The following is a 72,089-nucleotide window of genomic DNA, read 5'->3' on the forward strand; positions in this document are numbered from 1 at the left end:
AGATAAAATAGCAGGTGTTGAGGCAAAAGGCTGGCCGGAGATCCAAAGCATAATAGTACACCATTGTAAACGGATCAAAGAAAGAGAGAGGGAAGTAGCACAGAAAAGGTTGGCGGACGAGGCGAAGTTGGTGCAATCAAAATTGGTGAAGGTCGCAGCAGCGGTAGCGGGACTCCCACTCATACGGGAGGGAGAGGAAGGAGAGGAGGGGCAAATAGCAATACAAGGAAGAATAGCAGCGAATTGGGCAGGACAAGGGCAACGACAGTGGACAGAGCAGGAGCAGAACGGAGGTCCAACGTGGCAAGAGTGGGCCCCAAGAGGAGGAAGAGGTGGGTACAGGGGGCGAAGAGGAGGACAAGGGTATGGAGGAATGGGAGGAAATGGGTGGCAGGGTCCCAGAGGTCCACAGGGGAGCTGTTGGAATTGTGGGAGATGGGGGCATTACTCAAGGGAATGTAGGAGCAGACAAAACAACGGTTTCCAAGAGATAGAACAGTACGGACACCCCCATCCAGGAAGCCCCTACGGCCTCCCCATGGGACAATACCAGCAACCAGACAATGTAGTACAAAGGAGTAACGCACAACTACACGGACATCAATACCGAACACAAACCAGCCCACAGAATAATGACAATGTGCACTACACGCCTGGTAATACTTTCGCCACAGGAGCTAATGGGGCACCAGCCCCCGCACCTTACAGTGGAGTGTCAGTAGTTTCGGGGAACATTTTCGATCAAGGGGGGGCAATGAGACACCCCGCATAGGACAGCCCACAGAGAGCACTTGCGTGTCCAGTACTGTCTACGACCCACAATGCATCAGAGGAACCATTGATAGGAGCGCAGATAGGAGACAAGCAATTCATATTCATGGTGGATTGGGGAGCGGAGAAATAATGCATTAGAGAGGGCCGGTTCCCGTTATCTAATAGAACGTTAGAGACGCAGGGGTTCTCTGGGGCTGTAATTGAAGTTCCTTACACAGAGGTATTGGATGTGACAGTGGGGGGTAAAACAGTGAAAGCACCCTTACTGTACTATGAAAACTCTCCCATCAACTTACTGGGGAGAGATCTCTTGAGCAAACTAAACATGACCATATCATTCACAGGGAGCGGCATCGTATGTTCAACGCCAGGCATATGCCCCCTCCGTATATTAGCAGTAATACACGGCCACACAATAATAAAAGAGATCAGAGGGGTACCAAGAAATGAGGAGATGTTTGTTGAAGGCATGAGAACATTGGCTCTCATAGTACCAGAACTAAAAAGGGTGGAGTGGAGAATACCAGCAGAATTCCTTTTTCGTCCCATAGCAAGCCCTGACACTGCTCTTGGGGAAGTACTATCATTGGATTTGCATGCAATACATGTATCAGCAAACAGAATATGTGTGATTGGTATTGACATGGAAGGGTGTGAGTGGCGGACAGTATTGTGTACAAATGCAAATATCCCGCTGAGAGAGCTCTCGGACGAGGAGCTATTTTCTGACACTGAGGGAGATGGTGAAGTAGTGATGGAACTGGCAATGCCCTGCGACATTGTAGTTACAGCCAGACAAACTAAAGTTGAACTAATGGCGGTAGTAGGAGCACCGCATACCTTTTTTGATGAAGACATGAGTTCAGTACCCGCTAACTTATGGACTAATGGCCCCCACGATGTAGGGTTGCTACATGAAGTTCAGCCTGTGGTGATAAAAGTAAAACAAGGAGCAATACTACCCCGGGTGAAACAATATCCACTGTCGCGAGAAGCAGAAGAAGGGATCAGAGAGACAATCGAAGCACTGCTAGCACAGGGTATAATAGTGCCCTCAAACTCCCCATGCAACACATGCATTTACCCAATCAAAAAAGCGAAGGGGGGTTCATGGAGGATGATACAAGATTTACGCCCATTGAACGATGTGGTAATGAAGGAGTTCCCTTTAGTCCCGAACCCGGCGACAATACTGTGCAACATTCCAAAAATAGCATCACACTTCACAGTAATTGACTTAAAAAATGCATTCTTTTCGATTCCCTTGGCAGAAGAGAGCAGGTACTTGACAGCATTTACATTGGGAGGAAGGAGGTTCGAACACTGCAGACTACCACAAGGATATTGCGAGAGCCCAAGCATATTTAACAGGGTACTACATGAAGATCTGGGGAATTTGTCTGTAGAAAGCACAGTGATTCAGTACGTTGATGATTTATTGGTTTGTGCACAGGTTGAGGAAGAATGCAGACAGGACTCGATAACACTCTTGACATTATTGGCAAATAAGGGGTACAAGGTGGACAAGGGGAAGTTACAATACTGTCTGACGGAGGTCCTATACTTGGGTCAGTTGATATCAAAGGATGGCAAGCGAATTATACCAGACAGGGCACAGGCGATTAGAACAATTGGGGAGCCCAAAACAGTAAAAGAGATGCAGAAATTTCTGGGTATGTGTAACTATTGCCGAGCATGGATATTGGACTATGCGGCGTACACAAGGCCCCTGCTACAGGCACTGAAAGAAGCACAACAAGAACACAAACACATAGAATGGACAGAGGTGATGAACACAGCATTTAACTCACTAAAAGAGCTGATATCAAGCGCTCCAGTACTAGCAAACCCAGATTATGGCCGCGAATTCTTCTTATTTTCACACTGCAAAGGAACATTGATGACAGCAGTACTGACACAGAAAACATCCTTAGGGCACAAACCACTAGCTTACTACAGCGGCACCCTAGACGCGGTAATGCAAGGTCATTTCGCCTGCGAGCAATCCCTAGCTGCAGCCGCGTTCGCAATTGAAAAAAGTGCCACGATAGTGATGGGCTGCCCGGTGACACTGTTTGTGGAACACTCACTTTTTGCAATATTAGAGCGAACAAAGAGCACATTGACAACACAACGCGCCACAGCATATGAGATAATACTGTCCAGCGCTAACATCCATATAGTAAGATGTAAAACAGTGAACCCAGCCACATTTATCACAGAGGCATGCACCGTAGAGGACATGCAAAACCACAACTGCGCCACGTACACAGGTGACGAAAGTAAGGATCCAGTGATTTTTGAAAATGCCCTGACCGAGGGTGAGGTGTATTTTGTGGACGGGTCAGCATCAATAGACATGGAGACAGGAGAAAAGCATGTGGGTATGGCAGTGGTACGATTAGAGGAAGATGAATATGAGATACTAGTACAACACCGCCTCCCATCACACTATTCAGCGCAAGCAGCAGAACTAATAGCGCTAATAGAAGCATTGCATGCCGCCAAGGGGTGCGCAGTGACCATATACACAGACTCAGCATACATGACAACAACAGTTCACGGTGGGTTGGCCCGGTGGGGGCGGAGAGGGTTCCGACGAGCAGACGGAACGCCAGTCCAGCATGCAGAATTATTGAAAGAACTGATTGAGGCCCTGCAAGACCCCACGGCAGTGGCCATTGTAAAATGTCAAGCCCATACCACAAATACAGATTTTGTATCTTTGGGGAACGCGGCAGCAGACGCCGCTGCCAAAGCAGCTTCATATCTACAAAAAGGTGAAATAGGAGAGTACATGTTGCACCACACAGCAAGCCAAGAGGTCCCCACAGGATACAACATGATGTCCACACAGGAGATAATAGAGCTGCAAGAGGGAGCTAGTGCAGAGGAAAAATTGCTGTGGACTAAGAGAGGATGCAGCAAATCACCGACTGATTTATTGTGGCGACAAGAGAGTTCAGGAAAAGTGGTAATGCCAATAACGCTGTTAGAAATAGCATTTCAACAACTACACTTTCCTGCACACAACACAAAGAAACACATAATGGCAGAGATACAAGAAGATTGGTTTACACCTTGCCTCCAGGAACACGTCACAAGGTTAGCTCTAGAATGCACGACATGTCAAATTTACAACTCAGGTATGACATTGCGTACACTAAGGGGTACGATACCAAAACCAAGTGGCCCATTCAGAGAGCTCCACATTGATTATGTAGAGATGGGAGAAAGGTGTAACGGGGCTCGATACATGATTGTGGTTGTATGTCCATTTTCGAGGTGGGTGGAGGCAGGCCCTTGTGCCCGCCCTGACGCGAAGGGCGCCGCGAAGTTCCTAGTGCGGGAAGTGTTTCCGCGCTGGGGAATTTGCGACGTTATTGGCTCAGATAACGGGACGCATTTTGTTAATGAACTCTTTAAAGAAGTGACTACATTATTGGGAATAAAGCACAAATTATGTTCGATTTATCATCCTCAAAGTAATGGCGTCGTAGAAAAGATAAACGGCCTGTTAAAAAGCAGATTATCAAAACTTTGTTTTTCCCTTAAAAAGACTTGGATGTACTGCCTGCCTTTGGCCTTGTTTGAGCTACGAAACCAGCCAAGTAAGGATCACCATTTGTCCCCGCACGAGATCGTCACGGGAAGAAGAATGCACACAGCGCATTCGCCTCTCCGTGAGCGTTCTGATGCACACAGAAGCGCAGCTATATTGGGGGAGGAGTTCACAGAATACCTGCGAAAATTGACACGGGCAGCGCGCGTAATTTCAAAGCAACTAGCCCCCCCCTCGACAAGAGAGGAGGGGAACGCGACTGAACCAAACGGTTTGCCTGAAAAACCACTACAGCTAATGCCTGGTGACCTTATATATGTTAGAAGTTTTGTGCGGAGGTGGAACGCACCACGCTTCCATGGCCCCTATGAGGTAGTGTTTTGCACGCCTACAGCAGTAAAGGTTAAGGGCCTGCGATATTGGGTGCATTTGACAGATGTACGTAAAGCTTACAGCGCTGCGGAGAGTGAGGTGCAGGATGAGGCACAGGCAACAGCGGACGATGAAGTTGTGCGGAATGAATGATTGGAATTTTGTGTGCTTCATGAGATGAACAGTGAACACAATTAGCGCGCAACAAATGTCCTGGACTAAAACATGTACACATGTATATGTAAATTTTCTTTTTTACAATTGTTGAAAGTTTTGCGTGGGGTTCTTTTTTCCCTTCCTGTGCTCTTTTAGATGTTTCTTATTATTGTTGTTTTTAAAATGTCATGTTTTTTATTATTTATATATATATATAGTAAGGTACGAATAATATTGACTGAAAGCTACCTTGTCTGTCAACAAACCCCCTTCCTCACCCAACCCTATATTTTATCACCGAAACGTTACAATGTGGAAATGCTTACATGTTTGTATTTAATGAACTTTTGTGTCTCAAACAGGATTTATCATGGCATCGAATGGGCAGCCTGCAACTAATAGATATGTTAGATTTAGAGAAATGTTAGTGGCTAGATTAACATATTCATTTGAATGTGGTTTATCAATGTGTGCTATCGTGTTCTTCATCTCAATGTTTTGTCTGGTGTTACACTGGATTATAGCGTTCATCTCTACCGAGATGAACGAGGGGGGAGGGGGGAACAACACCACCCTTGCTCCTGGAACGAAAACAATTCCGACTGTAGGTATCAAAGAAGGTGATTTCTTGATCTGGGATGGATCACACTTTGTGTGGGGATACTATACTACACCACCCACTGCTGTCCTCTCACAATGGAGAACCAAAAATGTAGATAATGACACAATGTCCCAACCTGGAACATACAACAACCACACGATCCCTCCCGCCCCAATTTCAAACAACGATCTCTTGTTTATTAAGGAGGATGGAAAAGTGATTATGATGACAGAGCACAAGTCCCTATATGAAGAATTAGAAAAGGGGGGTGGGAGGGAGGAAGGGGGGCCTGGTTCTTCACCTCCTATAACGAGAAGGTACAGAAGAAGGGAGAAAAGTAGGCGGAGAAGAGAGACTGGTGGAAAAGGGTATGATGAGTATTATGGGCTAGGGTTAGACAAAATGGAAGACCCACGACACCCTCACCAAGCAAATAAATGGTATGCAGATATGAGCACAACAGCTAAACAAACAACCAATGAGAGCTGTTATGTCTGCTCACTTATCCCCCATGCATCAGGCACACCTAAAGTATTGTTGCCACGAGAATTGCCCATTGTGGATGCCCAATGTCTCCTTCATCTCACGCTGTGTAGAATAAAGAACACTTTCCAAGCACACGATGTCTCTTTCAGAATGGTACAGAACAACAAAACGTGCTATTCGCAAGCGTCTGGAGTGATCTGCCTTAAAGAACCTTTCTTTGCAATACAAGGGACACTGTTTTCCGAAAACAAATGGAAAGACGAAGAAGTGCTGTGCAAGGCAGAAGCACTGAAGGGTGTCCAACCGGAAAAGTTGCGGTGGATGGAAAGAACGTGCTTGCCAATATGGAAAGAACACATCCCTAAATTAACATGGGTAACAGCGATGGAAAAACCCTTTAAGCTACAAAGTGAAATACAAAACGAACTATGTTTCAAGGGAGAAGGAAAAATGGCAATAGGAACGAACAAGAACTGTAACAAAACTCTCACCATCCCAGATATGAAAAAAGGAACAGCAGCACTAATGGACACCTACTGGGTATGCGGAAACAAGGCGTACCTGCACCTTCCCCAATCATGGAGTGGTAGCTGCTCAATGGCCACTTTGCATTCAACACTAATGGTGATTCCCGAAAGCCATATTGACAGAAGTAACACGATGAACGGAGGCTTGAACCAGAATGCAGCGTCTCCAACTACACAAGCGCACCTTTATGTCCTGTCCTCCGGAGGGAAAGGAGAAGAGCTCTCAAGGAACAAGCGAGCCTCGAACTACATATCACAAGCATCATCTGATTTATTGGCGCAGATCCCAGACAAGTATCGCCTGTTCAGCTCCGTGGAAACATTCTTTGCTTCACTAGTATCAAGTGTCCAAGCAAGAGCAAATGCAAAATGGCTCCAGATCACACGGTGGGAACTGATCCAGTTGGCCAATGATACTGAAGAAGGGTTTAACATAATAAAGGTGGAACTACGAGCTCTGCGATTAATGACCATGCAAAACAGGTATGTTCTAGACCTGCTAACAGCAATCGATGGAGGTGTTTGCCGAAAAATAGGAAGTGCATGCTGCACGTTCGTACCTTCCGAAGACGCAGAAAATGGGTCCCTGTCCCACGTTATTGAAGCAGTACATAACCTGGGCGAGAAGATGAAAATGGAAGGTGGAGCTGAGGATAGCTCGTGGTTCGACAATATCTTCTCTTGGGTTCCCTCATGGCTTGGAGTGACAATGAAGTTCCTGATACCAATAGTGGTGATCATCCTTGTGATGTTCTGCCTGTGCCAGGTGGGCCTCCGATGTTGTGCTAATGCAGTCCCTAACGGTGCAATGATGATGGTGACAATGGGCAACTCCGGTGGTACAATTAAAGCAACACAAGAAGTACATGTGCAGACAGGAACAGACAACACCCCCAGGTACCAGTTAGTGCCTATGTGCCGTGACAAGTACATAGTAGATAAGCTATGGCACACCACGATTAAAGAACCACGAGACGTAGAACTGGAATGGTATGAGGAGGTCTGGGTAGATCTGGAAGAGACTGGCGACTGTATATATTTGACATGTACACCAGACGAGTATGCTAGGAGAGGTGAGAGCTTAAGGGGGGTGTGCAGAGCATGGATGCCTATAAAAGGAACCCCTGCATGGGATGGTGCAGTGTTAGAGGAACAAGAATGTAGAAGATTAGAAGAGCTAAAGAAATTCGTTACTTTAAGTAACGAAAGGGGGGAAATGTAGGGGAGGAATGGCCACGAGGCCCTCCTCACCTACAGCTCCCTCCCCAGGTGAGGACCATGGCTCGGTGGGAGCACCCTCATGCCACCCGGGCCCAGGTGGAGGGGGGTTCACCCGCCGACGACATTGCCCACACGCACCCTGTCTTTGCATTTACCGAAACTTAAGTTAGGCCTAGACGCCATCTTGCACAGCAAACATGGTGTGAGTTCAGCACACTGTAACGAGGCCCCCACCTTTGGAGGGCCTTTCATGCATCTCTGCCGCCTCAGCAGCCCTGGCAGATCCGCTGCGAGCGCGTTCCCATGAGAAAGTCGGAGATGAGCTAAACCCGAGATGCCAACACGGCAACATTATATTAGTAACAATGTGATATTGCACCCCGTATGACCCGGACCGCAAGGCCGGGGCAACGGGGAAAAAAGCTGAAGCATCACTATCTGAAGAAGGTAGAAAATAGTTCAAGTATTGGTATTAATGAACTACCTCTGTTTAAAATGTGAATGAACCATAAAAATGTAACGTTATATGATATCCCTCCAGGTCTGGACTAATGCTGCTATAACCACGGAGAAAGATGTTGACCAAACGTGTAACCTCTATTTGTAAAAGTGTTTTTCAATAGTATGTAGAAACTTGAACTCATATATGTTTTGAATCACCCAAAGCGGCGAGCATCAATCCCTGTAGGCCATAACCTAGATATCCCTCGTATAACGTCTAATGTACATACAATACGCACACAATGTAGTGAACATAATGTTAGGTAATGAAAAGGTACTGGAACCGACTGTATTAAAGAAATGTGTAACGAAAATGAAATATATATATATATATGTGTGTCTGAATAACGTTAAAATAAGGCAGAACAGTATAAAACTTCTGCATTCACTGATCAGCAACGCACGAGGAAAATACCTTTGTGAGTATATGCAAGGTCATTCCCTCTCCCACCCCACCAAGCCTGCCAGATAAAAAAGCTAAGACTTGTGCTGCGCTCCCTCACCTCCCCCAACCAAGCTGGCGTTACTTCAGAGAGTCAGAGGCCCCGGCGCCGCAACCAAGGCCACAGCCCGCCACCTGTGTTATTTACAGCACGGTAATAAACCCACGGATGAACCCACTGATCTACCAGCACCCTCTCATAAATCCCCACGAACCCCCCAAGAATCCTGACCCCGTGTAAGGACGACCCCCATCATTGGGACAAGACACAGAGACCCATCTATATAATAACTTCTAACGCAGCAGACAGACATGTATCACTCGGCCCAGGTCCCAGAGCCCCGTCCCGTGACCTAAAATACCGGTCAATAAGACACAGGTAAATCTCACCCCAACCGACAACCACCAGACCTCTCACGAGGTGCATTCCTCATGTGTTGTGTTTATTTTATAAGATAAGCTGGTGAAGCGATTTATTAATGAACGTAAATGTCATTTTCTGAATAACTGTAGTGTGCATGGCCTAGGGCAAATGAGACAGGAAAGGTATTCGTCATTGTCACAGGCTGCCCCAGCACATCAACACCGCACGGATGACCTCAAGCCGGCCTGCCAGGCCCAACCCAACCCACGAGGCTGACCAGTGACGTCGTCCCGCCAAGACCAACCCCGCGGCAGCAACACCTATAGTTAGTCGACACCACCCAATCCCAATTGACTTGTGCCCCCTATAGTGTTTAGGTGTTGATGACGTTTTTTGTATTAGAAATACGCCTGTCTTTGCTATTGTCAGGCAGAGCGCTCTCGTAGGTTGCAGAGTTCTTTGCATGCCTTATCCTTGGATAAACTCCCACTTACGCTCACCCGCACTCTGTCTTGGTCTTATTCCCACTACGGGAGAGTCCCTTATTGTCTCTCATTGCGGGGAGGATCGTGCTGAATTGGGGGCGCTTCCTTTCAGGTTCCCGAATTGAGTAAAAGCACATCGTTCCCAATTAAAAAAATGAACCCCCTCCGCAGTCTCCCACATTTTACTGACCACCATACTAAGGAGGAAAAGTTGAAAGGCGGCGCCTCACAGGCCATCTCCTCAGAGTATTCAGCCGTGTTGGGCCTTGACTATATTTTAATATCTTGGATGGTGTATAGTGTTCTCTCATTTCTCTTGAGAAACAAGATTGTCAAGGGGATTCTGCTGTTTTGCCAGTTCATAGCAAGAGATTGGGATCCAAACACCTCACAGGAAACCAATGAAGGTTGGTGTCGGACAGAAAAATAACGTGGCCACTACCTCAAAGCAAAAGGCATCTATTTTCAGTGATGAAATATAATATAATTATAAACTGTCAGTTATTTTACTTTCCAAGTATTCTACTTTCCAAGTATTCAATAAAATGTACATTTGGCAAAAGTCCTTCGAGCCGGATTTGAACCAGCGACCTACAGATGTCTGTTTCACCACTACAGTCCTCTGCTCTACCAACTGAGCTATCGAAGGCATGGCAAATCATTCTCTAGCAAGCTCAATACGAGCTTCCATTTCAACCGTCGACATGTAAACATCTCTTGCAATTCGTGCAAAATACTACAAATTTGGCTTGTGAGGTTCCCGAATTGAGTAAGAGCACATCGTTCCCAATTTAAAAAATGACCCTCTCCGCAGTCTCCCACATGTTACTGACCACCATACTAAGGAGGAAAAGTTGAAAGGCGGCGCCTCACAGGCCATCTCCTCAGAGTATTCAGCAGTGTTGGGCCTTGACAATATTTTAATATCTTGGATGGTGTATAGTGTTCTCTCATTTCCCTTGAGAAATCAAGATTGTCAAGGGGATTCTGCTGTTTTGCCAGTTCATAGCAAGAGTTTGGGATCCAAACACCTCACAGGAAACCAATGAAGGTTGGTGTCGGACAGAAAAATAACATGGCCACTACCTCAAAGCAAAAGGCATCTATTTTCAGTGATGAAATATAATATAATTATAAACTGTCAGTTATTTTACATTCCAAGTATTTTACTTTCCAGGTATTCAATAAAATGTGCATTTGGCAAAAGTCCTTCAAGCCGGATTTGAACCAGTGACCTACAGATGTCTGTTTCACCACTACAGACCTCTGCTCTACCAATTGAGCTATCGAAGGCTTGGCAAATTACGCTCTAGCAAGCTCCATACGAACTTCCATTTCAATCGTCGACATGTAAACATCTCTTGCAATTTGTGCAAAATACTACATATTTGGCTTGTGAGGTTCCCGAATTGAGTAAAAGCACATCATTTCCCAATTAAAAAAATGACACCCTCCGCAGTCTCCCGCATGTTAATGACCACCATACTAAAGAGGAAAAGTTGAAAGGCGGCGCCTCACAGGCCATCTCCTCAGAGTTTTCAGCAGTGTTGGCCCTTGACAATATTTTAATATCTTGGATAGTGTTCTCTCATTTCCCTTGTGAAATCAAGATTGTCAAGGTGATTCTGCTGTTTTGCCAGTTCATAGAAAGAGATGGGGATCCAAAAGACCTCACAGGAAACCAATGAAGATTGGTGTCAGACAAAAAAACAACGTGGCCACAGCCTCAAAGCAAAAGGCATCTATTTTCAGCGATGAAATATAATATAATTATAAATTGTCTGTTATTTTACTTTCCAAGTATTCAATTAAATTTGCATTTGGCAAAAGTCATTTGCGTCGGATTTGAACCAGCAACTTAAGGAAGCCTGCTTTACCACTACAGTCCTCCTCTCTACCAACTGAGCTATCGAAGGCTTAGCAAATATACTCTAGCAAGCTCAATACGAGCTTTCACTTCAACCATCGACATGTAAACATCTCTTGCAATTCGTGCAAAATACTACAAATTTGGCTTGTGAGGTTCCCGAATTGAGTAAAAGCACATCAGTTCCCAATTAAAAAAAAGACCCCCTCCGCAGTCTCCCGCATGTTACTGACGCCCATACTAAAAAGGAAAAGTTGAAAGGTGGCGCCTCACAGGCCATCTCCTCAGAGTATTCAGCAGTGTTGGGCCTTGACAATATTTTTATATCTTGGATGGTGTATAGTGTTCCCTCATTTCCCTTGAGAAATCAAGATTGTCTAGGGGCTTCTGCTGTTTTGCCAGTTCATAGCAAGAGATGGGGAACCAAAACAACTCACAGGAAACCAATGAATATAGGTGTCAGACAGAAAAATAACATGGCCACAGCCTCAAAGCAAAAGGCATCTATTTTCAGTGATGAAATATAAAATAATTATAAATTGTCTGTTATTTTACTTTCCAAGTATTTTACTTTCCAAGTTTTCAATAAAATGTGCATGTGGCTAAAGTCCTTCACTCCAGATTTGAACCAGCGACCTAAGTAAAACTGTTTTACTACTACAGTCCTCCGCTCTACCAACTGAGCTATCATAGACTTGGAAAATATACTTTAGTTAGCTCCATACGAGCTTCCACTTCAACTGTCGACATGTAAACATCTCTTGCAATTCGTGCAAAATACTAAAAATGTGGCTTGTGAGGTTCCCGAATTGAGTAAAAGCACATCAGTTCCCAATTAAAAAAATAACCCCCTCCGCAGTCTCCCGCATGTTACTGACCACCATAGTAAGGAGGAAAAGTTGAAAGGCGGCGCCTCACAGGCCATCTCCTCAGAGTATTCAGCAGTGTTGGGCCTTGACAATATTTTAATATCTTGGATGGTGTATGGTGTTCTCTCATTTCCCTTGAGAAATCAAGATTGTCAAGGGGATTCTGCTGTTTTGCCAGTTCACAGCAAGAGATGGGGATCCAAAACACCTCACAAGAAACCAATGAAGATTGGTGTCGGACAGAAAAATAACGTGGCCACAGCCTCAAAGCAAAAGGCGTCTATTTTCAGTGATGAAATATAATATAATTATAAATTGTCTGTTATTTTACTTTCCAAGTATTCAATAAAATTTGCATTTGGCAAAAGTCCTTCCAACCGGATTTGAACCAGCCACCAAAGCATGCCTGATTCACCACTACAGTCCACAGCTCTACCAACTGAGCTATCGAAGGCTTGGCAAAGCATTCTCTAGCAAGCTCAATACGAGCTTCCACTTCACCCGTAGACATGTAAACATCTCTTGCAATTCGTGCAAAATACTTCAAATTTGGCTTGTGAGGTTCCCGAATTGAGTAAAAGCACTTTGTTCCCAATTAAAAAAATGACCCCCTCCGCAGTCTCCCGCATGTTACTGACCACCATACTAAGGAGGAAAAGTTGAAAGGCGGCGCCTCACAGGCCTTCTCCTCAGAGTATTCAGCCGTGTTGGGCCTTGACAAAATTTTAATATCTTGGATGGTGTATAGTGTTCTCTCATTTCCCTTGAGAAATCAAGATTGTCAAGGGGATTCTGCTGTTTTGCCAGTTCATAGCAAGAGATGGGGATCCAAAACACCTCACAGAAAACCAACGAAGATTGGTGTCGGACAGAAAAATAACGTGGCCACAGCCTCAAAGCAAAAGGCATCTTTTTTCAGTGATGAAATATAATATAATTATAAATTGTCTGTTATTTTACTTTCCAAGTATTTTACTTTCCAAGTATTCAATAAAATTTGCATTTGGCAAAAGTCCTTCAAGCCGGACTTGAACCAGCAACCTAAGGATGCCTGTTTCATCACTATAGTCCTCCGCTCTACCAACTGAGCTATCGAAGGCTTGGATAGTCACTCTCTAGCAAGCTCAAAACGAGCTTCCATTTCAACCTTCGACATGTAACCATCTCTTGCAATTCGTGCAAAATACTACAAATTTGGCTTGTGAGGTTCCCGAATTGAGTAAAAGCACATCAGTTCCCAATTAAAAAAATGACCCCCTCCGCAGTCTCCCGCATGTTACTGACCACCATAGTAAGGAGGAAAAGTTGAAAGGCGGCGCCTCACAGGCCATCTCCTCAGAGTATTCAGCAGTGTTGGGCCTTGACAATATTTTAATATCTTGGATGGTCTATGGTGTTCTCTCATTTCCCTTGAGAAATCAAGATTGTCAAGGGGATTCTGCTGTTTTGCCAGTTCACAGCAAGAGATGGGGATCCAAACCACCTCACAGGAAACCAATGAAGATTGGTGTCGGACAGAAAATTAACATGGCCACAGCCTCAAAGCAAAAGGCGTCTATTTTCAGTGATGAAATATAATATAATTATAAATTGTCTGTTATTTTACTTTCCAAGTATTCAATATAATTTGCATTTGGCAAAAGTCCTTGAGCCAGATTTGAACCAACTACCTAAGGATGTCTGTTTCACATCTACAGTCCTCCACTCTAACAACTGAGCTATCGAAGGCTTGGCAAATCATTCTCTAGCAAGCTCAATACGAGCTTCCACTTCAACCGTCGACATGTAAATATCTCTTGCAATTCGTGTAAAATACTGCAAATTTGGCTTGTGAGGTTCCCGAATTGAGTAAAAGCACATCAGTTCCCTATTAAAAAAATTACCCTCTCCGCAGTCTCCCGCATGTTACTGACCACCATACTAAGGAGTAAAAGTTGAAAGGCAGCGCCTCACAGGCCATCTCCTCAGAGTATTCAGCAGTGTTGGGCCTTGACAATATTTGAATATCTTGGATGGTGTATAGTGTTCTCTCATTTCCCTTGAAAAATCAAGATTGTCAAGGGGATTCTGCTGTTTTGCCAGTTCATAGCAAGAGATGGCGATCCAAAACACCTCACAGGAAACCAATGAAGATTGGTGTCGGACAGAAAAATAACGTGGCCACAGCCTCAAAGCAAAAGGCATCTATTTTCTGTAATGAAATTTAATATTATTATAAATTGTCTGTTATTTTCCTTTCCAAGTATTTTACTTTCCAAGTATTCAATAAAATGTGCATTTGGCAAAAGTCCTGCGAGCCGGATTTGAACCAGCGACCAAAGGATGCCTGTTTCACCACTACAATCCTCCTTCTACTAACTGAGCTATCGAAGGCTTGGCAAATCATTCTCTAGCAAGCTCAATACGAGCTTCCACTTCACCCGTCGACATGTAAACATCTCTTGCAATTCGTGCAAAATACTTCAAATTTGGCTTGTGAGGTTCCCGAATTGAGTAAAAGCACTTTGTTCCCAATTAAAAAAATGACCCCCTCCGCAGTCTCCCGCATGTTACTGACCACCATACTAAGGAGGAAAAGTTGAAAGGCGGCGCCTCACAGGCCTTCTCCTCAGAGTATTCAGCCGTGTTGGGCCTTGACAAAATTTTAATATCTTGGATGGTGTATAGTGTTCTCTCATTTCCCTTGAGAAATCAAGATTGTCAAGGGGATTCTGCTGTTTTGCGAGTTCATAGCAAGAGATGGGGATCCAAAACACCTCACAGAAAACCAACGAAGATTGGTGTCGGACAGAAAAATAACGTGGCCACAGCCTCAAAGCAAAAGGCATCTTTTTTCAGTGATGAAATATAATATAATTATAAATTGTCTGTTATTTTACTTTCCAAGTATTTTACTTTCCAAGTATTCAATAAAATTTGCATTTGGCAAAAGTCCTTCAAGCCGGACTTGAACCAGCAACCTAAGGATGCCTGTTTCATCACTATAGTCCTCCGCTCTACCAACTGAGCTATCGAAGGCTTGGATAGTCACTCTCTAGCAAGCTCAAAACGAGCTTCCACTTCAACCTTCGACATGTAACCATCTCTTGCAATTCGTGCAAAATACTACAAATTTGGCTTGTGAGGTTCCCGAATTGAGTAAAAGCACATCAGTTCCCAATTAAAAAAATGACCCCCTCCGCAGTCTCCCGCATGTTACTGACCACCATAGTAAGGAGGAAAAGTTGAAAGGCGGCGCCTCACAGGCCATCTCCTCAGAGTATTCAGCAGTGTTGGGCCTTGACAATATTTTAATATCTTGGATGGTCTATGGTGTTCTCTCATTTCCCTTGAGAAATCAAGATTGTCAAGGGGATTCTGCTGTTTTGCCAGTTCACAGCAAGAGATGGGGATCCAAACCACCTCACAGGAAACCAATGAAGATTGGTGTCGGACAGAAAAATAACATGGCCACAGCCTCAAAGCAAAAGGCGTCTATTTTCAGTGATGAAATATAATATAATTATAAATTGTCTGTTATTTTACTTTCCAAGTATTCAATATAATTTGCATTTGGCAAAAGTCCTTGAGCCAGATTTGAACCAACTACCTAAGGATGTCTGTTTCACATCTACAGTCCTCCACTCTAACAACTGAGCTATCGAAGGCTTGGCAAATCATTCTCTAGCAAGCTCAATACGAGCTTCCACTTCAACCGTCGACATGTAAATATCTCTTGCAATTCGTGTAAAATACTGCAAATTTGGCTTGTGAGGTTCCCGAATTGAGTAAAAGCACATCAGTTCCCTATTAAAAAAATTACCCTCTCCGCAGTCTCCCGCATGTTACTGACCACCATACTAAGGAGTAAAAGTTGAAAGGCAGCGCCTCACAGGCCATCTCCTCAGAGTATTCAGCAGTGTTGGGCCTTGACAATATTTGAATATCTTGGATGGTGTATAGTGTTCTCTCATTTCCCTTGAAAAATCAAGATTGTCAAGGGGATTCTGCTGTTTTGCCAGTTCATAGCAAGAGATGGCGATCCAAAACACCTCACAGGAAACCAATGAAGATTGGTGTCGGACAGAAAAATAACGTGGCCACAGCCTCAAAGCAAAAGGCATCTATTTTCTGTAATGAAATTTAATATTATTATAAATTGTCTGTTATTTTCCTTTCCAAGTATTTTACTTTCCAAGTATTCAATAAAATGTGCATTTGGCAAAAGTCCTGCGAGCCGGATTTGAACCAGCGACCAAAGGATGCCTGTTTCACCACTACAATCCTCCTTCTACTAACTGAGCTATCGAAGGCTTGGCAAATCATTCTCTAGCAAGCTCAATACGAGCTTCCACTTCACCCGTCGACATGTAAACATCTCTTGCAATTCGTGCAAAATACTTCAAATTTGGCTTGTGAGGTTCCCGAATTGAGTAAAAGCACTTTGTTCCCAATTAAAAAAATGACCCCCTCCGCAGTCTCCCGCATGTTACTGACCACCATACTAAGGAGGAAAAGTTGAAAGGCGGCGCCTCACAGGCCTTCTCCTCAGAGTATTCAGCCGTGTTGGGCCTTGACAAAATTTTAATATCTTGGATGGTGTATAGTGTTCTCTCATTTCCCTTGAGAAATCAAGATTGTCAAGGGGATTCTGCTGTTTTGCGAGTTCATAGCAAGAGATGGGGATCCAAAACACCTCACAGAAAACCAACGAAGATTGGTGTCGGACAGAAAAATAACGTGGCCACAGCCTCAAAGCAAAAGGCATCTTTTTTCAGTGATGAAATATAATATAATTATAAATTGTCTGTTATTTTACTTTCCAAGTATTTTACTTTCCAAGTATTCAATAAAATTTGCATTTGGCAAAAGTCCTTCAAGCCGGACTTGAACCAGCAACCTAAGGATGCCTGTTTCATCACTATAGTCCTCCGCTCTACCAACTGAGCTATCGAAGGCTTGGATAGTCACTCTCTAGCAAGCTCAAAACGAGCTTCCACTTCAACCTTCGACATGTAACCATCTCTTGCAATTCGTGCAAAATACTACAAATTTGGCTTGTGAGGTTCCCGAATTGAGTAAAAGCACATCAGTTCCCAATTAAAAAAATGACCCCCTCCGCAGTCTCCCGCATGTTACTGACCACCATAGTAAGGAGGAAAAGTTGAAATGCGGCGCCTCACAGGCCATCTCCTCAGAGTATTCAGCAGTGTTGGGCCTTGACAATATTTTAATATCTTGGATGGTCTATGGTGTTCTCTCATTTCCCTTGAGAAATCAAGATTGTCAAGGGGATTCTGCTGTTTTGCCAGTTCACAGCAAGAGATGGGGATCCAAACCACCTCACAGGAAACCAATGAAGATTGGTTTCGGACAGAAAAATAACATGGCCACAGCCTCAAAGCAAAAGGCGTCTATTTTCAGTGATGAAATATAATATAATTATAAATTGTCTGTTATTTTACTTTCCAAGTATTCAATATAATTTGCATTTGGCAAAAGTCCTTGAGCCAGATTTGAACCAGCAACCTAAGGATGCTTGATTCACCACTACTGTCCACCGGCATACCAACTGAGCTATCGAAGGCTTGGCAAATTATTCTCTAGCAAGCTCAATACGAGCTTCCATTTCAACCGTCGACATGTAAACATCTCTTGCAATTCGTGCAAAATACTACAAATTTGGCTTGTGAGGTTCCCGAATTGAGTAAGAGCACATTGTTCCCAATTAAAAAAATGACCCTCTCCGCAGTCTCCCACATGTTACTGACCACCATACTAAGGAGGAAAAGTTGAAAGGCGGCGCCTCACAGGCCATCTCCTCAGAGGATTCAGCAGTGTTGGGCCTTGACAATATTTTAATATCGTGGATGGTGTATAGTGTTCTCTCATTTCCCTTGAGCAATCAAGATTGTCAAGGGGATTCTTCTGTTTTACCAGTTCATAGCAAGAGATTGGGAGCCAAACACCTCACAGGAAACCAATGAAGATTGGTGTCATACAGAAAAATAACGTGGCCACAGCCTCAAAGCAAAAGGCATCTTTTTTTCAGTGATGAAATATAATATAATTATAAATTGTCTGTTATTTTACTTTCCAAGTATTTTACTTTCCAAGTATTCAATAAAATTTGCATTTGGCAAAAGTCCTTTGCGTCGGATTTGAACCAGCGACCTAAATAAGCCTGTTTTACCACTACAGTCCTCCGCACTACCAACTGAGCTATCAAAGGCTTTCCAAAAATATTCTAGCAAGCTAAATACGAGCTTCCACTTCAACCGTTTACATGTAAACATCTCTTGCAATTCGTGCAAAATACTACAAATTTGGCTTGTGAGGTTCCCGAATTGAGTAAAAGCACATCGTTCCCAATTAAAAAAATTGACCCCCTCCGCAGTCTCCCGCATTTTACTGACCACCATACTAAGGAGGAAAAGTTGAAAGGAGGCGCCTCACAGGCCATCTCCTCAGAGTATTCAGCCGTGTTGGGCCTTGACTATATTTTAATATCTTGGATGGTGTATAGTGTTCTCTCATTTCTCTTGAGAAACAAGATTGTCAAGGGGATTCTGCTGTTTTGCCAGTTCATAGCAAGAGATTGGGATCCAAACACCTCACAGGAAACCAATGAAGGTTGGTGTCGGACAGAAAAATAACGTGGCCACAGCCTCAAAGCAAAAGGCATCTAGTTTCAGTGATGAAATATAATATAATTATAAACTGTCAGTTATTTTACTTTCCAAGTATTTTACTTTCCAAGTATTCAATAAAATGTGCATTTGGCAAAAGTCCTTCCACCCGGATTTGAACCAGCGACCTACAGATGTCTGTTTCACCACTACAGTCCTCTGCTCTACCAACTGAGCTATCGAAGGCTTGACAAATTGCTTTCTAGCAAGCGCAATACGAGCTTCTATTTCAACCGTCGACATGTAAACATCTCTTGCAATTCGTGCAAAATACTACAAATTTGGCTTGTGAGGTTCCCGAATTGAGTAAGAGCACATCGTTCCCAATTTAAAAAATGACCCTCTCCGCAGTCTCCCACATGTTACTGACCACCATACTAAGGAGGAAAAGTTGAAAGGCGGCGCCTCACAGGCCATCTCCTCAGAGTATTCAGCAGTGTTGGGCCTTGACAATATTTTAATATCTTGGATGGTGTATAGTGTTCTCTCATTTCCCTTGAGAAATCAAGATTGTCAAGGGGATTCTGCTGTTTTGCCAGTTCATAGCAAGAGATTGGGATCCAAACACCTCACAGGAAACCAATGAAGGTTGGTGTCGGACAGAAAAATAACATGGCCACTACCTCAAAGCAAAAGGCATCTATTTTCAGTGATGAAATATAATATAATTATAAATTGTCTGTTATTTTACTTTCCAAGTATTTTACTTTCCAAGTATTCAATAAAATTTGCATTTGGCAAAAGTCCTTCCAGCCGGATTTGAACCAGCAACCTAAGGATGCCTGTTTCATCACTACAGTCCTCCGCTCTACCAACTGAGCTATCGAAGGCTTGGATACTCACTCTCTTTAGCAAGGTCAATACGAGCTTCCATTTCCATTTCGTGCAAAATACTACAAATTTGGCTTGTGAGGTTCCCGAATTGAGTAAAAGCACATCAGTTCCCAATTAAAAAAAGACCCCCTCCGCAGTCTCCCGCATGTTACTGATCACCATACTAAGGAGGAAAAGTTGAAAGGCGGCGCCTCACAGGCCATCTCCTCAGAGTATTCAGCAGTGTTGGGCCTTGACAATATTTTAATATCTTGGATGGTGTATCGTGTTCTCTCATTTCCCTTGTGAAATCAAGATTGTCAAGGGGATTCTGCTGTTTTGCCAGTTCATAGCAAGAGATGGGGATCCAAAACACCCCTCAGGAAACCAATGAAGATTGGTGTCGGACAGAAAAATAACGTGTCCACAGCCTCAAAGCAAAAGGCATCTATTTTCAGTGATGAAATATAATATAATTATAAATTGTCTGTTATTTTACTTTCCAAGTATTCCATAAAGTTTGCATTTGTCGAAAGTCCTTCAAGCCGGATTTGAACAAGCAACCTAAGGTTGCCTGTTTTTTCACTACAGTCCTCGGCTCTACCAACTGAGCTATCGACGGCTTGGCAAAGTCGTTTCTAGGAAGCACGATACGAGCTTCCACTTCAGCCATCGTCCTGTAAACATCTCTTAAAATTCGTACAAAATATTACAAATTTGGCTCGTGAGGTTCCCGAATTGAGTAAAATCACATCAGTTCCAAATTAAAAAAATAACCCACTCTGCAGTCGCCCGCATGTTACTGACCACCATACTAAGGAGGAAAAGTTGAAAGGCAGCACCTCACAGGCCATCTCCTCAGAGTATTCAGCAGTGTTGGGCCTTGACAATATTTTAACATCTTGGATAGTGTATAGTGTTCTCTCATTTCCCTCGAGAAATCAAGATTGTCAAGGAGATTCTGCTGTTTTGCCAGTTCATAGCAAGAGATGGGAATCCAAAAGACCTCACAGGAAACCAATGAAGAATTGGTGTCAGGCAGAAAAACAACGTGGCCACAGCCTCAAAGCAAAAGGCATCTATTTTCAGTTATGAAATATAATATAATTATAAATTGTCTGTTATTTTACTTTCCAGGTATTCAATTAAATTTGCATTTGGCGAAAGTCCTTCGAGTCACATTTGAACCAACTACCTAAGGATGTCTGTTTCACCACTACAGTCCCCCACTCTAACAACTGAGCTATCGAAGGCTTGGCAAATCATTCTCTAGCAAGCTCAATACGAGCTTCCACTTCAACCGTCGACATGTATATATCTCTTGCAATTCGTGCAAAATACTGCAAATTTGGCTTGTGAGGTTCCCGAACTGAGTAAAAGCACATCAGTTCCCTATTAAAAAAAATGACCCTCTCCGCAGTCTCCCGCATGTTACTGACCACCATACTAAGGAGTAAAAGTTGAAAGGCGGCGCCTCACAGGCCATCTCCTCAGAGTATTCAGCAGTGTTGGGCCTTGACAATATTTTAATATCTTGGATGGTGTATAGTGTTCTCTCATTTCCCTTGAGAAATCAAGATTGTCAAGGGGATTCTGCTGTTTTGCCAGTTCATAGCAAGAGATGGGGATCCAAAACACCTCACAGAAAACCAATGAAGATTGGTGTCGGACAGAAAAATAACGTGGCCACAGCCTCAAAGCAAAAGGCATCTATTTTCAGTAATGAAATATAATGTTATTATAAATTGTCTGTTATTTTCCTTTCCAAGTATTTTACTTTCCAAGTATTCAATAAAATTTGCATTTGGCAAAATTCCTGCGAGCCGGATTTGAACCAGCAATCAAAGGATGCCTGTTTCACCACTACAGTCCTCCTTCTACCAACTGAGCTATCGAAGGGTTGGCAAATCATTCTCTAGCAAGCTCAATACGAGCTTCCACTTCACCCGTCGACATGTAAACATCTCTTGCAATTCGTGCAAAATACTTCAAATTTGGCTTGTGAGGTTCCCGAATTGAGTAAAAGCACTTTGTTCCCAATTAAAAAAATGACCCCCTCCGCAGTCTCCCGCATCTTACTGACCACCATACTAAGGAGGAAAAGTTGAAAGGCGGCGCCTCACAGGCCATCTCCTCAGAGTATTCAGCCGTGTTGGGCCTTGACAATATTTTAATATCTTGGATGGTGTATAGTGTTCTCTCATTTCCCTTGAGAAATCAAGATTGTCAAGGGGATTTTGCTGTTTTGCCAGTGCATAGCAAGAGATGGGGATCCAAACACCTCACAGAAAACCAACGAAGATTGGTGTCGGACAGAAAAATAACGTGGCCACAGCCACAAAGCAAAAGGCATCTTTTTTCAGTGATGAAATATAATATAATTATAAATTGTCTGTTATTTTACTTTCCAAGTATTTTACTTTCCAAGTATTCAATAAAATTTGCATTTGGCAAAAGTCCTTCAAGCCGGACTTGAACCAGCAACCTAAGGATGCCTTTTTCATCACTACAGTCCTCCGCTCTACCAACTGAGCTATCGAAGGCTTGGATAGTCACTCTCTTGCAAGCTCAAAACGAGCTTCCACTTCAACCGTCGACATGTAACCATCTCTTGCAATTCGTGCAAAATACTACAAATTTGGCTTGTGAGGTTCCCGAATTGAGTAAAAGCACATTGTTCCCAATAAAAAAAATGACCCCCTCCGCAGTCGCCCGCATGTTACTGACCACCATACTAATGAGGAAAAGTTGAAAGGTGGCGCCTCACAGGCCATCTCCTCAGAGTATTCAGCAGTGTTGGGCCTTGACAATATTTTAATATCTTGGATGGTGTATAGTGTTCTCTCATTTCCCTTGAGAAATCAAGATTGTCAAGGGGATTCTGCTATTTTGCCAGTTCATAGCAAGAGATTGGGATCCAAACACCTCACAGGAAACCAATGAAGGTTGGTGTCGGACAGAAAAATAACATGGCCACTACCTCAAAGCAAAAGGCATCTATTTTCAGGGATGAAATATAATATAATTATAAACTGTCAGTTATTTTACTTTCCAAGTATTTTACTTTCCAAGTATTCAATAAAATGTGCATTTGGCAAAAGTCCTTCGAGCCGGGTTTGAACCAGCGACCTACAGATGTCTGTTTCACCACTACAGTCCTACGCTCTACCAACTGAGCTATCAAAGACTTTCCAAAAATATTCTAGCAAGCTAAATACGAGCTTCCACTTCAACCGTCGACATGTAAACATCTCTTGCAATTCGTGCAAAATACTACAAATTTGGCTTGTGAGGTTCCCGAATTGAGTAAAAGCACATCAGTTCCCAATTAAAAAAATGACCCCCTCCGCAGTCTCCCGCATGTTACTGACCACCATACTAAGGAGGAAAAGTTGAAAGGCGGCGCCTCACAGGCCATCTCCTCAGAGTATTCAGCCGTGTTGGGCCTTGACTAGATTTTAATATCTTGGATGGTGTATAGTGTTCTCTCATTTCTCTTGAGAAACAAGATTGTCAAGGGGATTCTGCTGTTTTGCCAGTTCATAGCAAGAGATTGGGATCCAAACACCTAACAGGAAACCAATGAATGTTGGTGTCGGACAGAAAAATAACGTGGCCACTACCTCAGAGCAAAAGGCATCTATTTTCTGTGATGAAATATAATATAATTATAAACTGTCAGTTATTTTAATTTCCAAGTATTTTACTTTCCAAGTATTCAATAAAATGTGCATTTGGCAAAAGTCCTTCGAGCCGGGTTTGAACCAGCGACCTACAGATGTCTGTTTCACCACTACAGTCCTCTGCTCTACCAACTGAGCTATCGAAGGCTTGGCAAATCATTCTCTAGCAAGCTCAATACGAGCTTCCATTTCAACCGTCGACATGTAAACATCTCTTGCAATTCGTGCAAAATACTACAAATTTGGCTTGTGAGGTTCCCGAATTGAGTAAGAGCACATCCTTCCCAATTTAAAAAATGACCCTCTCCGCAGTCTCCCACATGTTACTGACACCATACTAAGGAGGAAAAGTTGAAAGGTGGCGCCTCACAGGCCATCTCCTCAGACTATTCAGCAGTGTTGGGCCTTGACAATATTTTAATATCTTGGATGGTGTATAGTGTTCTCTCATTTCCCTTGAGAAATCAAGATTGTCAAGGGGATTCTGCTATTTTGCCAGTTCATAGCAAGAGATTGGGAGCCAAACACCTCACAGGAAACCAATGAAGATTGGTGTCGGACAGAAAAATAACGTGGCCACTACCTCAGAGCAAAAGGCATCTATTTTCAGTGATGAAATATAATATAATTATAAATTGTCTGTTATTTTACTTTCCAAGTATTTTACTTTCCAAGTATTCAATAAAATGTGCATTTGGCAAAAGTCCTTCAAGCCGGACTTGAACCAGCAACCTAAGGATGCCTGTTTCATCACTATAGTCCTCCGCTCTACCAACTGAGCTATCGAAGGCTTGGATAGTCACTCTCTAGCAAGCTCAAAACGAGCTTCCACTTCAACCTTCGACATGTAACCATCTCTTGCAATTCGTGCAAAATACTACAAATTTGGCTTGTGAGGTTCCCGAATCGAGTAAAAGCACATCGTTCCCAATAAAAAAATGACACCCTCCGCAGTCTCCCGCATGTTACTGACCACCATACTAATGAGGAAAAGTTGAAAGGCAGCACCTCACAGGCCATCTCCTCAGAGTATTCAGCAGTGTTGGGCCTTGACAATATTTTAATATCTTGGATGGTGTATAGTGTTCCCTCATTTCCCTTGAGAAATAAAGATTGTCTAGGGGCGTCTGCTGTTTTGTCAGTTCATAGTAAGAGATGGGGAACCAAAACACCTCACAGGAAACCAATGAATATAGGTGTCAGACAGAAAAATAACGTGGCCACAGCCTCAAAGCAAAAGGCATCTATTTTCAGTGATGAAATATAAAATAATTACAAATTGTCTGTTATTTTACTTTCCAAGTATTTTACTTTCCAAGTTTTCAATAAAATTTGCATGTGGTTAAAGTCCTTCACTCCAGATTTGAACCAGCAACCTAAGGAAGCCTGTTTTTCTACTACAGTCCTCCGCTCTACCAACTAAGCTATCGTAGACTTGTCACATATACTTTAGCAAGCTCAATACGAGCTTCAACTTCAACCGTCGACATGTACACATCTCTTGCAATTCGTGCAAAATACTAAAAATGTGGCTTGTGAGGTTCCCGAATTGAGTAAAAGCACATCAGTTCCCAATTAAAAAAATGACCCCCTCCGCAGTCTCCCGCATGTTACTGACCACCATAGTAAGGGGGAAAAGTTGAAAGGCGGCGCCTCACAGGCCATCTCCTCAGAGTATTCAGCAGTGTTGGGCCTTGACAATATTTTAATATCTTGGATGGTCTATGGTGTTCTCTCATTTCCCTTGAGAAATCAAGATTGTCAAGGGGATTCTGCTGTTTTGCCAGTTCACAGCAAGAGATGGGGATCCAAACCACCTCACAGGAAACCAATGAAGATTGGTGTCGGACAGAAAAATAACATGGCCACAGCCTCAAAGCAAAAGGCGTCTATTTTCAGTGATGAAATATAATATAATTATAAATTGGCTGTTATTTTACTTTCCAAGTATTCAATATAATTTGCATTTGGCAAAAGTCCTTGAGCCAGATTTGAACCAGCAACCTAACGATGCTTGATTCACCACTACTGTCCACCGGCATACCAACTGAGCTATCGAAGGCTTGGCAAATTATTCTCTAGCAAGCTCAATACGAGCTTCCATTTCAACCGTCGACATGTAAACATCTCTTGCAATTCGTGCAAAATACTACAAATTTGGCTTGTGAGGTTCCCGAATTGAGTAAGAGCACATTGTTCCCAATTAAAAAAATGACCCTCTCCGCAGTCTCCCACATGTTGCTGACCACCATACTAAGGAGGAAAAGTTGAAAGGCGGCGCCTCACAGGCCATCTCCTCAGAGTATTCAGCAGTGTTGGGCCTTGACAATATTTTAATATCGTGGATGGTGTATAGTGTTCTCTCATTTCCCTTGAGCAATCAAGATTGTCAAGGGGATTCTTCTGTTTTACCAGTTCATAGCAAGAGATTGGGAGCCAAACACCTCACAGGAAACCAATGAAGATTGGTGTCATACAGAAAAATAACGTGGCCACAGCCTCAAAGCAAAAGGCATCTTTTTTTCAGTGATGAAATATAATATAATTATAAATTGTCTGTTATTTTACTTTCCAAGTATTTTACTTTCCAAGTATTCAATAAAATTTGCATTTGGCAAAAGTCCTTTGCGTCGGATTTGAACCAGCGACCTAAATAAGCCTGTTTTACCACTACAGTCCTCCGCTCTACCAACTGAGCTATCAAAGACTTTCCAAAAATATTCTAGCAAGCTAAATACGAGCTTCCACTTCAACCGTCGACATGTAAACATCTCTTGCAATTCGTGCAAAATACTACAAATTTGGCTTGTGAGGTTCCCGAATTGAGTAAAAGCACATCGTTCCCAATTAAAAAAATTGACCCCCTCCGCAGTCTCCCGCATTTTACTGACCACCATACTAAGGAGGAAAAGTTGAAAGGAGGCGCCTCACAGGCCATCTCCTCAGAGTATTCAGCCGTGTTGGGCCTTGACTATATTTTAATATCTTGGATGGTGTATAGTGTTCTCTCATTTCTCTTGAGAAACAAGATTGTCAAGGGGATTCTGCTGTTTTGCCAGTTCATAGCAAGAGATTGGGATCCAAACACCTCACAGGAAACCAATGAAGGTTGGTGTCGGACAGAAAAATAACGTGGCCACAGCCTCAAAGCAAAAGGCATCTAGTTTCAGTGATGAAATATAATATAATTATAAACTGTCAGTTATTTTACTTTCCAAGTATTTTACTTTCCAAGTATTCAATAAAATGTGCATTTGGCAAAAGTCCTTCCACGCGGATTTGAACCAGCGACCTACAGATGTCTGTTTCACCACTACAGTCCTCTGCTCTACCAACTGAGCTATCGAAGGCTTGACAAATTGCTCTCTAGCAAGCGCAATACGAGCTTCTATTTCAACCGTCGACATGTAAACATCTCTTGCAATTCGTGCAAAATACTACAAATTTGGCTTGTGAGGTTCCCGAATTGAGTAAGAGCACATCGTTCCCAATTTAAAAAATGACCCTCTCCGCAGTCTCCCACATGTTACTGACCACCATACTAAGGAGGAAAAGTTGAAAGGCGGCGCCTCACAGGCCATCTCCTCAGAGTATTCAGCAGTGTTGGGCCTTGACAATATTTTAATATCTTGGATGGTGTATAGTGTTCTCTCATTTCCCTTGAGAAATCAAGATTGTCAAGGGGATTCTGCTGTTTTGCCAGTTCATAGCAAGAGATTGGGATCCAAACACCTCACAGGAAACCAATGAAGGTTGGTGTCGGACAGAAAAATAACATGGCCACTAACTCAAAGCAAAAGGCATCTATTTTCAGTGATGAAATATAATATAATTATAAATTGTCTGTTATTTTACTTTCCAAGTATTTTACTTTCCAAGTATTCAATAAAATTTGCATTTGGCAAAAGTCCCTCCAGCCGGATTTGAACCAGCAACCTAAGGATGCCTGTTTCATCACTACAGTCCTCCGCTCTACCAACTGAGCTATCGAAGGATTGGATACTCACTCTCTTTAGCAAGGTCAATACGAGCTTCCATTTCCATTTCGTGCAAAATACTACAAATTTGGCTTGTGAGGTTCCCGAATTGAGTAAAAGCACATCAGTTCCCAATTAAAAAAAGACCCCCTCCGCAGTCTCCCGCATGTTACTGATCACCATACTAAGGAGGAAAAGTTGAAAGGCGGCGCCTCACAGGCCATCTCCTCAGAGTATTCAGCAGTGTTGGGCCTTGACAATATTTTAATATCTTGGATGGTGTATCGTGTTCTCTCATTTCCCTTGTGAAATCAAGATTGTCAAGGGGATTCTGCTGTTTTGCCAGTTCATAGCAAGAGATGGGGATCCAAAACACCCCTCAGGAAACCAATGAAGATTGGTGTCGGACAGAAAAATAACGTGTCCACAGCCTCAAAGCAAAAGGCATCTATTTTCAGTGATGAAATATAATATAATTATAAATTGTCTGTTATTTTACTTTCCAAGTATTCCATAAAGTTTGCATTTGTCGAAAGTCCTTCAAGCCGGATTTGAACAAGCAACCTAAGGTTGCCTGTTTTTTCACTACAGTCCTCGGCTCTACCAACTGAGCTATCGACGGCTTGGCAAAGTCGTTTCTAGGAAGCACGATACGAGCTTCCACTTCAGCCATCGTCCTGTAAACATCTCTTAAAATTCGTACAAAATATTACAAATTTGGCTCGTGAGGTTCCCGAATTGAGTAAAATCACATCAGTTCCAAATTAAAAAAATAACCCACTCTGCAGTCGCCCGCATGTTACTGACCACCATACTAAGGAGGAAAAGTTGAAAGGCAGCACCTCACAGGCCATCTCCTCAGAGTATTCAGCAGTGTTGGGCCTTGACAATATTTTAACATCTTGGATAGTGTATAGTGTTCTCTCATTTCCCTCGAGAAATCAAGATTGTCAAGGGGATTCTGCTGTTTTGCCAGTTCATAGCAAGAGATGGGAATCCAAAAGACCTCACAGGAAACCAATGAAGAATTGGTGTCAGGCAGAAAAACAACGTGGCCACTACCTCAAAGCAAAAGGCATCTATTTTCAGTGATGAAATATAATATAATTATAAATTGTCTGTTATTTTACTTTCCAAGTATTTTACTTTCCAAGTATTCAATAAAATTTGCATTTGGCAAAAGTCCTTTGCGTCGGATTTGAACCAGCGACCTAAATAAGCCTGTTTTACCACTACAGTCCTCCGCTCTACCAACTGAGCTATCAAAGGCTTTCCAAAAATATTCTAGCAAGCTAAATACGAGCTTCCACTTCAACCGTCGACATGTAAACATCTCTTGCAATTCGTGCAAAATACTACAAATTTGGCTTGTGAGGTTCCCGAATTGAGTAAAAGCACATCGTTCCCAATTAAAAAAATGGACCCCCTCCGCAGTCTCCCGTATTTTACTGACCACCGTACTAAGGAGGAAAAGTTGAAAGGAGGCGCCTCACAGGCCATCTCCTCAGAGTATTCAGCCGTGTTGGGCCTTGACTATATTTTAATATCTTGGATGGTGTATAGTGTTCTCTCATTTCTCTTGAGAAACAAGATTGTCAAGGGGATTCTGCTGTTTTGCCAGTTCATAGCAAGAGATTGGGATCCAAACACCTCACAGGAAACCAATGAAGGTTGGTGTCGGACAGAAAAATAACGTGGCCACAGCCTCAAAGCAAAAGGCATCTATTTTCAGTGATGAAATATAATATAATTATAATTTTACAAAGGTAGCGGGCGCCCCTCTCTCGCAAGAACAGACATGATAACCTGTTCAGTGGTTATTAACCACTTGAGAGTTCGCAGCCACTGCTTTTACTCACTGTGCCTTTCACAGATGGGAAATATCCATTTGCATATCAGTCTTTGTCCTGCCCAGGGGCAGTCCAGCACCGAAATACAATGGCAATTCCAATCTGAACGAGAGTACCACCAGCAACCCCATACACGTGTTTCACCCTTGTTGGGGATCATCAGTGAGGTGAAGCTGATGCCTCTCTAAGCACAGTGAGAGGGAGACCACGTCTGGTTGCCCCCAGGAGACCTAGGGTTACCAATCCCAGGTTCCTTAACAAATAGTTTTACAAAGGTAGCGGGCGCCCCTCTCTCGCAAGAACAGACATGATAACCTGTTCAGTGGTTATTAACCACTTGAGAGTTCGCAGCCACTGCTTTTACTCACTGTGCCTTTCACAGATGGGAAATATCCATTTGCATATCAGTCTTTGTCCTGCCCAGGGGCAGTCCAGCACCGAAATACAATGGCAATTCCAATCTGAACGAGAGTACCACCAGCAACCCCATACACGTGTTTCACCCTTGTTGGGGATCATCAGTGAGGTGAAGCTGATGCCTCTCTAAGCACAGTGAGAGGGAGACCACGTCTGGTTGCCCCCAGGAGACCTAGGGTTACCAATCCCAGGTTCCTTAACAAATAGTTTTACAAAGGTAGCGGGCGCCCCTCTCTCGCAAGAACAGACATGATAACCTGTTCAGTGGTTATTAACCACTTGAGAGTTCGCAGCCACTGCTTTTACTCACTGTGCCTTTCACAGATGGGAAATATCCATTTGCATATCAGTCTTTGTCCTGCCCAGGGGCAGTCCAGCACCGAAATACAATGGCAATTCCAATCTGAACGAGAGTACCACCAGCAACCCCATACACGTGTTTCACCCTTGTTGGGGATCATCAGTGAGGTGAAGCTGATGCCTCTCTAAGCACAGTGAGAGGGAGACCACGTCTGGTTGCCCCCAGGAGACCTAGGGTTACCAATCCCAGGTTCCTTAACAAATAGTTTTACAAAGGTAGCGGGCGCCCCTCTCTCGCAAGAACAGACATGATAACCTGTTCAGTGGTTATTAACCACTTGAGAGTTTGCAGCTGTTAAGACGGATTTCTGAACTCTGTCCTGGTGGCGCAGAAGTTCAGAAGGCCAACCTAATTACTTAGAACAGGGTAACCTCTGGACAAGCCAGACCAATCAAGGTAGCGATCGCGGCGGTCAAGACTAGGTCTCAAGAGGGGTGAGGGTGACTGAAAGCCCGCAGTGAGCACACAAAGCAAGAGCGCTTACAAACTACTCCAAACAGGTGTTATATCAAAAATATAAACACATTTATTTTAAGGCCTTTAAAACAACGACCGTAGCGAGAAAATCACAATATCACAATATTAAACCAACACATACCATATCAACACAATATATATACAAATACACAGTCGCAAGCGTTTAAAGCACGAAATATGTAGTCCACCTGAAAGGAAAGGAAAACAGGCAGTGCGATAACGTTTTAGACTCAGTTCGCCTTCAGAGGCACCTAACTAGATGGAAGTCCGAGCCCTGCGAAGAGTGGAGCCTTGTGCTCAAAGTACCTGCCACGCCGGTGCCAACGGGCAAAAGGGGAAGCTCTTCGGAGGAAGTCAGGCAGTTCGGGTTAGTGCACAGCAGAAGGAGAACAGGTTCCGCAACTCAAGCGCAGCCTCCACAGCGGGCAGAAGCAGAGCGCGAGTACGGCCAAAAGGGTGCTGTTTTTACACAGCAGGGAAAAGCAATGGGATACTGCAGGAGGGCGACCAGATCCTAGCTAAACTACTCACCGGTCCCCGAAGCAAGCAGACCCAGGCTTCTCCACGTTAGTTTCAGCAGCTGGCAGGTTCAGAAGAGCAGGGAACGCCTCGTAGTCGTGTAGAGCAAAAAGACGTCCCAATCGACGAAACCAGCACAGTTTTGTTGCCGCAGCAGGACAACGGAGCGGCCGTGTGTATTCAAGTCAAATGTACACTCCTCCCTTCAGACTTGGGAACGCCAAGCGTACGAAGCGTGGGAGAGTGACCAGGACTCGAAATACAACACAACCTGGCGGCAGTTACAGAGCAGGACTCCCTTGTAAGCTGGTCAGTCAACTGGATGGCCCAGAGACACTTCCGAAGGCTTACTTGGCAGGAGTTGATGAAGTCGCCGGGAATAGCTGTTCCTGCTATTCCAAAGGTCGAAGCACCAGTACAGGCCTTCTGGTTCGATCAGAGGAGAAAAGGGTTTCACAGGACGACAGCAGTGCAAAGGAGGATTCCTTCAGCGGGTCACCAGCGATTCCTCGGTCCAGCCTCTTGGTTGCAGGATACTTGGCTCCTGTATTCCTTCGTTCGTGAGAACTCAGGAGATCGACATGGTAGTGGTGTTTCCAGCTCCCTCTTATCCACGGTTCCCTTCGCGCCAAAACGGAGGGGAGCCAATGGGAGATCCGCTCATCAACACACATACCATACGTGGACCAATCACGGACCACGGTGGTCCCAGGCATTCACACCACCCTAGACTCTCTGGCACCCAGGATGTGTATTGGGACCAGACATCCCAGCCCACACCCTGGAGGCACACAAACGACATGTAGAAGCCCGCGAAAGCAACCACGTTTCGCGGGAAAGTACATGCCCAAATAAGGAAGGCCCCGGGTCGCCCGACCTGGGGCAGGTGAAGGGAGCAAGACGGTCAGTGGACAGGACAAAGGAGCCTCATGGACTGGCCATTTTGGGAGCCAGGCCACCATTTTGGGTTCAGTGCGAAAAACGTGCTCAGAACGCCAAAAGGAGCTCAAAATAAACAAAACGATCGCTGCCACCATTCCAGTCCCTGAATGACTTGCACCGATCAAAATACATTCCTAAAAGAGTATCTAGGGCCTGTAGAAGGCTAGAGACCCAAGAGAGCTGTAACTTAGCTTACAGTGCCCTCTTGTGTCATGTTGCACTAAAGCCGCAACATGATAAAAGAAACTACGGGAAACAGCGTTCCCCGGTACTGACTGTCTTAAGGGCATGTCAGTTTCCCCGTAAGAAAGGAGCGAAAGCCCAGAGAAGTGCGGCAGAAGGCTGTACTTCTCTGGCAAAGTCAAGAACAAGGTTAAAAACAATAGCAAAAAGTTTAGGGGTTACAACATGGAAGGAAAATTACCTGCAATCATGAAATCTTTCCTAACACTCGCCCCTCCCAGACTATGGACAGGGGGAACTAATCCACCCCTGGATGAGTCTCTTGTTCAGGTCGGTTAAACATTCTGGACAACCCATCAGCATTGCTATGTTGGACACCTGGCCTATGCTCAATAGTGAAGTCGAAGCCTTGTAGACTTATGGACCACCTAAGCAACTTTGGATTCTCCCCCTTCATGTTCATTAGCCACTTTAACGGCTTATGGTCAGTCTGCACAGTGAAGTGGGTCCCATAGAGGTAGGGCCTCAGCTTCCTTAGGGCCCACACAACAGAGAAACATTCTTTCTCTACCGTGGACCATCTGAGCTCTCTGTCCTTAAGCTGGCGACTAATAAAACCGATAGGGTGTTCCTTACCCTTCTCATCTACTTGTGATAGTACAGCTCCTATCCCAGTGTCAGAGGCATCCGTCTGCACGATAAAAGGTCTTTGATAATCAGGGGCCCTGAGCACAGGGGCCTGGCACAAGGAGTCTTTTAAGCCATTGAAGGCCTTCTCACACTCGTCGGTCCAAGTTACCTTCTTGGGTTTCTTCGGAGTTGTGAGGGCAGTCAGAGGAGCAGCTATGGTGCCATAGTCTGCCACAAAATTGCGATAATACCCCGTGAGTCCTAAGAAGGCTCTCACTTGGGTTTGCGTAGTGGGGGTAGGCCAGTCTTGTACTGCTTGTACTTTACTGGGTAGAGGCTGTATCCTCCCTCCACCTACTTCATGTCCAAGGTAAACCACTGAGCCTTGTCCAATCTGGCATTTACTAGCCTTTATGGTCAAGTGGGCTTTCTGAAGAGCCTGGAGCACAATCCTGAGGTGTTTCACATGGTCTTCCCAGGTGGCACTGAAAACTGCTATATCGTCCAGATATGCAAGACAGAATTCGTCCAACCCATTCAACACATGATTCACAAGCCTCTGGAAAGTGGCAGGTGCATTCTTCAACCCGAACGGCATTACCCGGAATTGGTAAAGGCCATCTGGAGTAGAAAATGCTGTCTTCTCCTTGGCATGTTCTGCTAAAGCTATTTGCCAATAGCCAGCAGTGAGGTCAAACGTGCTGAGGTACTTGGAGGCACCCAAAGTATCCACCAGCTCATCTGTTCGAGGCAAGGGGTGTGCATCTGTCTTGGTGACAGAATTCAGAGCCCTGTAATCCACGCAGAACCTCAATTCAGAAGTGCCTGCCTTTGGAACCAATACCACAGGACTGGACCAAGGACTACTAGAGGGTTCAATCACCCCAAGGTCTAACATCTTGTTGACCTCGGTCTTAATATAAGACCGTACTTTATCTGACATCCTGTATCCCCTACTTTTGGTAGGTACACTGTCTCCTGTGTCAATGTTATGTTTGCACCAAGGTGTCAAACCAGGGGACTGTGAAAACAGGGGGGAAAACTGCCTAAGCAAACTTTTCACCTCAGCCTGCTGATCAGAAGTCAGGTGAGGGGCCACTCGGACACCCACAACGGAGCTATCTGAAGGACCGCTTTGGAACAGGTCGGGGAGAGGTTCTGACTCCTCTTCCTCAACGTCTGATGCCAGTAGCAGTGCTGCGATTTCGACTCTTGGGACGAAAGCCTTCAGCCTATTCACGTGGAACACTTTTGGAGCCTGTCCAGGCCTTCCAAGGTCCACTAAATAGTTCACCTCACCCAGGGGCTCCACCACTGTGTAAGGGCCTGACCATTTGTCCTGTAAAGCTCGAGGCCTTATTGGATTCATGATCAGGACTTGCTGACCAGGTGTAAAGTTGATGAGGGAAGCTTTCTGGTCGTACCAATGTTTCACCAGCGCTTGCCTGCCTTCAATTTATCACTAGCCAAGCCCATCAGAAGTACCATCCGTTTTCTGAGCCCTAGCACATAATCAACTACATTGGTAGTAACAGGGGGAGTGGGCATCTCCCATCCCTCTTTGACGATGGCTAAGGGTCCCCGTACGGGATGACCGAACAGAAGTTCGAAGGGGCTGAAGCCAACACCCTCCTGTGGTACCTCTCGGTAGGCAAACAGTAGGCATGGTAAAAGAAGATCCCATTTTCTTCTCTGGGGCTCCTCCAGAGCCCCAATCATGCTCTTTAACGTTCTGTTGAAACGTTCCACCAGACCATTGGTCTGGGGGTGATATGCAGAAGAGAACTTGTAGGTGACCCCACATTCTTTCCACATAGCCTGCCTATACTTCGACATAAAGTTGCTGCCATCATCCGGCACAACTTCTTTAGGGAAGCCAACCCTAGTAAACATGCCGAGTAAAGCTTCTGCAACTGGCTTGGCAGTTACAGTTGTAAATGGGACGGCCTCAGGATACCGGGTTGCATGGTCGACCAGCACCAGGATAAACCTATTGTCCGAGGATGTTTGCGGGTCAAGGGGACCAACCATGTCGATCCCTACCCTTTTAAATGGTACCCCCACAACTGGGAGCGGTACCAACGGAGCTTGGATTGTCGCGCCAACCTTACCAGACAACTGGCAGGCGGCACAACTCCTGCAGTGACTTTCTACTTGCTCCCCCATCTTGGGCCAGTAGAAGTGCATGGATAACCTTTGCTTGGTCCCCTTCATACCAAGGTGACCAGCAAGGGGAACTTCATGTGCCAACTGCAGGAGGAAGGGCCTAACAGCAAGGGGAACCACCAACCTCCTATGGTCTCCTTCTGTAGACTCTGTGGGCTCACTATACAGGAGTCCACCTTCCCAGTAAATCCTATGCTTCCCAGGAGGTTCACCCTCAAGCTGGGAGCAGGCCTGTCTCCTTAGGCCTTCCAGAGATGGGCACTCACGTTGGCCTTTACTGAATTCGTCCCTATCAGGACCTCCTTCAACTAACAAGTCTTTTAGTTCAGGATGATCGTTGGGGTCGAATACTTCAGGCATCGCCACCTCCTCGTCAGGCCCGGGCGATTGACCAACTTCCTCCACCGCAGTGGTAGGCGAGCTCGGGGGAATATTCTCTTTCCCTCGTCTTGACTTGTAGACTCCTTTCGCCTTGGGTTTCCCCTTTGGCTGGGGCGGCGTATTGGACTTGGCCAATGCTGCCCGTGCTTGAGACCGTGTGTAGGGTCTTTCGGCAGTGTCTCCTACGAGCCCTAAAGCTCTGAGATCATTACCCAACAAGACCTTTCCCGGGACGTTTCTCTGAATGCTCACTGGAATCCTGACTGCTGTACCATTTAAAGTAAGATTTACAGGGATCACGGGAAACATACGGAGGGGGCCGTCAGCCAACTTAGTGGGCATCAGAGTAGCTCTGGCAACTTCCTCTGAGTCTACCAAGGTAGAATCCACTACAGTGCGACTGCACCCACTATCCCTAAGAGCTGGAGTATCCACTCCATTGATCAGCACACTGTCTTTAAAGTAGTGCTTGGTATTATCCGGAATCCTAGCATAAGCCTCTGCGACTTTAGGCTCCCAGGAACCCAGGGACACTAAAACTACCTCAGCCTCTATCCCGCTGGGAAACGAGTCTGAGGAGAAGGATGCTCCTGTAATCTCTTCTTCCTCGTAGGAGGAGAAGGCCAGATTAGCGGAGTGGACCCCCAAAGGTCTAACCTTACAACGGGGATCCCCCTTCACATGGTCAGTTGCTCCACAAGAAAAACACGCCCCATTGGGTCTGTTTACGTAGGGAGGCTTATTATAACCAGAGTTCGGTTTTGGAGGCGGACCTCCACTACCCTGTGAGTTCTCTTGTGTCTTACCCTTGTTTTTCTTTTTGTGGCCCTTATGGGAAGAAGATTTAGCAGATTCCCCACCCTCCATATCTTTGGACTTTTTCCCTTCCTCCTGCTTACCAGGATGAGTTTTGTCCTTATGGGACACTCGATGTGACACCCATAAGTCTGCTGCAATGGCCAGCTTCTTAGGATCTATCTCCTTCGAATCGGCCAAATGCTGCTTAAGCTCCGGGGAAGAAGAAGCAAAAATATGTTCCAGAATGACAAGATTTATCATGCCTTCGAAGGTAGAAACCTTATAACCTTCGACCCAGCCAGTTAAGTTTTTCAAAGATTCAGCGACATAAGATACCCAAGTACCACCTTCCTTTTTCCTATACTCTCGAAAACGCTTTAAATATTGGGCCGGAGTCTTCCCAAACTTTAAAATGAGAGTTTGCTTTAACATTGCGAAATCAGCCCGCTCAGCCTTCGACATTTCCATAATGGCACTACAGCCAGAATGGGGCAGTCTACTGAGCAACCACGCAATCTTATCAGCATTGTCAACTTCTTGAACCTCGCATGCATACTCAAACGCATTCAGCCAGTCCATAATGTCATTCCTTTCTTCATACACACTGAGCAGATCTTTCGGAAACCGTGGATGAGAGGAAGCCCCAGACCCATGTCCAGGACCCTTGGACCCATTTGCAACCTGAAGCTTGGCCAGTTCCAACTGGTGATCCCTGTCTTTCTGTTTTTCTGCCTGTTCGATTTTTAGTTTGGCTATGCTGAATTCAAGCTTCTGCTGCCTAAACCGCAGCTCTTGCTTCTTGAATTCAAGCATAGCCTCCCCATCAACACTGGCAGAGGAAACATTAGACATTACATCCTCCCTGTCCTCGTGGTCGCGACGGATCAGTGCAGCGGCAGAACCGTCGGTTCTGCCAGTGAGAGCAGCCCCACCACCTTCCGCACTGTCCTCAGAAGTTATAGCGTCAAGCTGCGCTTCTTGCCACGCCACGATTCTTTGGATCATTTCCAATTTAGTGCCTTGAGAGGAAACACCTCTCTCCGCACACATCTTTTTCAGCGTTTCTGATTTGGAAGCATTTAAAGTTAACAACGTATTTGTTTCCATACTGTTTGATAGGACTATGGCCTTTTTAAAGTTATACTACAACAATTCACTACGTGTACTGGTTGGAATAACCTGAAATGCCTTAGTTTGTGCGCAACACTGGATACCTTCAGTCGTATCCCACCGCTGTACACCAATTTGTTAAGACGGATTTCTGAACTCTGTCCTGGTGGCGCAGAAGTTCAGAAGGCCAACCTAATTACTTGGAACAGGGTAACCTCTGGACAAGCCAGACCAATCAAGGTAGCGATCGCGGCGGTCAAGACTAGGTCTCAAGAGGGGTGAGGGTGACTGAAAGCCCGCAGTGAGCACACAAAGCAAGAGCGCTTACAAACTACTCCAAACAGGTGTTATATCAAAAATATAAACACATTTATTTTAAGGCCTTTAAAACAACGACCGTAGCGAGAAAATCACAATATCACAATATTAAACCAACACATACCATATCAACACAATATATATACAAATACACAGTCGCAAGCGTTTAAAGCACGAAATATGTAGTCCACCTGAAAGGAAAGGAAAACAGGCAGTGCGATAACGTTTTAGACTCAGTTCGCCTTCAGAGGCACCTAACTAGATGGAAGTCCGAGCCCTGCGAAGAGTGGAGCCTTGTGCTCAAAGTACCTGCCACGCCGGTGCCAACGGGCAAAAGGGGAAGCTCTTCGGAGGAAGTCAGGCAGTTCGGGTTAGTGCACAGCAGAAGGAGAACAGGTTCCGCAACTCAAGCGCAGCCTCCACAGCGGGCAGAAGCAGAGCGCGAGTACGGCCAAAAGGGTGCTGTTTTTACACAGCAGGGAAAAGCAATGGGATACTGCAGGAGGGCGACCAGATCCTAGCTAAACTACTCACCGGTCCCCGAAGCAAGCAGACCCAGGCTTCTCCACGTTAGTTTCAGCAGCTGGCAGGTTCAGAAGAGCAGGGAACGCCTCGTAGTCGTGTAGAGCAAAAAGACGTCCCAATCGACGAAACCAGCACAGTTTTGTTGCCGCAGCAGGACAACGGAGCGGCCGTGTGTATTCAAGTCAAATGTACACTCCTCCCTTCAGACTTGGGAACGCCAAGCGTACGAAGCGTGGGAGAGTGACCAGGACTCGAAATACAACACAACCTGGCGGCAGTTACAGAGCAGGACTCCCTTGTAAGCTGGTCAGTCAACTGGATGGCCCAGAGACACTTCCGAAGGCTTACTTGGCAGGAGTTGATGAAGTCGCCGGGAATAGCTGTTCCTGCTATTCCAAAGGTCGAAGCACCAGTACAGGCCTTCTGGTTCGATCAGAGGAGAAAAGGGTTTCACAGGACGACAGCAGTGCAAAGGAGGATTCCTTCAGCGGGTCACCAGCGATTCCTCGGTCCAGCCTCTTGGTTGCAGGATACTTGGCTCCTGTATTCCTTCGTTCGTGAGAACTCAGGAGATCGACATGGTAGTGGTGTTTCCAGCTCCCTCTTATCCACGGTTCCCTTCGCGCCAAAACGGAGGGGAGCCAATGGGAGATCCGCTCATCAACACACATACCATACGTGGACCAATCACGGACCACGGTGGTCCCAGGCATTCACACCACCCTAGACTCTCTGGCACCCAGGATGTGTATTGGGACCAGACATCCCAGCCCACACCCTGGAGGCACACAAACGACATGTAGAAGCCCGCGAAAGCAACCACGTTTCGCGGGAAAGTACATGCCCAAATAAGGAAGGCCCCGGGTCGCCCGACCTGGGGCAGGTGAAGGGAGCAAGACGGTCAGTGGACAGGACAAAGGAGCCTCATGGACTGGCCATTTTGGGAGCCAGGCCACCATTTTGGGTTCAGTGCGAAAAACGTGCTCAGAACGCCAAAAGGAGCTCAAAATAAACAAAACGATCGCTGCCACCATTCCAGTCCCTGAATGACTTGCACCGATCAAAATACATTCCTAAAAGAGTATCTAGGGCCTGTAGAAGGCTAGAGACCCAAGAGAGCTGTGACTTAGCTTACAGTGCCCTCTTGTGTCATGTTGCACTAAAGCCGCAACATGATAAAAGAAACTACGGGAAACAGCGTTCCCCGGTACTGACTGTCTTAAGGGCATGTCAGTTTCCCCGTAAGAAAGGAGCGAAAGCCCAGAGAAGTGCGGCAGAAGGCTGTACTTCTCTGGCAAAGTCAAGAACAAGGTTAAAAACAATAGCAAAAAGTTTAGGGGTTGCCACATGGAAGGAAAATTACCTGCAATCATGAAATCTTTCCTAACAGCAGCCACTGCTTTTACTCACTGTGCCTTTCACAGATGGGAAATATCCATTTGCATATCAGTCTTTGTCCTGCCCAGGGGCAGTCCAGCACCGAAATACAATGGCAATTCCAATCTGAACGAGAGTACCACCAGCAACCCCATACACGTGTTTCACCCTTGTTGGGGATCATCAGTGAGGTGAAGCTGATGCCTCTCTAAGCACAGTGAGAGGGAGACCACGTCTGGTTGCCCCCAGGAGACCTAGGGTTACCAATCCCAGGTTCCTTAACAAATAGTTTTACAAAGGTAGCGGGCGCCCCTCTCTCGCAAGAACAGACATGATAACCTGTTCAGTGGTTATTAACCACTTGAGAGTTCGCAGCCACTGCTTTTACTCACTGTGCCTTTCACAGATGGGAAATATCCATTTGCATATCAGTCTTTGTCCTGCCCAGGGGCAGTCCAGCACCGAAATACAATGGCAATTCCAATCTGAACGAGAGTACCACCAGCAACCCCATACACGTGTTTCACCCTTGTTGGGGATCATCAGTGAGGTGAAGCTGATGCCTCTCTAAGCACAGTGAGAGGGAGACCACGTCTGGTTGCCCCCAGGAGACCTAGGGTTACCAATCCCAGGTTCCTTAACAAATAGTTTTACAAAGGTAGCGGGCGCCCCTCTCTCGCAAGAACAGACATGATAACCTGTTCAGTGGTTATTAACCACTTGAGAGTTCGCAGCCACTGCTTTTACTCACTGTGCCTTTCACAGATGGGAAATATCCATTTGCATATCAGTCTTTGTCCTGCCCAGGGGCAGTCCAGCACCGAAATACAATGGCAATTCCAATCTGAACGAGAGTACCACCAGCAACCCCATACACGTGTTTCACCCTTGTTGGGGATCATCAGTGAGGTGAAGCTGATGCCTCTCTAAGCACAGTGAGAGGGAGACCACGTCTGGTTGCCCCCAGGAGACCTAGGGTTACCAATCCCAGGTTCCTTAACAAATAGTTTTACAAAGGTAGCGGGCGCCCCTCTCTCGCAAGAACAGACATGATAACATGTTCAGTGGTTATTAACCACTTGAGAGTTCGCAGCCACTGCTTTTACTCACTGTGCCTTTCACAGATGGGAAATATCCATTTGCATATCAGTCTTTGTCCTGCCCAGGGGCAGTCCAGCACCGAAATACAATGGCAATTCCAATCTGAACGAGAGTACCACCAGCAACCCCATACACGTGTTTCACCCTTGTTGGGGATCATCAGTGAGGTGAAGCTGATGCCTCTCTAAGCACAGTGAGAGGGAGACCACGTCTGGTTGCCCCCAGGAGACCTAGGGTTACCAATCCCAGGTTCCTTAACAAATAGTTTTACAAAGGTAGCGGGCGCCCCTCTCTCGCAAGAACAGACATGATAACCTGTTCAGTGGTTATTAACCACTTGAGAGTTCGCAGCCACTGCTTTTACTCACTGTGCCTTTCACAGATGGGAAATATCCATTTGCATATCAGTCTTTGTCCTGCCCAGGGGCAGTCCAGCACCGAAATACAATGGCAATTCCAATCTGAACGAGAGTACCACCAGCAACCCCATACACGTGTTTCACCCTTGTTGGGGATCATCAGTGAGGTGAAGCTGATGCCTCTCTAAGCGCAGTGAGAGGGAGACCACGTCTGGTTGCCCCCAGGAGACCTAGGGTTACCAATCCCAGGTTCCTTAACAAATAGTTTTACAAAGGTAGCGGGCGCCCCTCTCTCGCAAGAACAGACATGATAACCTGTTCAGTGGTTATTAACCACTTGAGAGTTCGCAGCCACTGCTTTTACTCACTGTGCCTTTCACAGATGGGAAATATCCATTTGCATATCAGTCTTTGTCCTGCCCAGGGGCAGTCCAGCACCGAAATACAATGGCAATTCCAATCTGAACGAGAGTACCACCAGCAACCCCATACACGTGTTTCACCCTTGTTGGGGATCATCAGTGAGGTGAAGCTGATGCCTCTCTAAGCACAGTGAGAGGGAGACCACGTCTGGTTGCCCCCAGGAGACCTAGGGTTACCAATCCCAGGTTCCTTAACAAATAGTTTTACAAAGGTAGCGGGCGCCCCTCTCTCGCAAGAACAGACATGATAACCTGTTCAGTGGTTATTAACCACTTGAGAGTTCGCAGCCACTGCTTTTACTCACTGTGCCTTTCACAGATGGGAAATATCCATTTGCATATCAGTCTTTGTCCTGCCCAGGGGCAGTCCAGCACCGAAATACAATGGCAATTCCAATCTGAACGAGAGTACCACCAGCAACCCCATACACGTGTTTCACCCTTGTTGGGGATCATCAGTGAGGTGAAGCTGATGCCTCTCTAAGCACAGTGAGAGGGAGACCACGTCTGGTTGCCCCCAGGAGACCTAGGGTTACCAATCCCAGGTTCCTTAACAAATAGTTTTACAAAGGTAGCGGGCGCCCCTCTCTCGCAAGAACAGACATGATAACCTGTTCAGTGGTTATTAACCACTTGAGAGTTCGCAGCCACTGCTTTTACTCACTGTGCCTTTAACAGATGGGAAATATCCATTTGCATATCAGTCTTTGTCCTGCCCAGGGGCAGTCCAGCACCGAAATACAATGGCAATTCCAATCTGAACGAGAGTACCACCAGCAACCCCATACACGTGTTTCACCCTTGTTGGGGATCATCAGTGAGGTGAAGCTGATGCCTCTCTAAGCACAGTGAGAGGGAGACCACGTCTGGTTGCCCCCAGGAGACCTAGGGTTACCAATCCCAGGTTCCTTAACAAATAGTTTTACAAAGGTAGCGGGCGCCCCTCTCTCGCAAGAACAGACATGATAACCTGTTCAGTGGTTATTAACCACTTGAGAGTTCGCAGCCACTGCTTTTACTCACTGTGCCTTTCACAGATGGGAAATATCCATTTGCATATCAGTCTTTGTCCTGCCCAGGGGCAGTCCAGCACTTTGTGGGCGGGACAAAGACTGATATGCAAATGGATATTTCCCATCTGTGAAGGTACAGTGAGCAAAAAGCAATGGCTGCGAACTCTCAATGTGGTTAATAACCACTGAACAGGTTATCATGCCTTGTTCTTTCGAGAGAGGGGCGCCTGCTACCTTTTTTGTATTTTTGAAAGGAACTTGGGGTTGGTCACCCTATGTTACCTGGGGGCAACCAGACGTGGACTCCCTGCTCACTGTGCTTAGAGAGGCTCAGCTTCACCTCACTGATGATGCCCAACAAGGCTGAAACACGTGTATGGGGTTGCTGATGGTACTCTTGTTCAGAGAGGAATTTCCATAGCATTTCGGTGCTGGACTGCCCTTGTGGGCGGGACAAAGACTGATATGCAAATGGATATTTCCCATCTGTGAAAGTACAGTGAGCAAAAAGCAATGGCTGCGAACTCTCAATGTGGTTAATAACCACTGAACAGGTTATCATGCCTTGTTCTTTTGAGAGAGGGGCGCCTGCTATCTTTTTTGTAATATAATTATAAACTGTCAGTTATTTTACTTTCCAAGTATTCAATAAAATGTGCATTTGGCAAAAGTCCTTCGAGCCGTATTTGAAACAGCGACCTACAGATGTCTGTTTCACCACTACAGTCCTCTGCTCTACTAACTGAGCTATCGAAGGCTTGGCAAATCATTCTCTAGCAAGCTCAATACGAGCTTCTATTTCAACCGTCGACATGTAAACATCTCTTGCAATTCGTGCAAAATACTACAAATTTGGCTTGTGAGGTTCCCGAATTGAGTAAGAGCACATCGTTCCCAATTTAAAAAATGACCCTCTCCGCAGTCTTCCACATGTTACTGACCAGCATACTAAGGAGGAAAAGTTGAAAGGCGGCGCCTCACAGGCCATCTCCTCAGAGTATTCAGCACTGTTGGGCCTTGACAATATTTTAATATCTTGGATGGTGTATGGTGTTCTCTCATTTCCCTTGAGAAATCAAGATTGTCAAGGGGATTCTGCTGTTTTGCCAGTTCATAGCAAGAGATTGGGATCCAAACACCTCACAGGAAACCAATGAAGGTTGGTGTCGGACAGAAAAATAACATGGCCACTACCTCAAAGCAAAAGGCATCTATTTTCAGTGATGAAATATAATATAATTATAAATTGTATGTTATTTTACTTTCCAAGTATTCAATAAAATTTGCATTTGGCAAAAGTCCTTCGAGCCGGATTTGAACCAGCGACCTAAGGATGCCTGTTGTACCACTACAGTCCTCCGCTCTACCAACTGAGCTATCGAAGGCTTGGCAAATCATTCTCTAGCAAACTCAATACGAGCTTCCACTTCAACCGTCGACTTGTAAACATCTCTTGCAATTCGTGCAAAATACTACAAATTTGGCTTGTGAGGTTCCCGAATTGAGTATTAGCACATCAGTTCCCAATTAAAAAAATGACCCCCTCCGCAGTCTCCCGCATGTTACTGACCACCATACTAAGGGGGAAAAGTTGAAAGGCGGCACCTCACAGGCCATCTCCTCAGAGTATTCAGCCGCGTTGGGCCTTGACAATATTTTAATATCTTGGATGGTGTATAGTGTTCCCTCATTTCCCTTGAGAAATCAAGATTGTCTAGGGGCTTCTGCTGTTTTGCCAGTTCATAGCAAGAGATGGGGATCCAAAACACCTCACAGGAAACCAATGAAGATTGGTGTCGGACAGAAAATTAACGTGGCCACAGCCTCAAAGAAAAAGGCATCTATTTTCAGTGATGAAATATAATATAATTATAAATTGTCTGTTATTTTACTTTCCAAATGTTCAATAAAATTTGCATTTTTCAAAAGTCCTTCAAGCCGGATTTGGACCAGCGACCTAAGGTTGCCTGTTTCATCACTACAGTCCTCCGCACTCTACCAACTAAGCTAACGAAGGCTTAGCAAAGCAATTTCTAGGAAGCACAATACGAGCTTCCACTTCAACCGTCGACATGTAAACATCCCTTGAAATTCGTGCAAAATACTACAAATATGCCTTGTGAGGTTCCCAAATTGAGTAAAAGCACTTTGTTCCCAATTAAAAAAATGTCATCCTCCGCAGTCTCCCGCATGTTACTTACCACCATACTAAGGAGGAAAAGTTGAAAGGCAGCGCCTCACAGGCCATCTCCTCAGAGTATTCAGCAGTGTTGGGCCTTGACAATATTTTAACATCTTGGATGGTGTATAGTGTTCTCTCATTTCCCTTGTGAAATCAAGATTGTCAAGGTGATTCTGCTGTTTTGCCAGTTCATAGCAAGAGATGGGGATCCAAAAGACCTCACAGGAAACCAATGAAGATTGGTGTCAGACAAAAAAACAACGTGGCCACAGCCTCAAAGCAAAAGGCATCTATTTTCAGTGATGAAATATAATATAATTATAAATTGTCTGTTATTTTACTTTCCAAGTATTCAATTAAATTTGCATTTGGCAAAAGTCCTTTGCGTCGGATTTGAACCAGCGACTTAAGGAAGCCTGCTTTACCACTACAGTCCTCCGCTCTACCAACTGAGCTATCGAAGGCCTAGCAAATATACTCTAGCAAGCTCAATACGAGCTTTCACTTCAACCATCGACATGTAAACATCTCTTGCAATTCGTGCAAAATACTACAAATTTGGCTTGTGAGGTTCCCGAATTGAGTAAAAGCACATCAGTTCCCAATAAAAAAAAGACCCCCTCCGCAGTCTCCCGCATGTTACTGACGCCCATACTAAAAAGGAAAAGTTGAAAGGTGGCGCCTCACAGGCCATCTCCTCAGAGTATTCAGCAGTGTTGGGCCTTGACAATATTTTTATATCTTGGATGGTGTATAGTGTTCCCTCATTTCCCTTGAGAAATCAAGATTGTCTAGGGGCTTCTGCTGTTTTGCCAGTTCATAGCAAGAGATGGGGAACCAAAACACCTCACAGGAAACCAATGAATATAGGTGTCAGACAGAAAAATAACGTGGCCACAGCCTCAAAGTAAAAGGCATCTATTTTCAGTGATGAAATATAAAATAATTATAAATTGTCTGTTATTTTACTTTCCAAGTATTTTACTTTCCAAGTTTTCAATAAAATTTGCATGTGGCTAAAGTCCTTCACTCCAGATTTGAACCAGCGACCTAAGGAAGCCTGTTTTACTACTACAGTCCTCCACTCTACCAACTGAGCTATCGTAGACTTGGAAAATATACTTTACTTAGCTCCATACGAGCTTCCACTTCAACCGTCGACATGTAAACATCTCTTGCAATTCGTGCAAAATACTAAAAATGTGGCTTGTGAGGTTCCCGAATTGAGTAAAAGCACATCAGTTCCCAATTAAAAAAATAACCCCCTCCGCAGTCTCCCGCATGTTACTGACCACCATAGTAAGGAGGAAAAGTTGAAAGGCGGCGCCTCACAGGCCATCTTGTCAGAGTATTCAGCAGTGTTGGGCCTTGACAATATTTTAATATCTTGGATGGTGTATGGTGTTCTCTCATTTCCCTTGAGAAATCAAGATTGTCAAGGGGATTCTGCTGTTTTGCCAGTTCACAGCAAGAGATGGGGATCCAAAACACCTCACAAGAAACCAATGAAGATTGGTGTCGGACAGAAAAATAACGTGGCCACAGCCTCAAAGCAAAAGGCGTCTATTTTCAGTGATGAAATATAATATAATTATAAATTGTCTGTTATTTTACTTTCCAAGTATTCAATAAAATTTGCATTTGGCAAAAGTCCTTCCAACCGGATTTGAACCAGCGACCAAAGGATGCCTGATTCACCACTACAGTCCTCAGCTCTACCAACTGGGCTATTGAAGGCTTGGCAAATCATTCTCTAGCAAGCTCAATACGAGCTTCCACTTCAACCGTCGACATGTAAACATCTCTTGCAATTTGTGCAAAATACTACAAATTTGGCTTGTGAGGTTCCCGAATTGAGTAAAAGCACATCAGTTCCCAATAAAAAAAAAGACCCCCTCCGCAGTCTCCCGCATGTTACTGATCAACATACTAAGGAGGAAAAGTTGAAAGACGGCGCCTCAACAGGCCATCTCCTCAGAGTATTCAGCAGTGTTGGGTCTTGACAATATTTTAATATCTTAGATGGTGTATAGTGTTCTCTCATTTCCCTTGAGAAATCAAGATTGTCAAGGGGATTCTGCTGTTTTGCCAGTTCATAGCAAGAGATGGGGATCCAAATAACTCACAGGAAACCAATGAAGATTGGTGTCGGACAGAAAAATAACGTGGCCACTGCCTCAAAGCAAAAGGCATCTATTTTCAGTGATGAAATATAATATAATTATAAACTGTCAGTTATTTTACTTTCCAAGTATTTTACTTTCCAAGTTTTCAATAAAATTTGCATTTGGCAAAAGTCCTTCGAGCCGGATTTGAAACAGCGACCTACAGATGTCTGTTTCACGACTACAGTCCTCTGCTCTACCAACTGAGCTATCGAAGGCTTGGCAAATCACTTTCTAGCAAGCTCAATACGAGATTCCATTTCAAATCGTCAACATGTAAACATCTCTTGCAATTCGTGCAAAATACTACATATTTGGCTTGTGAGGTTCCCGAATTGAGTAAAAGCACATCATTTCCCAATTAAAAAAATGACACCCTGCGCAGTCACCCGCATGTTAATGACCACCATACTAAGGAGGAAAAGTTGAAAGGCGGCGCCTCACAGGCCATCTCCTCAGAGTATTCAGCAGTGTTGGGCCTTGACAATATTTTAATATCTTGGATGGTGTATAGTGTTCTCTCATTTCCCTTGAGCAATCAAGATTGTCAAGGGGATTCTGCTGTTTTGCCAGTTCAAAGCAAGAGATTGGGATCCAAACACCTCACAGGAAACCAACGAAGATTGGTGTCGGACAGAAAAATAACGTGGCAACAGCCTCAAAGCAAAAGGGATCTATTTTCAGTGATGAAATATAATATAATTATAAATTGTCTGTTATTTTACTTTCCAGGTATTCAATTAAATTTGCATTTGGCAAAAATCCTTCGAGTCGTATTTGAACCAACTACCTAAGGATGTCTGTTTCACCACTACAGTCCTCCACTCTAACAACTGAGCTATCGAAGGCTTGGCAAATCATTCTCTAGCAAGCTCAATACGAGCTTCCACTTCAACCGTCGACATGTAAATATCTCTTGCAATTCGTGCAAAATACTGCAAATTTGGCTTGTGAGGTTCCCGAATTGAGTAAAAGCACATCAGTTCCCTATTAAAAAAATGACCCTCTCCGCAGTCTCCCGCATGTTACTGACCACCATACTAAGGAGTAAAAGTTGAAAGGCGGCGCCTCACAGGCCATCTCCTCAGAGTATTCAGCAGTGTTGGGCCTTGACAATATTTTAATATCTTGGATGGTGTATAGTGTTCTCTCATTTCCCTTGAGAAATCAAGATTGTCAAGGGGATTCTGCTGTTTTGCCAGTTCATAGCAAAAGATGGGGATCCAAAACACCTCACAGGAAACCAATGAAGATTGGTGTCGGACAGAAAAATAACGTGGCCACAGCCTCAAAGCAAAAGGCATCTATTTTCAGTAATGAAATATAATATTATTATAAATTGTCTGTTATTTTCCTTTCCAAGTATTTTACTTTCCAAGTATTCAATAAAATTTGCATTTGGCAAAAGTCCTGCGAGCCGGATTTGAACCAGCGACCAAAGGATGCCTGTTTCACCACTACAGTCCTCCTTCTACCAACTGAGCTATCGAAGGCTTGGCAAATCATTCTCTAGCAAGCTCAATACGAGCTTCCACTTCACCCGTCAACATGTAAACATCTCTTTCAATTCGTGCAAAATACTTCAAATTTGTCTTGTGAGGTTCCCGAATTGAGTAAAAGCACTTTGTTCCCAATTAAAAAAATGACCCCCTCCGCAGTCTCCCGCATGTTACTGACCACCATACTAAGGAGGAAAAGTTGAAAGGCGGCGCCTCACAGGCTATCTCCTCAGAGTATTCAGCCGTGTTGGGCCTTGACAATATTTTAATATCTTGGATGGTGTATAGTGTTCTCTCATTTCCCTTGAGAAATCAAGATTGTCAAGGGGATTCTGCTGTTTTGCCAGTTCATAGCAAGAGATGGGGATCCAAAACACCTCACAGAAAACCAACGAAGATTGGTGTCGGACAGAAAAATAACGTGGCCACAGCCTCAAAGCAAAAGGCATCTTTTTTCAGTGATGAAATATAATATAATTATAAATTGTCTGTTATTTTACTTTCCAAGTATTTTACTTTCCAAGTATTCAATAAAATTTGCATTTGGCAAAAGTCCTTCAAGCCGGATTTGAACCAGCAAACTAAGGATGCCTGTTTCATCACTACAGTCCTCCGCTCTACCAACTGAGCTATCAAAGGCTTGGATAGTCACTTTCTAGCAAGCTCAATATGAGCTTCCACTTCAACCGTCGACATGTAACCATCTCTTGCAATTCGTGCAAAATACTACAAATTTGGCTTGTGAGGTTCCCGAATTGAGTAAAAGCACATCGTTCCCAATTTAAAAAAATGGACCCCCTCCGCAGTCTCCTGCATTTTACTGACCACCATACTAAGGAGGAAAAGTTGAAAGGCGGCGCCTCACAGGCCATCTCCTCAGAGTATTCAGCCGTGTTGGGCCTTGACTATATTTTAATATCTTGGATGGTGTATAGTGTTCTCTCATTTCTCTTGAGAAACAAGATTGTCAAGGGGATTCTGCTGTTTTGCCAGTTCATAGCAAGAGATTGGGATCCAAACACCTCACAGGAAACCAATGAAGGTTGGTGTCGGACAGAAAAATAACGTGGCCACTACCTCAAAGCAAAAGGCATCTATTTTCAGTGATGAAATATAATATAATTATAAATTGTCTGTTATTTTACTTTCCAAGTATTTTACTTTCCAAGTATTCAATAAAATTTGCATTTGGCAAAAGTCCTTCGAGCCGGATTTGAACCAGCGACCTAAGGATGCCTGTTGTATCACTACAGTCCTTCGCTCTACCAACTAAGCTAACGAAGGCTTAGCAAAGCAATTTCTAGGAAGCACAATACGAGCTTCCACTTCAACCGTCGACATGTAAACATCTCTTGAAATTCGTGCAAAATACTACAAATATGCCTTGTGAGGTTCCCAAATTGAGTAAAAGCACTACGTTCCCAATTAAAAAAATGTCATCCTCCGCAGTCTCCCGCATGTTACTGACCACCATACTAAGGAGGAAAAGTTGAAAGGCAGCGCCTCACAGGCCATCTCCTCAGAGTATTCAGCAGTGTTGGGCCTTGACAATATTTTAACATCTTGGATGGTGTATAGTGTTCTCTCATTTCCCTTGTGAAATCAAGATTGTCTAGGGGCTTCTGCTGTTTTGCCAGTTCATAGCAAGAGATGGGGATCCAAAAGACCTCACAGGAAACCAATGAAGATTGGTGTCAGACAAAAAAACAACGTGGCCACAGCCTCAAAGCAAAAGGCATCTATTTTCAGTGATGAAATATAATATAATTATAAATTGTCTGTTATTTTACTTTCCAAGTATTCAATTAAATTTGCATTTGGCAAAAGTCCTTTGCGTCGGATTTGAACCAGCGACTTAAGGAAGCCTGCTTTACCACTACAGTCCTCCACTCTACCAACTGAGCTATTGAAGGCTTGGCAAATATACTCTAGCAAGCTCAATACGAGCTTTCACTTCAACCATCGACATGTAAACATCTCTTGCAATTTGTGCAAAATACTACAAATTTGGCTTGCGAGGTTCCCGAATTGAGTAAAAGCACATCAGTTCCCTATTAAAAAAATGACCCTCTCCGCAGTCTCCCGCATGTTACTGACCACCATACTAAGGAGTAAAAGTTGAAAGGCGGCGCCTCACAGGCCATCTCCTCAGAGTATTCAGCAGTGTTGGGCCTTGACAATATTTTAATATCTTGGATGGTGTATAGTGTTCTCTCATTTCCCTTGAGAAATCAAGATTGTCAAGGGGATTCTGCTGTTTTGCCAGTTCATAGCAAGAGATGGGGCTCCAAAACACCTCACAGGAAACCAATGAAGATTGGTGTCGGACAGAAAAATAACGTGGCCACAGCCTCAAAGCAAAAGGCATCTATTTTCAGTAATGAAATATAATATTATTATAAATTGCATGTTATTTTACTTTCCAATTATTTAATAAAATTTGCTTTTGGCAAAAGTCCAACAAGCTTGATTTGAACCAGCCACCTAAGGATGCCTGTTTCACCACTACAGTCTTCCGCACGACCAACTGGTCTATCGAAGGCATACATACCAACATTCAGATGCACCTGGGAGGGAGATTTTCACAGGGAAATCGGGAGAGGCATATTTCCCCATAGGAATACATTGGGGCTGCAGTTATTTTAGACAGGAGACCGTGAAAAATAGCAATATTTTTCACCAGAAAATCGTGAGTCTCCCGCCCAAATCGGGAGGGCTGGCATGTATGCGAAGGCTTGGCAAATCATTCTCTAGCAAGCTCAATACGAGCTTCCATTTCAACCGTCAACATGTATCTTGCAATTCATGCAAAATACTACAAATTTGGCTTGTGAGGTTCCCGAACTGAGTAAGAGCACATCGTTCTCAATTAAAAAAAGGACCCCCTCCTCAGTCTCCCGCATGTTACTGACCACCATACTAAGGGGGAAAAGTTGAAAGGCGGTGCCTCACAGGCCATCTCCTCAGAGTATTCAGAAGTGTTGGGCCTTGACAATATTTTAATATCTTGGATGGTCTATAGTGACCATGATTAAGCAAGAGAAGCTGCGTCAGATTAGTGCTGGCTACAGTCATATCTAAAACACGAGGCGCTGTCTCCCGCGGAGGGTGCGACATGGCGAAATCCGCCACTCTGGTGCCGCTGCGGGCAGGGCACCCCCCGGAAATGGGAGGTGACGTGAACTCCTGCGGGATGACCTGAGAACCACATGTAACGTTGAAACTTTCACATGTTTGTTGTTATTATTGTTGAAATTGCATAATGTTTGGGGGAGGGGAGAAAGAGATGGGGGCTCACCCTTAAGTTGCGATGGTAAATCTGATCGGGACCGTAAGGCAACGGTCCCTACTGATGGTCCGCTGACGGACTGCATACTCTCATCCAGTCTGTTCCGGACGCCGTCGACAGCTGCCTATGCAGCACCCCCTGTTCGTAAGCTCAAGCGAGCACCATCAACTATGGGGGAACATGGGAAAAGGAGAGAGAGGTAACAGACACTTGGGAAATGTACAGATAACACTACGTTCGCTCCAAAGTATCACAGTCAAGATGGCACAGGGTATCCACTTGTCTCTCTGGCCGCTGGTGGTGAAGGATCCTAGACTGCAAACCGCTGATGGCATCACATGAGAAGTCTAAGGGCAAGGGTCTCCTCAGAATTGGGACTATCAATGTGAAGGGATTGAATTCCTGAACTAAGAGGTCGCTGGTGCACAGAGAATTCCGAAGATCTGACATTGACATTCTCCTCCTTCAAGAGACGAAATTTGCGAGAGGGGAGGAGCGGACGGTTCTGGGGAATCGGGGAGGTATGGAATTCTGGGGCTCTGGTCCACTCAGGAAAGGAGGGGTCGGAATTCTCATCAAGAAGGGAGTTGGCTTTGAACTAGAGAAGACCTGGTCGGATGTGAGTGGACGAGCCCTCCTGATAGTGGGGAAAATCGCAAGAGTTCAGGTCACAATTGCTACAATATACTCACCTAATAGCGGACAAGCTTCATTCCTTCAGAAAACGATTCCCAAAATAGTAATGGAAACTACAGGCCACCTCATCATAGGAGGCGACTTTAACCAGTGGGTGGACCCATCCGTAGACTGGAGGCCAGGCAACCCCGACACGCGGACCCAGCATAAAGGGGACCGTACTGAATTTGCCGTCATGATGGAGCTATACGATCTACGGGATGTGTGGAGAACACAACATCCTGACGAAAGGGGCTTCACCTTTTACTCGAACCCCCATCGCACATTCTCACGCATAGACTATATATTCCTCGTGCCTGACCTTGCAAGGTCCACAAGTCACTCTAGTATTGTCCCGATAACATGGTCAGACCATGACATGGTGCTAGCAGATGTCAACTGGGCCGACCTACCTGTCGCTGGGGGATCTTGGCGCTGCAAGGAGTCCCTCTGGACCGACGCGGCGTTCAGAAATGAAATGGAGACTGAGATCGAAGAATACTTCAAGACGAATGACAACGGGGAGGTCTCCAAACAAGTGATTTGGGAAGCGAGGAAGGCCACTTGGAGAGGTATATTAATACGCGAGGGCTCCTCTAAAAAGAGAGAGTGCAAGATTGTGGAAAACAAGCTCCGTAATGAAATACACCAGCTGGAGGCGGAACTAAGAGACAAAACAACGGTGGACTCCACCAAACTAGATATGGCCCATCGTAAAAGAGAGGAACTACGGCTGTTAGAACACGGCCAGGTGGTGCGGAAATTGCAATTCCTGAAACAGACATATTATGAGAAGGGGGACAAGGCTGATGCACTCTTAGCTGCCAGGCTCAGGGAAAGGAGGGAGGAACGCAAGGTGAAAGAGATAATAGAGCCCACCAATCCTGCGATGCACCCACCCCACTCAATACCCGAGTCTTTTGCCAACTTTTACGAAAACCTATATACCTCCGAGCTGCTTTCGGCTCAGACATATCCTCCTACCTGTCCCCAATTACTATGCCTACAGTAACACACACAGAGACCGAACTCCTTGATAGTCCAATAACCGAACACGAGACACGAGAGGCGATCAAACGGCTTACACTGGGGAAGTCTCCGGGTGAGGAGGGTTACACGGCCGGCTTCTATAAGACCTTCACCGATCAACTGTCACCCTTTCTCACGGAACTCTTTAATGAGATAATGAGCTCTGGGATCGCACCGGATTCCTTTAAGAAAGCCCTCATAACTGTCATCCCTAAGGAGGGTAGAGACCCCAAACTATGTGGGTCATATCGCCCAATTTCCCTCCTCAATCTCGATGCGAAGATTTACGCTCGAGTATTGGCGGCCAGACTGGAAACTTTAATGTCCAAGTTGGTCCACCCTGACCAGGTGGGATTTATTCTTGGAAGGCAGGGTGCCGACACCATGCGTAAAACTCTACATCTTGTCCACGTAGGGCACAGTCTAGCAGATGATCCGGCTCTCCTATCAATTGATGCAGAAAAAGCCTTTGATAGGGTGGAATGGGATTTCCTGGGGGCAGTCCTCCAGAAAGTAGAGATAGGCCCCAAATTCCGTGATGGGATACAAGCAATATACGCCTCTCCCAAAGCATCAATACTTGTGAATGGGGAATATTCCAGGTGGTTTGAACTGCAACGGGGGACCAGACAGGGATGCCCACTATCCGCGATCCTGTTTGCACTTTCCCTCGAGCCCTTGGCTCAAAAAATAAGGAACGATCCCCGAATAGAGGGAATACGGCTGGGAGGGACAGAATATAAGGCAGGGTTGTATGCTGATGATATCCTTCTACATCTAACTAAACCTATGACCTCCATCCCCCATGCCCTAACTCTAATAGAAGAATATGGCCGGTTCTCTGGGTTTAAAGTAAACATGTCAAAATCCATACTCTTTCCACTCCAAGGTACCCCGGATGATAATGACACCAAGTTCCTCCCCTTAGGGCTCAAAGTAGAACACACGACATTACGATACTTGGGCATACAGATCATCAGAACCCTAGACGACCTCTACGAGGCTAACTTCCCCCTGCTCCTCCGTTGCTTCGAGAGAGACCTTGAGAAATGGAGCAAACTGACGATCTCTTGGCTGGGGCGTATCAACGCCGTCAAGATGGTGTGCCTCCCCCGTTTTCTCTACCCCTTTCAGATGCTACCGATCGAGATGCCCAAAAAATTCTTTGTGGATGCCCGAAAGATCATGTTGCGGTTCATCTGACAGGGGAAGAGACAGAGGATCTCTTACGACACACTTATTCTCCCCAAAGACAGGGGAGGAGTAGGTCTTCCTGATCTGGGGAAATATTATAAAGCCGCCCAGTTGCGTGTCCTAATTCCGCACCTCAGGGACCACAAACACCTGCAATGGGTTCAGATGGACAACCACTACATGTCCCCCGCCACAGTGGCAGAGTGGCTGTGGTCACCATACCAACGGGTCCAGAGGAGAATTAAACACCATCCCATACTGACTACCATATGGGCCATATGGCGCACTGGGAAAGAGATGCGAGAAGTTACCACCTGGCCATCCCCGCTCAGTCACTTGTGGTCTCCTGGCATAAATTATCAAATTCCGAATCTAGAGCGGTTCCAGTCATGGTACGAGGCGGGCCTGGAAAGGGTGGGACAACTCCAGAGAAAGGACTCGTTCATCACATTACCTGATCTGACAACGGCACTGGGGATAGGTACTTTATCGACATTTCACTTTATCCAGCTAAAAGGGGTGTTAACGAGGTATTACCCAAATTGTTCGTTTACAATTGTTCGAATGAACAATTGACCGAATTTAAAGGGTCACAATTGACCTTTTCACAATTGACCGTATATATATATATATATATATATATATATATATATATATATATATCTGTATGGTAATATATAATTATATATATATATAGGGGTTTTGGGGGGTTTGGCGTTAGGTGGGGAGTTGTGGGGGGTTTCCCCCCACATATATGTTACAATTGACCTTCACAATTCGGTCAATTGTGAAAAGGTCAATTGTAATTCGAGCAATTGTCAAACGAACAATTTGTATACATCCGTTAACGAGACCTGAATGGAGAGAAAAACTGAGAAGAGACCTTACCGCCTTTGAGAAACTCCTAGACTCCAGAACAGAAATGAAGGGCCTTATATCTGTAATGTATCAAACGCTATTAGCAGCAGGAGGTGGAACTACAGAACCCCTTAGGGCCAGATGGGAAAAAGACCTCGGCGAAGAGATACTCCCCGATCAATGGGACTTAATGTGCAGAGCTGCACCTAAATCCTCCATATCCAACCAATATAAGCTTCATGCAATAAAACACCTACATAGATGGCACTACGATCCGCTTCGACTCTCCAAAATGTCCCAATCCATGAGCACGAAATGCTGGAGAAATTGTGGAGAAAATGCCAACTACTGGCACATGTGGTGGAGTTGCCCGTACATCAAAGTGTTTTGGACTGAGGGTCTGGGATGGATTAAAGAGGTAGACGACATCCACAGAGAACTTGACCCATACCTTGTTTTGTTTGGCCTTGAAAGAGACGAGGAGGTTTGGTTTCGGGTGAAAGGCCTGGCCCCCCAGCTATTACTGGCAGCGAGGGCCCTGATAACGACCAAATGGAAATCTCCTCTGGTTCCAGGTAAGACCGAGTGGATCAAACTGGCCACGAGCATTTATGTGATGGAAACGATCACTGCCTCCCTGCATAATAAATCGGCGAAATGTGAAACCCTATGGATGGACTTCAAGAATACATATATCGCACCTACTTACGACTCCCAACCAGAGGAACCCCCAAAAGCCTGACCGAATGATGCTATGCTCAAAGAACACTACAAAGGATGAGAGTCTCATTTCCAGCGACCATGGTACTGCCAGATGTGACACTGTGTCAACCATACGATACTAATACTTTCGTCAAACAATTGCACTTGTGATGTACACCAACCCAAGTGGGGGGTTAGGGGTGGGAATGGGTTATGGCGAACAGTCAAGGAGACATACCCAGATAATCGGGACTGTCGCACTACTAAGAGATTCCATTAAATTGTTTTAGTCTGCACCGTTTGTTCGACTTGTACCTCTGGAAGATGTATGATTTTGTTTGAATACTGTTTGCCTCTTTTTGTTTCTTGCAAAACCAAAAAAGTTAAATAAAAAAAAAAAAATTAAATTAAAGTTGAGGCACCTCGCCACTTCGTACATTAAAGCACAACCATATTGATGCGTACATAACGACACTAACCTCGCCTTCGCGAGCGTTCAAACTGCACTGTGCTGCTCTGTCATATTAAGCACTACATTTGTGTCAAAAACAAAAACAAAAACATACCTCGCCTTCGCGAGTTACCGACTACAATAGCATGCTATGCCGCTTTGTCAATTTAAACATTCCACATGTAACAAGAACAAAAACAGAACCTCGCCTTCGCGAGTATTCAACTGCAAAAGCACGCTGTGCCGCTTTGTCAAATTAAACATTGCACATGTAACAGGAACAAACCTCGCCTTCGCGAGTATACAATTGCAACGACACACTGTGCCGCTTTGTCAGACTACACACTGACACGCACCCGATCGGTGCGCTCATAACAAGACATTTCTCGCATTCGCGAGTGTTTCAAAATTGAACCAACTCACTGTGCTGCTCTACAGTCACTCGCGTCGGCTGCTCGAATGATGAAGGCAGTTGGCGCCATTTTGAAAAGGCTAAATAGTGTTATCGTTGCCACGGCAACTCTGGCACGCGTCGCCACGGTAACCTCTTAGTTCAATGCCTTTTAGCAACCTAATTAAAGGGGAAGTTACCCTCACATGTTTTAAAAAGGATCAATCCCTTTGAAAAGTTCGTTCAGTGCCTTTCAGCTTGAAAAGATGTGAAGGTCAATGCCTACATATGTGTTATTTTATACCTACACATAAAAACTAGAAAAGGTTTTTTGTCAAGAAATATAAAACGAAAATTTAGGAAAAATTGGATTCACACCTGAATAAAGCGGGGACCATATCGAAATGCATAGCTGTCCCAAAAACTGAGATATTAGTGAGACATTATTTATGAGTACATATCAGTTATTCTGTTATGTAGAGACCTGCGAAATCACAAACTCCCTAAATGAGGCTGATGTCAAGTGCGCCTCCCACATCCCCACATACATAGAACAAAAATCGGTACAGTATACCAATAACTGAATCGCATCAAATTACTGCACATGATTCCAAATAACGGAGAAATTCAACATAAAAAATCCTATAGGAATGAAGCCATCTCATTGTCATTATTCAGACCTGTATTGGTAGAATTAAAGAAACAAATTATGCGTGCTTCAGACTGCCGCAAAGCCTTCAGTCTGTCTCCTCCTCGTTTGCTCAAGGTGACTTGTTTCAAACCAATGAATCTAATGTCAGATTTGCTATGCAACTGGTGACAGGTCTGCCAATCATCTGATAAGGGCAATGAAGTGTCTTGGCTGCCAATCTTCGCCAGATGCTCACGAATGCGAACTCGTAACTCTCTTTTGGTGCTACCAATATAAATCTTTTTGCATACACAAATAATACAATACACCACAAATTTGGTTTTGCAGTTGATCCCTTGTTGTATCAGCCATTGCTTGCCATTAGAATCGATAAACTTGTTCGTAGAGTGGTGCGCATACTTGCATTGTGTGCACACACCACATTTCCTGAAACCATTCAAATTGCTAGACAACCAAGTTGTGCGATTCATTAGTTCCATCTCCGGCAACAAAGATGGATCCTCCCCTTCACCAACCCTTGTTTCTCTGTCGAATGTTAATGTGTGAAATGTTGGGAAATATTCAATTTGCATATGCTATACGTGTAATTGAAAAATACATTTGACTGATTTGATAAAGGCTTGTGGGAGCCGAAACGCGTTATCGAGTAGAGGGCGTTTTTCTGTCGTATGCACACAACTATGTGCAACAGATTGTGTCATTAAACAATCCATTTTTACACTGGCGCTGAGTCCTGGAGTTTTCTGTATTTTTTCTGTTACCTTGTGGACGGTATGGGCTTAGCATCCGTCCAAATCCAGTGACCCGCGACTTTTGATGACAATATAGTGCAATAACTATTTTCCATCATTTGACTTCTATAAGGGATTGTGAGGAGTCGCCTGCTGGAGCAACTTCAAACTAAATAAGCCCCATTTTCTTATAATTATATTATATTTCATCACTGAAAATAGACGCCTTTTGCTTTGAGGGTGTGGCCACGTTATTTTTCTATCCGACATTAATCTTCATTGGTTTCCTGTGAGGTGTTTTGGATCCCCATCTCTTGCTAGGAACTGGCAAAACAGCAGAATCCCCTTGACAATCTTGATTTCTCAAGGGAAATGAGAGAACACTATACACCATCCAAGATATTAAAATATTGTCAGGGCCCAACACTGCTGAATACTCTGAGGAGATGGCCTGTGAGGCGCCGCTTTTCAACTTTTCTTCCTTAGTATGGTGGTCAGTAAAATGCGGGAGACTGCGGAGGGGGTCATTTTTTAAATTGGGAACTGATGTGCTTTTACTCAATCCAGGAACCTCACAAGACAAATTTGTAGTATTTTGCACGAATTGCAAGAGATGTTTACAGGTCGACGATTGAAGTGGAAGCTTGTATTGAGTTTGATAGAGAATGATTTGCCAAGCCTTCGATAGCTCAGTTGGTAGAGCGGCACACTGTAGTGGTAAACCAGACATCATTAGCTTTGCTGGTTCAAATCTGGCTCGAAGGAATTTTGCCAAATGCAAATTTTATTGAATACTTGAAAAGTAAAATAACAGACAATATATAATTATATTATATTTCATCACTGAAAATATATGCCTTTTGATTTGAGGCTGTGGCAACGTTATTTTTCTGTCCAACACTAATCTTTATTGGTTTCCTGTGAGGTGTTTTGGATGTCCATCTCTTGCTAGGAACTAGCAAAACAGCAGACTCTCCTTGACAATCTTGATTTCTCAAGGGAAATTAGAGAACACTTTACACCATCCAAGAGATTAAAATATTGTCAGTGCTCAACACTGCTGATTACTCTGAGGAGATGGCCTCCCAGGCACTGCCTTTCAACTTTTCCACCTTACTATATTGGTCAGTATCGCAGCCTGACATGGGGGAGACAGAGGAGTGGGTTATTTTTTAGTTGGGAACTGATGTGCGTTTACTCAATTAGGGAACCTCACAAGCCAAATTTGTAGTATTTTGCACGAATTGCAAGAGATGTTTGCAGGTTGACGGTTGAAGTGGAAGCTCGTATTGAGCTTGCCAGAGAGTGATTTGCCAAGCCTTCCAAAGCTCAGTTGGTAGAGCATAGGCTTGTAGTGGTAAAACAAGCATCCTTAGGTCGCTGGTTCAAATCCAGCTCCACTGACTTTTAGCAAATGCACATTTAATTGAATACTTGGAAAGTAAAATAACAGACAATTTATAATTATATTATATTTCATCACTGAAAATAGATGCCATTTTCTTTGATGCTGTGGCCACATTATTTTTCTGTCTGACACCAATCTTCATTGGTTTCCTGTGAGGTGTTTTGGTTCCCCATTTTTTGCTTTGAACTGGCAAAATAGCAGAATCCCCTTGAAAATCTTGATTTCTCAAGGGAAACGAGAGAACACTATACACCATCCAAGATATTAAAATATTGTCAAGGCCCAACACAGCTGAATACTCTGAGGAGATGGCTTGTGAGGCGCCGCCTTTCAACTTTTCCCCCTTAGTATGGTGGTCAGTAACATGCGGGAGACTGCGGAGGGGGGTCATTTTTTTAATTGGGAACTGATGTGCTTTTACTCAATTCGGGAACCTCACAAGCCAAATTTGTAGTATTTTGCACGAATTGCAAGAGATGTTTGCAGGTCGACGGTTGAAGTGGAAGCTCATATTGAGCTTGCTAGAAAGTGATTTTCATGCCTTCGATGGCTCAGTTGGTAGAGCGGAGGACTGTAGTAGTGAAACAGGCATCCTTAGGTGGCTGGTTCAAATCAAGCTTGTTGGACTTTTGCCAAAAGCAAATTTTATTAAATAATTGGAAAGTAAAATAACATGCAATTTATAATTATATTATATTTCGTCACTGAAAATAGATGACTTTTGTCTCGAGGCTGTGACCATGTTATTTTTTTGTCTGACACAAATCTTCATTGGTTTCCTGTGACGTGTTTTGGTTGCCAATCTCGTGTTATAAACTGGCAAACAGCTGAATCCCCTTGACAATCTTGATTTCTCAAGGGAAATGAGAGAACACTATGCACCATCCAAGATATTAAAATATTGTCAGTGCCCAACACTGCTGATTACTCTGAGGAGATGGCCTCCCAGGTGCCGCCTTTCAACTTTTCCAACTTAGTATGTTGGTCAGTATCGCTGCCTGACATGCGGGAGACTGAGGAGGGGGTTATTTTTTTACTTGGGAACTGATGTGCTTTTACTCAATTCGGGAACCTCACAAGCCAAATTTGTAGTATTTTGCACGAATTGCAAGAGATGTTTGCAGGTCGAAGGTTGAAGTGGAAGCTCATATTGAGCTTGCTAGAAAGTGATTTGCCAAGCCTTTGATGGCTCAGTTGGTAGAGCGGAGGACTGTAGTGGGGAAACAGGCATCCTTAGGTGGCTGGTTCGAATCAAGCTCGTTGGACTTCTGCCAAAAGCAAATTTTATTAAATAATTGGAAAGTAAAATAACATACAATTTATAATTATATTATATTTCATCACTGAAAATAGATGACTTTTGTCTTGAGGCTGTGACCATGTTATTTTTGTGTCTGACACAACTCTTTATTGGTTTCCTGTGACGTGTTTTGGTTGCCAATCTCGTGTTATAAACTGGCAAAACAGCAGAATCCCCTTGACAATCTTGATTTCTCAAGGGAAATGAGAGAACACTATACACCATCCAAGTTATTAAAATATTGTCAGTGCCCAACACTGCTGATTACTCTGAGGAGATTGCCTGTGAGGCGCCGCCTCTTAACTTTTCCTCCTTAGTATGGTGGTCAGTAACATGTGGGAGATTGCGGAGGGGGTTATTTTTTAAATTGGGAACTGATGTGCTTTTACTCAATTCGGGAACCTCACAAGCCAAATTTGTAGTATTTTGCACGAATTGCAAGAGATGTTTACAGGTCGACGGTTGAAGTGGAAGCTCGTATTGAGCTTGCTAGAAAATGACTTGCCAAGCCTTCGATAGCTCAGCTGGTAGAGTGGAGGACTGAAGTGGTGTAACAGGCATCCTTAGGTTGCTGGTTCAAATCCGTCTCAAAGGACTTTTGCCAAATGCACATTTTATTGAATACTTGGAAAGTAAAATACTTGGAAAGTAAAATAACAGACAATTTATAATTATATTATATTTCATCACTGAAAATAGATGCCTTTTGCTTTGATGCTGTGGCCACGTTATTTTTGTGTCCGACACAAATCTTCATTGGTTTCCTGTGACGTGTTTTGGTTGCCAATCTCGTGTTATAAACTGGCAAAACAGCAGAATACCCTTGACAATCTTGATTTCTCAAGGGAAATGAAAGAACACTATACACCATCCAAGATATTAAAATATTGTCAGGGCCCAACACTGCTGAATACCCTGAGGAGATGGCCTGTGAGGCGCCTCCTTTCAACTTTTCCTCCTTAGTATGGTGGTCAGTAACATGCGGGAGACTGCGGAGGGGGTTATTTTTTTAATTGGGAACTGATGTGCTTTTACTCAATTCGGGAACCTCACAAGCCAAATTTGTAGTATTTTGCACAAATTGCAAGCAATGTTTACAGGTCAATGGTTGAAGTGGAAGCTTGTACTGAGCTTGCTATAGAACGAATTGCCAAGCCTTTGATAACTCAGTTGGTAGACCGGAGGACTGTAGTGGTGAAACAGTTATCCTTAGGGCACTGGTTCAAATCTGACACAAAGGACTTCTGCCAAATGCACATTTTATTGAATACTTGGAAAGTAAAATAACAGACACTGTATAATTATATGATATTTCATCACTGAAAATAGATGCCTTTTGCTTTGAGGCTGTGGCCATGTTATTTTTCTGTCCGACACCATTCTTCATTGGTTTCCTGTGAGGTGTTTTGGTTCCTCATCTCTTGCTATGAACTGGCAAAACTGCAGATTCCCCTTGACAATCTTGATTTCTCAAGGGAAACGAGAGAACACTATACACAATCCAAGATATTAAAATATTGTCAGTGCCCAACACTGCTGATTAATCTGAGGAGATGGCCTGTGAGGTGCGCCTTTCAACTTTTCCACCTTAGTATATTGGTCAGCATCGATGCCTGACATGCGGGAGACCGATGAGGGGGTTATGTTTTAGTTGGGAACTGATGTGTGATTACTCAATTAGGGAACCTGCGTGGGAGCGTGGGGTCTGCAGGCCCCTCTCATCCTTTACTTCTCAGTACAAAACTCGGACCAAGTGCCTCAAGTAGTGGGTTCGCCCCTTTGCCCTTATGAGATGTTAACTTTGGTTGACTTTCGTGTAGATGGGACTACTGAGCAGGACACAGGGCATCCATTTTTGTACCCCCTTTCGACTCCATCTTGGTGACCAGGCCTCACTGCGATAGTACGAAACACTTCTCTCCCTTTTCATCGCAGCAGCCAGGCGCAGGACACATGGCCCCCACCCTCGTTCCCACTCTGACTGGAAAACTCTGCGGCTCCATTCTCACGCTGAAGCCGGAGGTATTTGCAACAACTAATACATTTATCACATCAATCTTCCTCTGAGATCACTCTCCTGCATGTGAACCAGCACAAACTAAGCCTATAGCCCGTTCATCTCCACAAATGTGTCCTTGCCCCCGCACCCTCGCTGATGGAAACTTACTGCCATTTTGACCCTGTGTCCCTGCAAGATATTCCTTTCATGTGCCAGACCACTGACCATGCCATGATGCCCACCCAGCAGACCCCCAAATAACATTAGACCCTGCTGCAGTATATCATGCCTAATACTAACAAATGCCACATACCTGAGATTCTTGTGAGACTAAACCTACAGTTCAATCAGTGTATTATAGTGGTCAAGACCCTTAACCTATGACCTGTATAACCCAAATGTTATAGATGATATAGACACCTGTGTGATTTGTATAGAGACATGATAAACTACTGAGAGTCTTTTGAACAACTATTATTTAGTGCATGCATTATTTAGAATGTATTTATTAGCTTAGATAGTGACCACCCTGCTTCACGGCGACCTGACCTTCACCCACTCGGAGCACAGATATCTGACGTCCATCCTCCCGCCAACCAAGCAACCAACCAGGAGAAAGAGATGCTGCCCACACCTAAAGCACCAACCGGGCTGACCAATCTGGGTCCAACGTAGTATCCTATGTTAGACGTGTCATTTCACCTATAAAATGTACTGTAACACTAATTTTGCCATAGCGCTCTCAGAGATCTAGATAAACTTTTCCTTGAACTCTCGCAGCCTGCTCTCTTTGCCTTATTCCCCGTCCGGGAAGTGTCTGTTTTATTCTCTTGCACGTTGAAGACGGGGAGGGCACAAACATTTGGTGACCCTCTGCGACGTGATTTGGAGAGGTGCCTCGAGGCCGCGCCGTGCGGCGAGATCCGGGACGCCCCCCAGCAAAACCATCGCCTCCGCGGCCGACCAGCCTGTGCGCACTACAAGAAAGGATCAAGGGTTCCCGGTTGATGAATACCCGACTGAAAAGCTGCTCGCCGAGGCGGGGCACGGCTTGGTTGGGGTGCGGCCCTGACTGGGGTCGGACCGCGAACGGTGACCCTCGGATCACCTGACTGAACACGTGAGTGGCGGTTGCGAAGGTTACCAAGGAAAGGTAAGGGGGAATAGAAGGGAGTAGGGGAACAAGTGGTAATGGGTTATAGCGAAGAGTAGGACCTGTGTGAGTGATGATGAGGCTTTTCTGATCTGTCCTTTATATGGCCATTAGGTTTTGTGAAAAGTGAGAAGAAGAAGAGAAGAGGTATCCCAGCCCGAACGGGGTAGAAGGCGGCGCCGCGTAGCATTGACTCGTCCAGTGCAGATAAAATAAGTGAAGATAAAGAGAAAATAGTAGGGGTCTCGTATAATGAGTAGACTCGGAGTAGTTATTTAGAATATTCTTTTTCCGTGTAAGCAAGAATTCTTGGGGAAGAGTAAAAGGGTGTAAGAGGTAGGGGGTGAATGAGAAGAGTAGGTGAAAAGGGGAGAGGTTTGGTAACGGGAACAAAGGGGAAATAAAAGCGCGCAGGTAGTGCATGTGCATGTTATGTGTTATATGTGTTTCCATGTTCTGTCTATTTTTTGTCGAGAATATCAAAGTATTGTAATTGATTTATTGGTAAAGTGGTACACATGCGGAAGTGAACTGTTGAATTTGGAAATGCAATAATTACAAAAGTAACATTGAATACTGATACATAAAAACTACTAGTAATTGAGAAGCAGTTGATATATTGTTGATCTAGACGAAAGGACAAGTGGGTGGAAAGGTGATTGGAGGGAGACTGAGGTCCCAACTCATATACAAGCAATAACGCCATTGGCTCATATTTGTCAACACCTTCCACTATACAGTGACAAGATACAAAAATACCATGATCAATGGTTGACAGAGATAAAAGGGGACAGCGTGACACCAATTTGGCCAGAGGGAGGATCGTTTGACAAAAGAGTGTTAGATTAAGTGTCCACGCACTTATTAGCAAGATATAAGGGAAAACAGTTGCAAAACAGAAGGGAAGTGTTGGACCTGTAGTGAATGTTCGAGGAAGTTGCCCCACAGCAGAGGTAAGTAAAGAAAGAACCATCGAAAAACAGAAAACACAGGAAGAGGTGAGCGGAATGCCAAAGGGCGAGTGCACAACGACCACAGCCGAGGGTGACACAACCAAAATATATCCGTTAATGACAAGACCAGCAGTGGGATACAGCGAGGCTCTGTACATACCGGCATGTCCCACCCCCACTCCCTCAACCGGAGCAGTAGCCATGGCACCGCCGCTATATGACAAAGGAGGGCTGTATGGCCCAACAAGTGCACCCCCTGTGACTTTAGCGCACTTAACTGGAGAGTTAGATCGCCAGCTCGCGCATGCACAGATGGAAATCACACGGTTGAGAGCACTGTGCGATAGGGCCCAAATGCTGCCAGGGGGAGGGGAGGTACCACCATTGTCCATAGCAGATCTCACACCCTCATTAAGTGCAGCAAGGGAGGTGGCGCCAGCAACTTCAGAGCCAGCACGATCCATATCATCCCAGGGCACACACATACCACAAGGGCAAGAAAAAGAGTGGCGATCAGGAGAGTTCCTGTTCCATCTGAATGACAACCAGTGGGAATCATACGCCCAGCTACCCCAGAAAGCCAGCAAGGGGAAGGTCAGGAGGAGAATGGTGAGCAAGAAGCAGAGATAGAAGAGGTGTGGAGTGATCTAGACGAATACGAGGAAGGAGTGGCCGCTGTAGGATCCCCATTGCCACATCATTTTGATGACTTAGATCCATAGTCACCCCCACGATGGCAGGGTAGATTAAGACAGCGAGCAGGGAATATGTTGGTAAGTAAGGTAAAGAAAGGGACGGTAAGTAAAACAGGAAGGCAGCATAAGTTACAGAGGCCGTTGATACATAAAGGAGCAGGTAGGCCGCACTACATTCCGTGGGCCCAAATGGACAAAAACAACCTGTTGAAAGTCCTCCCCCCACTAGCGGGAGGGGCTGGGAAATGGATACATGCGTTCGAAAAAGAATCCGGCAGGAGTGCCACTAGCAATAGGCGGTGTGAAAAGCTTGCTAGTGTCGGCAATTGCTGATCAGGCAGACGCAGTGTGGGAAAAGGCAGGATTTCCAGGAGTAACAATGAGCTGTGACCGCCACGACGGTTCACTGTTCAACAACGTTGGAGCACAAGTATGGGAAGCATGGCGGCGCACATTTCCAGACATTCCAGATTTACATTTAGTGATTCAATGTACAATGGAGGAGAACGAGGATCCTACGCAATTCATACTACGGGTGCAAGATTTATGGAGAAGCGAAACTGGTACGGCGTGGAACCAATCCACCGCCTTGTTCTATTTTATCATCAAGAAAGGGCTCCCGAAGGAGGTACAGAAGGCCTTGGATAAAATAGCTGGGATAGAAGCCAAGGGTTGGCCTGAAATTCAGAGTATAATTGTGCACCACTGCAGGAGGATCAAAGAGAGAGAAAAGGAGATAGCACAAAAAAGGCTGGCAGACGAGGCAAAGCTGGTACAGAACAAATTAGTGAAGGTCGCCGCCATAAACGCCAGCGTAGCCGCAGATAAAGAAAACGAGGGAGATGAAGGAGCAGGAAACCGACCAGTTGCAATAGCAGTGTTGCGGGCAGCAGGAGAACACGGACCGTGGAACGAAGAGGAGTCATACAGAGGATCACAGTGGCAAGAAAGACCGGCAAGAGGAAGAGGTGGGTACCGTGGCCAGAGAGGAGGGTTCGGAGGTATGGGAAATAGAGGATTCGGTGGGCAAGGGATGAGAGGAGGACCGCAGGGGTCTTGTTGGAACTGTGGGAGATGGGGACACTATTCATGAGATTGCAGGGTGCGGACGTCAGGGTATTTCCAAGGGCAGCAGCCAATAGACAATGAACAAGGATGGGGTGCCCACACCCGGGTATCCCCTATGGATTACCAATGGGAGGGGGGAAGACAACAGGACCAGTGCTATAACGAACCCCAAATGCAGCAAAGACAGCCACCCCCACAACCGCATCACAGTGCATCACAACCCATGGCAAGACAAAACGCTGTAGGAAACGCAAACAATAACTGTTTCGCAACGGCTGCAAATGGCACACCTGCACCATTCCGTGGCGTAACAGTGGTTGGAGATAATGGGCCTCATTACACGGTAGGCGGAGAACCATGGCGCTATTAGCGCCATGGTTCATGCCGGTAAAATACCGGCACTGCCTTGGTGGAAAGGGGAATTACCGCCCCATTCCAAGGCTGGCGGGGTGGTAATTCCCCCTTCCACCATTGCCCTTCTCCATTCCTATTTTTGCCCCATAGGACATAATGGGAATGGGGAAGGTGCTAATTGCGGTACCGTAATTAGCACCCTGGTCCCTTTGCGGGTTGGTTTTTAACGCCTGCAAAAAGCAGGCATTAAATTCCCCAACCCGCAAAGGGACCTCGTAGTAAGGCGATAAGGGTTTACCGGTACCGGTGCCCTTACCGGTACCGGTAAACCCTTACCGCCGTCCGTGTAATGAGGCCCAATGTCTTTTCAGTACCGGGACAAGAAAGGTATGCAGATTAGGACAGCCCACAGGGAACACTTGCGTGTCCAGTCCTATCCACCACCCTACGTGCAGAAGAGGAACCACTAGTGGGGGCAGAGATAGGAAACAAGCAGTTTATCTTCATGGTAGACTCAGGAGCAGAAAAATCATGTCTTATGGAAGGGTGGTTTCCGCTCTCAGGCAGGAATTTGGAAACGCAGGGGTTCTCTGGGGCTATTTTAAAAGTTCCTTACACTAAAGATCTTGATATAACAGTGGGGGAAAAACCGTGTGCGCACCCTTACTGTACCACGAAGACACGCCAATCAATTTACTGGGCAGAGATTTGCTTAGTAAATTGAACATGACCATTTCGTTTACTGGGCGGGGAATAGTGTGTTCCACCCCAGCAGTATGCCCAGTACAAGCAATGTTGATGATTAGCACAATGATGAATGAAGTTGTAGTGCGAGGAATACCCATTGACATAGACATGTTTATCTATGGTATCAAAGTGTTAGCCCGAGTAGTACCAGAGATAACGAGAAAGGAATGGAGAACACCATCAGATTTTATATTCCGCCCAATTGCACACACAGATGTCGTGCCAGGCACGATTATGTCCATAGACATTGAGGCAGTTCAGGTATCAAGCAAACGCATTGTGGTCATAGGATTGGACGCGCATGGGTGTGAGTGGAGAACTGTGTTATGCATAGACCCAACCATAATGCTTAGGGACATAACTGACGAGGAATTATTCACTGATAACGAAGATGATGGAGAGATAATAATGAAAATAAGTATACCATGTGACATCATGATCCAGTACAGAGAGGTACACAACCCACTTATGGCTAGCATTAATGCCCCGCCAACAATATTTGAGGAAGACATGGCAAAGGTGGCGCCTGAAATTTGGACTACAGGCCCCCACGATGTAGGATTACTCCATGAAGTGACACCAATAAAAATAAAACTAAAACCAGGTGCCATACCGCCACAAGTGACACAATATCCCATATCCAGAGAAGCAGAGGAAGGGATTAGGGAAACAATAAACGCACTCCTAAAACAAGGTATTATAGTGCCATCAAACTCCCCGTGTAACACGGCTATCTTCCCGATCAAAAAAGCAAAAGGAGGGGCGTGGAGGATGATCCAAGATCTCCTCCCACTCAATGACGTCATTCAAAAAGAGTTCCCATTAGTGCTTAACCCGGCATCAATACTGTGCAGCATACCCAGAGAATCTACATGTTTTACTGTGGTTGACTTGAAGAATGCTTTCTTCTCTATACCACTTGACCCAGGATCACAATATCTGACAGCATTCACATTAGGGAACAACAGGTACGAACATCGCAGACTCCCACAGGGGTATTGCGAGAGCCCTAGTATTTTTAACAGAGTACTACGTGAAGATATTGGAAATATAGATGTAGACAGCACCATTATCCAATACGTAGATGATTTGCTCATCTGCAGCCAAACAGAAGAAAAAGTGCAGAGAAGACTCCATAACATTGTTAAATGTGTTAGCCACCAAGGGGTACAAGGTGGACAAAGGGAAAGTACAATACTGCCTTGCCGAGGTTGTATACCTCGGACAGTTAATATCAAAAGATGGAAAACGAATACTCCCAGACAGAGCAGCTGCCATACGTAACATAATCATACCAAAAACAGTGAAGGATATGCAAATGTTTCTTGGCATATGTAACTACTGCTGAGCATGGATCCTTGATTACGCGGCATATACACGTCCATTACTACAAGCATTAAAAGAAGCACAGAAGAATAGAGCCGCAATAAAATGGACGCATGATATGATGACCCAGTATTTCAAACTAAAAGACCTTATTGCCGATGGTCCGGTTCTCGCGAACCCAGATAATGAGAGGGAATTTTTCTTGTTCTCACACTGTAATGGAACACTGATGACAGCAGTGCTGAAAAAAATAACATCACTAGGCCACAAACCATTGGCCTATTATAGCGGAATGCTAGATCCAGTGATGCAAGGTCACTTTCCTTGCGAACAGGCCCTCGCAGCTGCAGCCTTCGCAATTGAAAAGAGTGCTACGATTGTGATGGGATGTTCAGTGACATTATACGCACAGCATTCATTATTTGCGATTCTTGAGCGATCAAAATCAACACTAACAACCCAGAGAGCAACCGCATATGAGATAATAATTTCAAGCCCCAATGTGCATGTAGTAAAGTGTAAGACAGTGAACCCTGCAACATTCATTACAGAGCCGTGCACAACAGAGGACATGCAGGAACACGACTGTGCCACCTACGAGGGGGAGGGCGATGACATTCCCAAAGCAAGTGAAAATGCCCTGGAGGAGGGAGAACTATACTTCATAGACGGGTCAGCATCGATAAACCCAGAGACAAGGGAGAAGCATGTGCGAATGGCAGTAGTACAAATGGAAGAAGATAACTATGAAACAGTTGTCCAAAAGCGCCTCCCATCACATTACTCCGCACAGGCAGCGGAATTAACTGCATTGATTGAAGCATTGCGTACAGCCAAGGGGTGCGCAGTGACTATATATTCAGATTCAGCATATGTAACAACCACAGTGCATTCAGGACTATCCCGCTGGCGTAGAAGGGGGTTAAGACGAGCAGATGGCTCTCCAGTACAGCACGCCACATTATTGAATGAATTGATAGATGCATTAGCAGTACCATCTGTAGTGGCAGTGGTGATATGCCAAGCCCATACCAACAACACAGATGCAGTCTCATTGGGAAACGCGGCAGCTAACGCAGCAGCGAAGGAGGCCTCGTATTTCAATCCAACAATCAAATGCGTTGTAAAGGCAACCATTACAGAGCCATTAGAAGAGGTGCACAGTAACACACCAATAGCACAGATAATAGAACTACAAAGGAGAGCACCACAGGAGGAGTTGTAGAGCAAACGGGGGGTGCAAACAATCAGCCACAGACCTAATTTGGAGACAGGAAACAACGGGAAAGGTAGGGATGCCAGTAGAATTACTAGAAGTAGCATTCCAACAACTGCACTTATCAGGCCATGTAGCAAAACAACACATTGCCGCAGACATCCAGGAACATTGGTTTGTTCCCAATTTACAGGAACACTTGTCAAAATTTGTTGTAGAATGTGTAACATGTCAAACATACAATTCAGGGATGACATTGAAAACACTGCGTGGTACCCTGCCACGACCAACAGGACCATTTAGGGAACTCCACATAGATTACGCTGACATGGGAGAGCAATGTAACGGAGCAAGGTATTTAATTGTGGTGGTATGTCCCTTTTCAAGGTGGGTAGAAGCGGGTCCATGTCCCCACCCAGATGCGAAGTGTGCTGCGAAGTTCCTGGTGCGAGAAGTATTTTCTCGATGGGGAATATGTGATGTGATAAGATCAGATAACAGCACACACTTTGTGAATTACCTCTTCAAGGAAGTAACGTCACTTTTGGGGTTGAAGCACAAACTGTGTTCCATTTATCATCCGATGGCCAATGGAGTGGTGGAAAAGATCAACGGCCTACTCAAAAGCAAATTGTCAAAGTTGTGTAATACATTGAAGAAAAACTAGGTGTTTTGCTTACCCCTAGCACTGTTCCAACTCAGAACGCAACCATGCAAGGACCACCATCTGAGCCCCCATGAAATTGTGACTGGGAGGCAAATACATACACCGCTCTCCCCGATTAGGAGAGCATCAGATGCACACAGAGCTGCCACAGTGCTGGGGGAGGAATTTAAGGAATAACTGACCCAGCTGACGCTCGCAGTCCGCAGCATAGCGCAATAAATTGCACCACCATTTACTGAGAATGTAGCAACTGATACTACAACGCCAGCTGCAGACAGCCCAAGTGGACCGCTGATGCCAGGAGCACAGGTCTATGTTAGGAGTTTTGTAAGGAGATGGAATTCACCAAGGTTTCACGGCCCCTACAAGGTCATATATAGTACACCCACTGCAGTGAAAGTTAAGAGATTGAAATATTGGGTGAACCTCTCAGATGTGCGGAGGGCGTGCAATCCCTCAGAGTGAACAGGAATGTGCTAGTAGTACTACAAATGAGATTGAGAAGCGGTGACAAAATTATTTGATGAAAAAGAATCTGTAAAAAACAAAAGTTATGACGTGCGCCTTGTTTTCTCTCTCTCTCTCTCTCTCTCTCTCTCTCTCTCTCTCTCTCTCTAACTGAAATGAATGTGTAACGGAGAATGAGCAAAAACAAATGGAAATGATGATTAAGTATAAAATTGAAATGTAAATATATGTATACATATTGTGGTGACTTAATATTTTCGTATCGCCCCTCCATGTGACAAATGGCCCAACGAACCACAATCGCGGAGAATGAATTAATGCTAGATAGCAATAGGGATGCTATTAGGGCCAATAGGTTTAGCAATGTTGAATGCATTTTAAAATGTGCTGCAGTTTTGTTTTCAGTGATGTTGTTTTTCATGGCCTGGTACTATACACTTTTATCTTTGGTTAATGACAAGCACAAGGGGGGGAGCGGGGCTAACCTGATACAAGAGGGTTCGCACTTAATATGGACTGGAGTAAAGACAATGTGGAAAGAAACATGTGACATTGATGCTTATGGTACAAATGCAATGCAACCTTCAGAACACTCCGCCG

General features: G+C 44.8%; 5 non-coding genes across 5 annotated transcripts; all 5 read right to left on the minus strand.

The window, feature by feature from the left end:
* Nucleotides 1–13,240: 13,240 nt before the first annotated feature.
* On the minus strand, nt 13,241–13,326 carry TRNAY-AUA (transfer RNA tyrosine (anticodon AUA)). Its single transcript is given in 2 exon segments — nt 13,241–13,276; nt 13,290–13,326. It is a non-coding gene; the product is annotated as a tRNA-Tyr (tRNA).
* Nucleotides 13,327–15,159: 1,833 nt separating this feature from the next.
* Nucleotides 15,160–15,245, minus strand: TRNAY-AUA (transfer RNA tyrosine (anticodon AUA)). The gene is given in 2 exon segments: nt 15,160–15,195; nt 15,209–15,245. It is a non-coding gene; the product is annotated as a tRNA-Tyr (tRNA).
* Nucleotides 15,246–17,078: 1,833 nt separating this feature from the next.
* On the minus strand, nt 17,079–17,164 carry TRNAY-AUA (transfer RNA tyrosine (anticodon AUA)). The gene is given in 2 exon segments: nt 17,079–17,114; nt 17,128–17,164. It is a non-coding gene; the product is annotated as a tRNA-Tyr (tRNA).
* Nucleotides 17,165–24,095: 6,931 nt separating this feature from the next.
* TRNAY-AUA (transfer RNA tyrosine (anticodon AUA)) lies at nt 24,096–24,181 on the minus strand. The gene is given in 2 exon segments: nt 24,096–24,131; nt 24,145–24,181. It is a non-coding gene; the product is annotated as a tRNA-Tyr (tRNA).
* Nucleotides 24,182–43,616: 19,435 nt separating this feature from the next.
* Nucleotides 43,617–43,702, minus strand: TRNAY-GUA (transfer RNA tyrosine (anticodon GUA)). Its single transcript is given in 2 exon segments — nt 43,617–43,652; nt 43,666–43,702. It is a non-coding gene; the product is annotated as a tRNA-Tyr (tRNA).
* Between the last annotated feature and the right edge of the window lie 28,387 nt (nt 43,703–72,089).

The sequence above is a fragment of the Ambystoma mexicanum genome, chromosome 1p (genome assembly GCF_040938575.1).
Source record: "Ambystoma mexicanum isolate Mex_15411 chromosome 1p, UKY_AmexF1_1, whole genome shotgun sequence".
In the NCBI taxonomy this organism is placed as follows: Eukaryota; Metazoa; Chordata; class Amphibia; order Caudata; family Ambystomatidae; genus Ambystoma; species Ambystoma mexicanum.